Source organism: Coccinella septempunctata, chromosome 7 (genome assembly GCF_907165205.1).
Source record: "Coccinella septempunctata chromosome 7, icCocSept1.1, whole genome shotgun sequence".
Classification (NCBI taxonomy): Eukaryota; Metazoa; Arthropoda; class Insecta; order Coleoptera; family Coccinellidae; genus Coccinella; species Coccinella septempunctata.
In genome coordinates, this window is record NC_058195.1 from 33,264,728 (window position 1) to 33,325,675 (window position 60,948).

The 60,948-nt window shown below is 36.9% G+C and overlaps 3 protein-coding genes across 3 annotated transcripts; 2 read left to right on the forward strand and 1 right to left on the reverse strand.

Moving 5' to 3' along the window:
* Window positions 1-16,076: 16,076 nt before the first annotated feature.
* On the forward strand, window positions 16,077-24,444 carry LOC123317854 (protein ALP1-like). Its single transcript, XM_044904466.1, has 8 exons — window positions 16,077-16,176; window positions 20,327-20,476; window positions 20,537-20,617; window positions 22,100-22,201; window positions 22,637-22,727; window positions 22,934-23,256; window positions 23,343-23,518; window positions 23,674-24,444. Exons 1-8 carry the CDS (start codon window positions 16,077-16,079, stop codon window positions 24,112-24,114), a joined length of 1,464 nt encoding a protein of 487 aa, XP_044760401.1. The 3' UTR covers window positions 24,115-24,444.
* Window positions 20,330-50,920, forward strand: LOC123316538. The gene is made up of 6 exons (XM_044902664.1): window positions 20,330-20,476; window positions 45,482-45,562; window positions 45,700-45,742; window positions 45,924-46,055; window positions 46,835-46,972; window positions 50,613-50,920. The coding sequence occupies exons 2-6, from the start codon at window positions 45,533-45,535 to the stop codon at window positions 50,843-50,845; spliced, it is 576 nt and encodes a 191-aa protein (XP_044758599.1). The 5' UTR covers window positions 20,330-20,476; window positions 45,482-45,532; the 3' UTR covers window positions 50,846-50,920.
* Window positions 25,828-26,718, reverse strand: LOC123317855. The gene is made up of 4 exons (XM_044904467.1): window positions 26,429-26,718; window positions 26,291-26,365; window positions 26,151-26,216; window positions 25,828-25,934 (listed from the first exon to the last, which is right to left on the reverse strand). Exons 1-4 carry the CDS (start codon window positions 26,523-26,525, stop codon window positions 25,828-25,830), a joined length of 345 nt encoding a protein of 114 aa, XP_044760402.1. The 5' UTR covers window positions 26,526-26,718.
* Window positions 50,921-60,948: the final 10,028 nt, after the last annotated feature.

Here is a 60,948-nt window from a genome sequence, read left to right on the forward strand (position 1 = left end):
AAATGAAAGCAGCAGATTGCTCCATTACAACAGAACCTATTCCAATAAGACGCGGAATTTTCCAAGGAGACTCGCTGAGCCCTCTGTGGTTCTGCATGGCCCTGAATCCCTTGTCTCATAGATTGAATTCTACGGACTACGGATTTTCCATCAAGAGCGGCAGTAGAACTATGATGAAACTGAATCATCTCCTTTACATGGACGACTTGAAACTCTTCGCATCTACCAAAAAACAGATGCAACTGATGCTGAAAATGGTGGAAGGATTCTCGGAAGACATCAAAATGAAGATTGGACTAGAAAAATGTCGAATGCTTAACATAACGAGAGGGAAAATAGAAGATGGTACGTTCAAACTCAAGGAAGGTGCAGAAATTGAAGCATTAAAGGAAGGAGACACATACAAGTATCTAGGCATAAAACAGGCAAGAAAAATCAATCAGACCCAGATGAAGAAAGAATTAACGGAGGAGTTCACCCGAAGATTGAGGAGGATAATGAGAACCGGTCTTAACAGCAAGAATCTGATGAAAGCGATTAACACCTACGCTTGCTCGGCGCTGAGCTATTCATTTGGTATTATCTCTTGGACGACCACCGATTTAGCAGCTTTACAGAGAAAAATAAGGACGATGCTGACTAAACACAATAAACATCACCCCAAAAGCTCAATAGAACGGACAGAGCTGCCACGACATCTTGGGGGTAGAGGAATTGTTGATTTGTCCAACCGTATGTCCCAGGAAATTGAAGGACTACGAAAATATTTCCTGAGCAAGGCTGCTTCGTCAGAACTCCATCGAGTAGTTTGTGTTGCTGATAGTTCTACACCATTAAAGCTACAACAGGATCACTTGGAAACCGTCGTACACTCTGCAGAAAGTAAAATGCAGAAACTGATTGGCAAACCTTTGCATGGGAGGCACCAGAACGAGATCAACCATGATTACGTCGACATATCTGCGTCGAACTACTGGTTGACTTCCGGAAGGTTGTTTCCTGAGACAGAGGGCTTCATGCTCGCCATCCAGGATCAGGTGATTCCAACAAGAAATTACATGAAGTACATCGCCAAGGATGCCTCAGTGGCGGACGATAGCTGTCGTTATGGCTGTGAGACACATGAAACTATCCAGCACATCACCGGGGGATGTCAGAAGTTCGCAGGCAGGGAGTACAAAAATAGACATGATGCTGTTGCCAAGATTCTTCACCAAGAATTGGCACTTAAACACCAACTTCTAACTTCGAAAAAGGTTCCTTATTATAATTACCATCCGGATGCTGTGCTGGAAAACGAACATCACAAGCTCTACTGGGATCGCACTGTTCTCACAGACCGAAAAATAACCCACAATAGACCAGACCTCATATTGCTCAATAAGGATGAGGACAGAGCACTATTCATCGACGTGGCAATTCCAAATAATAACAATCTTCTAGATAGGCATACTGAAAAAATTTCAAAATACAGAGATCTCGAGGAACAGACCAGAAGACAGTGGAAGCTGAAAGATATCAAGACCATCCCTATCGTCATTTCATCTACAGGCCTGATACCGAAGCAACTACTAGAGAACTTGAGGAAACTTCAGTTGGACGAAAATATTTATAAAGTCATGCAGAAGGCGGTACTGCTCGGAACGGCGAGAACTGTACGCAAGTACATGGGGAATGCAGAGGAACACCGTCTGCTCCGACAGGAAGTGCGGGTGGAGCAGGAATCCAACCTACAGCAGGGAGGCGAGGAGCGACCCGGACCCGACCACCACCACGAGCCCGACAACCTGGAAAGGGCTCCAACAGAGCTTAATCCTTTTGATATCTGAGATAAGTGAATTTTCCTCTGGAGAGGAGTGTGAAAGCCGCAAGGCTAAAGTCAAGTTTATTGATCCATTCAGACTTCAAAGAGTATAGGACAAGTCAGTATACATAATTGATCATGAAGAAAAAGGAAACTAGTTCATATCGGATGTCACTCCTCCACATGAATTTAATTGTACTATCATTCAAGTATTCTGATACAGAATAATAACTTGTGCTTAGCAGTAGATCTTTTATGTTTTTCTTGAAATTCTTTAAATTCTGTACTTTCATAGTAGTTGGCAAATGATTGAAAAATCTTACACTTTGATAGGATGGTGAACGTTCAAATCTAGATGTTCTATGATTTGGTATCATTAAAGTATGATAATTTCTTGTGGAGTAGTGATGGTTGCTAGACAGTCTTGCAATATCACTCTCATTTTCCTTTACATAAAGTAAACACCTATATATATAGATACAAGCTAGTGTCATGATACCATTCGCAATGAAAAAAGGTTTACAAGAACATTGTGGATGTAAATTGAACATTAGCCTGATTATTCTCTTCTGGCAAACAAAAACTCTATTTAGTTCAGATGAACTACCCCACACTAATATATTATAGGACATATGAGGATAGCATATACTGTAGTAAACATCTATGAGAGATTTCAAAGGAAACAATCTTTTTATTTTAGATATTGCAAAATAAGACCTATTCAATTTTTTACACACATAGTCAATATGTTGATTCCAGCGCAAACCTTCATCTATGTATATTCCTAGAAATTTTGTGAATTCCTTAGGCATTATAGAAACATTATGATGGGATATTATCAAGTGATCATTATTTATTTTGTTCAATGAGAAATATACTAAATCAGTCTTGTCCACATTCATCAACGCATTCAATCGACACCAGTCAGTAAACATCCGAATAATCGACAAAACCAACAACCTGAGTTCCTCAGAGCTCCGTGCTGTGACAAGTAATGAGGTATCGTCTGCAAATAGTATAATCAATGCTCCAACGATATGATCCGGAAAATCGTTTATAAACAGCAGAAAGAGTAAGGGTCCCAGCACCGAGCCCTGTGGAACTCCCATATCAACACCAAACTCATCAGAATATGTGTTTTCTACTTTCACCGAGAAAATGCGACCGCTCAAATAACTCTCCAACCAATCTAAAAATATGCCTCTGAAGCCAATATTATGAAACTTACGCAACAAGAAACGAAAATCTAAAGAGTCAAATGCTCGCGAGAGATCAAAGAATATCCCAGCAGCACGGAGACCGTCATCCAAAACTCTTGTAGACGCCCTCAACAAACTGAAATGCCAATGTGTTGACCGACGAGGCCTGAATCCATGTTGAGATTCCGTTATGATGTTGAATCTATTAAAAAATTCATATATTCTATTGAAAACTATCCGTTCAAAAATCTTAGAAAAATTACTCAAAATCGATATGGGTCTATAATTAGCGATGTTGTAAGGATCATTTTTCTTGAATACCGGTATAATGATAGACTTTTTCAAAATATCTGGAAATTTACCGGAAGAAACAGATATATTCATTAAATGAGCAAAATGACCAGCAATGGAATCGGCAATGGATTTGAGAACTCTCACTGAAATGGAATCAACTCCAGTACATTTCTTGTTCTTAAGTGCTTTGATAACATTAATAATTTCATTTTCTGTGACTGGATGGAAAAAGAAATTTACATTCAGTATTTTTGAAGTTGTGCATGATTGTGATAGCGTTTTCCCATAAAACTCCATGAGTCTGGTGTAGGTTACCGTAGAAAAATGGCTGACAAACGCCGCAGCTACTTGACCTGAATCCGTACAAAGATCTCCATTCAACTTCAAAGATATTTTCTTATGAGCATTGGGTGATTTTCCAATTTCAACATTAACCAGTTCCCACACAGTCTTATTTTTCTGATGTGAGTTCTCAACTAGATTACTATAGTACCGCCGTTTAGTATTGGCAAGTAGTGGATTGTAATAAACTTTGGCAGACTTGTAGATTAGTAATGACTGCTGTGTCTTCAACCTAGAATGCATCCAATGAAGATTTTTCAAATGTATGCTGAAGCGTTTAATCTCTGGTGTTATCCAATTCTTTGAGATATTATTATTACTAGTAGTGCGCCTCAATGGACAACATTCTTCAAAAATTGACTTAAGAGTGCCAATAAAATAGTCAAATATAACATTAATGTCAAAATCTGAGTATACTTCTGAAAAACTGGTATCTTGAATACGAATATTAAAATTATCTAGATTATATGAGGTAATACGCCTATAATGCTGTGGCTTGTCATTAACTACCGTTTTAAAGGAAATAGCAGTACAATATTCAAGCGATAAAACTTTTTGATCACCAAGATTTGCCTCATATACTGTGGTTTTAAAAGAATTTTTTTGTGCATTAGTCAAAATATAGTCCACAGTTGAACTAGTTGTTTTCCCTTTACTGTCAGTGAATACCGTAGTTGGTTCGAGCGATGTGATGTGCAAATCAAAACAATCAAGAAAGTCCTGGAAAAGGCATTTTGACCGAGAATTCATTTTAACAAAATTAATGTTCAGGTCTCCACATATGAACAAAATTTTGCATTTTTCCAGACATTGTTGTACAACATAGAAAATCCTTTCTAAAAATAACTTGAGATCGCCTGATGGCGGCCTGTAGATACTTAGAATTCCTATTTTGAGGTCGCCAGCGTTAACCTTCACTCCACACACCTCACAATCCATTTCCAAGGATAATCGGGAGAAATTAAGATCAGAGGTTTGTAATTCACTTTTCACATAAACAACACAGCCTCCGTCCTTGTGTAACACACGACAAAAACACGAAACTTGTACGTATCCTGGAATAAACATTAGGCTGATGTTATCCTCAGAACACCAATGCTCCACAACACTGACAATATCGGGATTCTCTGTCGCCAGAAGCACCTTAAGACTGCTGAGTTTATTTGAGATACACTGAATGTTTATTTGTAGTATCTTCAATTTAACTGTTGATCTTGTTTCATCGGTCTCCGATGAAAAAAAACACGGACATTTGCACGATTGGGCCAATTAGTTGGAACAAGGGCTTTATCGTATTCACTATCTGGACTAGTAACTTAGAAAGAGGAATAGCTTTCTGGAAATCGTGATTTCAGTGGTTCACATTTTACTTGATTTGAAAAATTTCTATTCAGAAATTTAAGTAGATTATCTGCCGTGGTGTCCGGTTTGAGGTTTGATACGTGTAGAAATTTCATCTTCTCAATACCTTCCACCGTTGAATCACCTGAGCAACTTCCAACAACCAAAGTACTTTTTGATTTTGAAGAGCAATTGACCCAATATGCTTCCCTGTATAACTCCCATTACGATTTGTTCCTCTTCATATAAGTATGTGTGATTCTCAGTTGATATAATTACTTTCTGTGCTCTATTTTTCAGTTAGCTCTCTGTCAATTTCAATTGGTTGTTGCGAATTCCACATTGTTCTAGCTTTTTGAGCAGTCTGGTATGGTCTACACAGTCGAAAGCTTTTGACATGTCTAGAAACAGTGCAGCTGGTATATTTCCACGATCTAGTCCATCAAATATCATTTGCGTCAGTTCGTACATTGCTGTTTCAGTACCTACTTTTACCGTTTACAAAACCGTGTTGATGCCTTGGGAAGATCTTATGCTTCTTAAAAAACGAGATTAATCGATTTGCTAATACTTTCTCGAATAGTTTTGCCGAGGATGACAGCATGCTTATCAGACGATAGTTATTTAGATCTTCTTTGCAACCTTTTTTGTATATAAGTTTCACCACTGCCATCTTGAGTGTCTCTGGGAAGATTCCTTCTGTAAAAGCTTTATTCATGATGTTTGCTATTATGGGTGCAATTGGAGATATAGTTCTTCTCATTATACTCATCGGGAGGTCATCGTAGCCTCTAGAGGATTGGTTTTTTATTTGTTTGATAGTTTTCACTATTTCTTCTGGAGTCACCTCAAAGATGAACAATGATTTCTCGGCTCTCTTCATGTTAATGTTACTATCACTATTGGGGTACTTATCGTTAATGCTTGGAGCTTCACTGAGAAAATGTGGAATGACGAAATCAAGGAACTAAGCCGAATATGTAATGTCGAAAAAAACTCAATAAGAAGCTACACGGAGCCAATTATGAAGAATACGCAGAGGCCAGGAGGAACCCAAAGAATGCCATACGAAGAAGCAAAAGAGGAAAATGGAAAGACTCCATCAACGACCTGGACGTATGGGGCCAAGGATATAGAATACTGGTGAAACGAATGGGCCTACACGCAAGAGAAAACCTCGACAAAGAGACAGAGGATCGTGTAGTAAGTACTCTTTTTCCTACAAGAGATGTTTTAGAGAAAGGAGCCAGAAGACCAGAAACCGAAGCCTAACTAACCCTTCACAATGGAAGAATTACAACTCAGAAAATGAAGAAGAAGAAAGCACCAGGGCCCGATGGTATAACGGCAGAAATACTTAAGATGATAATGGAAGACAACAGCGAGAAAGTACTAGAGATGTACCTACAACGGAACATGGCAAAAGGCAGAATTCCCGGACATATGGAAAGAGGCAGAGTTGATCCTTATACGGAAGCCGGGAAAAACAGATATGCCTACTGAGCGTAGTAGGAAAGCTGTACGAACACCTGATAAGAGAAAGACTGCTAAAGGAACTAGAGGGTAAGAATATAATATCCGATAATCAGCACGGTTTTAGAGAAGCCCGATCCACGATAACGGCCATAGAAGAAGTCCTCAACAACGCAAGATGGGCCAGAGGAGGAACACATAGGACAAGAAGAGTAACTATCCTAACAGCATTCGACGTAAAGAACGCGTTTAACTCAGTTGGATGGAAAGAGACCCTCGAAGAACTGAAGAACAAAGGAATATCAGCCCACCTACAGAATGTGATAAAAAGCTACTTCCAGAATGAGACGCTAAGGACAGAGCATAAAAAGGTATGCCTAACATGTGGGGTTCCCCAGGTTTCTGTTTTAGGTCCCACATTATGGAATATAACGTACAACGGAGTACTAGAGCTAGTCGACGACGACCCCGACACAAAACTGGTTGCATATGCAGATGACTTAGGTATGATAACGACGGGGAAAACAGAAGAAGAAGCCTGGGAGAAAACTGAACAAATGGTTGAGAAGCAGAGGAATGCAATTGGCTCCACACAAAACGGAAATACTCCCGCTAACCGGAAGACGGCCAATAGAAAAGACCAAGGCAACCATAGAAGGCGTAGAGGTTGATGCAAAGAGACAACTGAAATACCTAGGAGTAATTTGCGATAAATACCTCACCTTCCTCCGGTACATAGACTACGCCGTAGAGAGAACAAGAGAGACGACGAACGCCCTACGAAAACTAATACCAAGTATAGAAGGGCTCGCATCAAGAAAGAGACGATTACTGGTAGCCGCATGCAGCCATGATTGCCAGATTGCTGTATGGGTCTGAAATATGGGCAGAGAGCCTAAGTACCTACACCACCGCCAGAGATAAGATTAGAAAGGCGCAGAGAGGAGTCGTGGTAAGTTCTATCAGAGCTTATAAAAATGTTTCAGGTATAGCAGCGCTTATCATCGCTGGGATGATACCAGCCGACTTCCTCGCAGAAGAAAGACGAGAGATCTACCACGACCGAACAGGCAAGAAAGAAGCCCGAGAAAAGGCAAGAAGAAAATGGACTGAAGAAATAAGAAGCCACAGAGACGCCAGATGGACGAAGGAATTGATACAAGACCCGTTGAAATGGATGGACCGGGCACATGGAGACTTAGAGTACGAAGCCGTCCAATTCCTGAGTGGGCATGGCTGCTTTGGGACCTATAAAAAGAAAATAGGAGAGAGTAACAGCGCCCAAGGTTGGAACTGCCATGGACTCGACAAGCCGGACCACATCCTCTTCTGTAGAAAATGGGAAGACACCAGGAAAGACCTGACAAGGGCGACAGAAGGAAACCCGGACTTCCAATACACTAAACACAACATCGTGGATAAGATGCTCGAGAACGGGGATAAGTGGAACCTCATCACAGAATGGATCCGGACCGTCATGAAGGCGAGAGTAAAAGAGGAGAGAGAACGGGAAAATGCAGGAAGGTACGATTAACGAACCCTAAATTAAGTATTTCAGGAAATGACCTCAGAAAGAGCAAATACCGAGATGATGACGCGAAGAAGACGACCCCGCCCGATTACGACAATATGAATAACGAACCATAGACTAAGTGTGTTTCAGGAAACCCGGAAAGAGACAGATACCGAGACGACGGAATGATCCCCAAGAAGACGACCCAGCCCGACCCCAATTCCTCTTGCATTCCAAGGGCTTAAGTCTAGGCGACCAGTTCGCCGGAGACAGAGTTATCGAGAAAAGGCTTCGGATGGTTCACAGGAGGAAGTGGCGTGTTTAACTATGGCTTTCTTGGCCCCTCTAGTCCGCAGACAAGAGGTAGACCCAAGAAGTATCACCTGCAAGAAGCAACTATGGCTTTCTTGGCACCTGGAGTCCACGGCCACGGGGAAGACCCAAGGAGCCATGTTAGTTCTTCTAACCGGAGCTGCGACTTGTCTATCCCGGCGGGGGATACAAGTGCATTCATCGTAAAGCTTATCAGCCAAATAGTCCGGTTAACTAAAAATAAGATTGGGTACTTCTACTTATATTTTTCTAGAATTTGACCTTTGGTGTTTTGATGATTTCTTGTCTTCATTCTCTCCTTTTGCTCATTCAGTTCCCCTCAAATTATGAATAATAACAAGATGAAAAATAATCATTAACACTACAGTTTTCCCTCACACTCAAAATAGCATGTCTCGAATTTTGTCATCAAGGGTTTAGATTTTTAGATTCGTCAATAAAAATTCGTTGGGACACAGTTGAAACAAATATGTTCATTCTCCAATTTCTCAACTGCTTGACAGAATGCTTTTCTGCTATCAAAATATGTGGAATTCATACAAAAATGCATTACCATTTCTTCACATCCTTTTAATTGCCGAAAATTTGCACCCCTCAAGCCTTCTATATTTTTAGCCGATGGGATGTGGTTACACTCCTGAATTGGAAACTGAACATATTTCTCTCAAAATTAATTCAAAAATAAAATTACTAAAATGAAACAAAAAGATTATTCTAAAATGAGTGGGTATTTTTGCCAGAAAACTACCCCTTCATTACAAAACTTCTATTATACCTCTGGAAGTTTCAAACCCGATTCAAGGTAAAATCAAAACGAATGTCATTATTCCAAATCTTAAGGATTTAAAGCATGTGCCGTATTAGAAGGAGAATTCACAATAGATGAGAAATTGTGGGCACAAATTCATGAAGATGAAATACTAGATACTTACTCATACCAATATGTTATGAAAAAATACATCAATGAATATGTTGTACACTTATAATTCGTTATAAAGAGCGTATTCTGAGGACTTCATCAAGCTATGTATATGCTGATTGCGCACATCAACACTGAAAAAAGTATAGTCAACCCAGACAGACGTTATCATCCCTTACAGATCATATCATTCAACCCCTATAAAAAACTCCGCTTTTATGTTTCTTTTCCACAGACTTCTGAGTGTTCCACTGTCCAAAAATGATTTTGACAGAGAATTGACGACAATATTTAAGATCGCTGAATCTAATGACTTTCCCAGATATTATGTTGAGAATATTTTGAGATCTATAAGGAAGAAAATACTCCTCAAAAAAATCTACCCCCACATTTGTATCAGACAAAATTACATCTCCATACCATTCTTTAAAGAGTTCAATGATAGACTGAATTCCATTCTGAGAAAACATGACTATTTAATTGTCAACAAACGACATCCAACCCTAGAAAATATCTTAACTAATAACAAATCCAAACTTAGTAGTGAATATCATAGTGGTATATACAAGATAACTTGTAACGATTGTCCAGCCTTTTATATAGGCCTGACAACTCGTGCTGCCAAAGTAAGGTTCAATGAACATATAAAAAACAGGCCTAAATCAGCTTTTGGAAACCATTTAATCGAATGTAAACATGGGACCACAATAGAAAATCTGTCACTGATACGAAAAGAAAACAACTATAATAAACTAGTTCTCCTTGAACAGTATGAGATCCTCAAAAACAAGGAAAATATTCACCTTCTAAATGACATCTCAGAATTCTCTGGGAGGCATATATTTAAGTACTTATAAGAGACATTTCAAACATAAGAAAAATAACACCATATTTATTCTATACCAATGATATGACCATACTCTGTGGTGTTATGACTCCGACAACGAATTGTCACCTAATATTTCCGGTCCATTCGTTTAACCTCATATAACGATACACATGCTTTTCTGTTGGAGTTTGAAGTGGAAATTTGATGGTTCTAGTATTTCTTGATAGATAAACTGACATTAAACAACGGATTTTGATAAAACCTTTTTTATAATACCCGTATGACACTTATTGCAACGATTCTTCATATTTTGACGGTAGGTCCATGTTCGAGGTCACTCATGTTCTCCCTGTTAACTTGTAAATTGTTATGTCATGTCTAACAACTTGTCCATGTAAATTCTGTTTGAATATATGTTTATATGTATTTCAGCTGGCCTGATGATGGCATAGATGCCGAAATCGATCGCCAAGAGAATTAAATAAAAAATTGGATTAGTGTGTTTTCTTTACCTCTTCTAAATATAGATTAATAATTTCTACTTTGTCCGCGTTGATTAAAGTATATAGTACATCTACTAATTACCATCATGAAGGATATGTTACGGGTGATGTTAAAGGTATGGAACGAGAGAAGGTCAAACTGCAACTACTCAGGCCCAAGCCTTTAAGTTATAAAAAAGAAACATTACTAGGAGTATTCAATAAATGATAACGGGAATTCGTAATTTTCAAAAGGCGTATTATTCTAAAACATCTATAACTTTGCCAACGTTTCGGACATTATTTGTCCTTTCTCAAGGCTGCAATAATATATTAAATCAGGTACTCATTCAGACGAACAGACCTAACTCTCATCTCGTTATAACTCTTAAAACTATAATCTAGGCAATGAATTGTGGTTTTGTGTTTTCGATCAAAGGTTAATTATTGTTCATTGTTTATCTCATCTGTTTTATGTCATCAACAATAATCAGTGACCTGGTGAATCTGTTCTTTTCCAACAAGTGGTCTTGGCAGTTCACAACACATTAAAAACCATACAAAACATAACATTTTAAGAAACAATAAAAGCTGGCGAAGCACAGAATCTGATTGATATCATTTATTTATTTATTTATTTATTTATTCATTATGCTTCGCATAATTTATGAACGGTACAACCCATTTGATACATAATTATATAAAGAAAAATAAAACAAACTGCATACAATAAAATTTAAACTCTACAACAAACTCAAAACCTACACCTTAAACAACGATGATGATAAACCAAAAAACTGAAGAGTAGGTGACATACTGTTACAGCGTGTTAAACATCTATTAATATGAAAATGCTTGCGGTAGTTGGTACGGACAGGATCAGGATAAAAATACAAGACTACACGAGACGTCCTCGAAAGTGCATTAAAACTGATCAGGCTCAGCAGTTCAGGGCAGTTTACATAGCCATTCAAGAGCCTGTAAAGGAACACAAGATCGAGAAGTGTCCTTCTGTCGCTGAGAGATCGCAGACTTAACCCTTAATAACCTGAGTTATGATCACTATTCTAATTGAATAAACATTCTTTATAGAGTGTACAAGACAAAAACAACTCAATTTCTGTTTGAAAATTGTATGGTTTTTGTTTGAGAAAAATGGTGTTACATATATGTAACGCTAATAGCTACAGATACTGAGAAATAAAATAGATTTGCCAGTGAAATTTGCGTTACATATGTGTAACGCTAGGTTATTATGGGTTAAACTAGTTCTGACAAACTCATAGTTAACGGAGACGCTTGGAATTCTCAACCTATAAGCCACCAGACGGAGAGATCTATTTTGAACACCTTCGACCATTCGGATGCGAGTACTATATGAAGGGCTCCATACAACCGAGGCATACTCAAGGATGGTCCTAACGAGAGCAATAAAGATATCTGAATATCTCAATGGAGAACTCTCTACTATTCCTCTGAACAAACCCTAACAACTTCATCGCTCTTTTCTTGGCATAGGTAACATGTTCATCGAAGATTAAGCGCGAATCAAGCACCACACCCAGATCCTTGACCACGTGAACCCTTTGGAGGGTGACACCACAAAGAGAATAGCTAAAAGAAGGCTCTCTCCCTCGAGAAAAAGTGATCACATTACATTTTGACAAGTTCAGTTCCAGTCTATTGAGCTCGCACCAATCAGAAAATCTAAGCAAATCTGCTCGCAAACGCGAAACATTTTCGAAACAAGAAATAGATTTGAATATCTTCAGGTCATCGGCAAACAAGAGGAAAAAACTATAAAGAAAAACAGAGGATACATCGTTAATGAACAAAATAAAAAGGAGTGGACCCAAGTGGGAGTCTTGAGGAACACCCGAGGGGACGCCACTTGATTCTAAAAAGCAACCACGGTAACGCACAGAGAAGGAGCGTCCTCGCAAAAAACTCTCTAGCCAATTCAACAGGGGACCATCGAATCCCATCTTACGTAACTTCATCAGCAGAATGCTATGATTGACCCTGACGAAGGCCTTGCAAAAATCGGTGTATACTGCATCTACACGACACAGATTTTCCATTGATGAACTCACTTTATCAAGAAACACTAACAGATTGGTCGAAGTCGACTTTCCTCTGCAGAAGCCATGTTGTTCCCCGATGATTAAATTATTACAGTGTCAGGTCAAACGAGAGCAGACGAGTTTGTCAAAAACTTTTGGAATAGCAGATGGAAAGCATATTCCCCTGTAATTAGACACATCGTGCTTGTTGCCAGATTTGAAAATAGGGACAATGAAAGTTTTCTTCCATAAATGCGGAAACACGCCAAGCCTAAGGGAAGCATTGAACAAAGAGGTCAGTGGACCAGCTAGAGAAAAAAACACATCTGGTTAGCAAATAGGAAGGCACGCCATCAGGACCACAAGAATAGCTAGGTTTGAGACTGCCAAGAGAATCGAACACCTCAGATGAAGTAAGCTTCAAGAAGTTGAGGTCCAGGACCTCAGGGATATCAAAATCAGGTGGCACAATGTCTTCACTTTTAAACACTTGCCTGAAGAACTCCGCAAATAGCTGAGCTATTTCGTCTGTATTCTCACCCTGTCTCGATTCAAAAAACATGTTCCCCGGTACTGTGTTGGACTCCTTGACAGAATGAACATACTTCCAGAAATAATGTGGATCAGATGAAATCTTAGCCTGTATATTGAGCAAATAATTATTATGAAGTTCCTTGCTCAAATCCTTGCACTGTCTTCTGAGATCGCTGAAAACCTGATAATCCGCTGGCGAACCCGAAGTCCTGAACCTGGCGTGTGCTCGCCTCTTCCGCCCAATCAATCGAATCAACCTACTGTTAAACCATGGAGGGTTGGCTTTCTACGTGGAATAAAATATTCCATACCCCGATACAAAGATGCATAAAAATAACTGTTCATATCGTTTATATCGGTACAAGTCTCAAAAATACTCCAGTCAACAGAATTCAAAAAGATAGCCAGACCACCATAGTCGCCATTCCTAAAATCATAAAAGTATTCTTCACAATCATCCCAAGAAACAACAACTCTTCCAGAAAAAGGAATGACGAATTCATAGCTATGATGAACCGAGTTACTGAGCAAAGACTCACTGGCATAATCAACTACAATATCCGAAATCGATGTGAAAGCAAGATCCAGATACGTGCCACGGCTGTTCGGTGAATGAATTACCTGTGAAAAGTCCAACAAATTGGAAGGTCCATCAATGACTCACTGGCACCACCAGGTGTTGTTAATACGAATTCATTGTTGGTCCACAATGCCTCAGGTACATTATAATCACCGCAGATAAGGAACTTCGCATCCGGGTATCTCATGTAAATGTCCTCAACGACATCAGGGTGGGATTCATACATATCTCTAGGGGATCTAGGAGGAAAGTAACAGGCACCTATAACAACTTTGCTGACGGCACCATTCACAATAATGAATAAATGATCAACATTGTCCGCTGCAACATCGATAGCAGTCGGATTCAGGGAAGACCTCACCAACATCAAGACACCACCACCTATTTTCTTTTTCGATAAACTGAAATCTCGATCTTTGCGGAAAGTAAAATAGCCCGGAACACAAAGCTCACCATCGAACCACAAGTCACTAAGAGAAGACTCCGCTATAACGACAATGTCAAAGTCATGAGCCAACACTTCACTCTTCTCAATCCCCCGACGTTGTGGTAATATATGTTCAAATGGTCTTTGATTCGTCTTTTGATCGACCAACCAGGACAACCCGTGGAATCCCCCGTGAATATCTTATGGCAACGTGTTCACCATTATCCTTGCGCCTACTCAACTCCTCTCTCAATACACCCAACTGCCGGCGCTGCGTCAATGTCAAGTCTGGGGCTATATTTATTGCAGAATATCGGGAGGAATGGCGAATTCTGGACTTTTTCTTCAGAAGGTCAGCAACGAGGGTTGTTGATGTTGTGACCACTTTAATTGGGCGAGGACCGTTCTCTGCTTTACCAACACGTACGATATCAACCAATCCATCAGGTCTCACTCCACTAGGATCCGATGAAATCTCCAATTCGACTAGGATATTACGAACGTGGTCACGGTCTCTGCACTTACGCTCCTCCAACGAACCAGATTTACTCTCCTCCAAATTGTAAATCATAAAATTAGATGACCGGGTTTGCCGTTCATTTATCTCAGCAATCATATTATCACTCGTTTGCTTCATCTCCCTCTCCATCTCGGAAATCCTCTCCATCTCGGAAATCCTCTCCTTAAGAACCTTGACCTCCCCCTTCAGCTCCTCAAAGCATCTTATAATATGAGGTACCCTCTTCAGTGCAGCCTTACAATCGTTGCAGAAAAAAAACAGTGATCTTTGCTTTTTCAACTCCAACACTCGACTTTCGGTACTACCTATATCTAAACATTTGATGTGGAATACCATGCCGCATGAGTCACAACACACGGCGCCGGGATTCTCGATATCACACTTCCTATCACACTTTGAACAGATGGAATCCATTGTTTAATTGTTGTATATTTGTACTCAACAGAATAATAATTGTGAAATAAATTTCAACAGGATACGGAATCGGAACTATTGCGATGTCAACTCAAACTCCTGGCACGTATCGAACAGTGAGATGTATTTTATTCGCTAAACTACAGGCTAACCTCCTCAATAATCGTAAAAAGAACGGAGCAACAAAGTATGTGCGGTATGCAATCTGTATGTTCCGTCGTATGAATGAATTAACAATGTAAGTTAAAAATTGTAGGCTAAAAGTATCACGGGGATGAAATGGTAAAAAGATGGTGAAAAACGACTACAGTCTATTTTTAATGAACTCCCCTCTAAGTAACCCTATCGTTTCCTATTATTAAACTGTTATATATCACACTAAGATGTTGGGTATCTTCTCTGAAATTCACAGTATTGTGTGTTTTGATGTTAATCATTTCACTTATCAACCTTCTGTTGTAGTGTGGCTCAATGTCCAGGAGGATATTGAGGATGTCAACATTTTGGACATTGAGCCAAGACCACTCTTTGGGAAAGAACAGATTTACCTGCTCACTGATTTTATTGTTGACGACATAAGACAGATGAGATAAACAATGAACATTTAACCTCTGATCGAAAACACAAAACCAAAATTCATTGCCGAGATTATATTTTTAAGAGTTATAAGGAGATGAGAGTTAGGTCTGTTCGTCTAGAGTACCTGATTTAATATATTTGTATTATTGCAGCCTTGAGAAAGGACAAATAATGTCCGAAACGTTTGCAAAGTTATAGATGTTTTAGAATTATACGCCTTTTGAAAATTCCAAATTCCCGTTATCATTTATTGAATGTAATGACTATGGATGCGCTCACTCAACAAATTATGTAACGATTCATAAGGAAGACTAAAAATCTGGATAATATCGTGTCAGACCCTAGGATAAGAAAAATAAGATCAGAAAAACTGGCCCAATTCGATAGAGAAGTAGAGAATAATTGTAACTTTTAGCATTTTTTTGGGATGATGAGGGCAGCTGGAGGTTGCAATATCCTTCCCGAGTCTATTCAGGTTGGACAAATATTTCGCCTGATGTCTCTGTACTCCCTCTCAAAACCACCGAGAGGTAGTAACGTTACAGGCGGAGACATGATGAAATCACTTATCAGGATTGGAGACCTGAAAGGAAAGAAACAAAAGTTCATGTTTGATCTATAGAAATCGTGGGAAATTTTTCGGAATTTCAAGAAGAATTTGAAGTGGAAGAAGCATTTGCGTATTATTCCTTCCACAATGGCGTAGGCCATTGTGGAAGACGAACATCCGCGACTTTGGTTGCCGATGCGGGAGCCTCAATGACAACACTCAAGATACATGGTGGTTGGAAAATTTCGTCTGTTGCAGAAGGCTATCTGGCTGACAGTATGCTGCACAAAAATAAGGTGTGGAGGGAGAGCCATCTGCAGTCACAGTCTTTGAAGACCGTTTTGGGAGAATCGTCCGAGACTGCTGCTGCACGGAATGTTCTCAAGAAAACTGTAATCTCGTCGACGAATAATTATGAACAAGATATTTCTTCTTCCTTTGCATCTGGTGGAAAAACTTTCAGTGGAAATTTCAGCAATTGCAGTTTCCATTTTGTTACTAAATAAAGAAATAAAATATGATTTGACGTTTTGAAAGAAATATGATTTGACGTTTCATATTTCCCTAGGGAAATATGAACTGACATTCCAAATTTCCCTAGGGAAATATGAGTGTGTTATGCCACATGGTAACTAAGGCGATATAGCTCAATATTGGTTCGATCAGAAAAAAAGTATCTATTTTCACATGTTAACATCGGATTCTGGAAGAATCCGTATCATCACTTCTCGCAATACATTTTCCGCGAACTCGAAGCTGGTGTCAGCGGTTTCGTACGAGGAGCATTTCATAACACCCTTAAGAGATAACGCCCCTTTTACCTTCTAGGCGGCCTTGGTTGATGTCTTTAATTTCTACGTGTATGATTTTCTTGGGACTGTGAATTAACTCGGAAATCCTTTTTCGGTTTCTTATAACGAAGGTGATTCCAAGAATTGTGAGACAGAACAATATCACATTTGTAGATGGGTGAAGTTTTTCTGCTTGTTGGAGAATTGAAGTTGGTTCTTTCAAATGCCTCAGATGAAATTCAATTTCATGGGTAGAATTCAATGAAATTTTCGAAATGTTTTTGGCAGTTATTTCGAAACTTGGAACCGTGTTGTCGTAGATGGATTCTTCAATGATAATTCTGCAGGTGTAACTTTGAAGGTTGATCCCCTGGTTTGATTTTTTGAATAAAATTCTGTGGCAGTCTTCCAGTACAGTTCTTTTCGAAGAGGGTCAGGAGCTGGTAATTCTTCGGCGGGTGAATGATGTTGAAGTCGTTGTTGATTAGCGTTGTTTGTCATCGACCTGGGTTTGATAGAATGCATGCTTCCTTGGTAGGCAAACCACCATCGAATGTTGATCTGCATATTTCGTTGGTCCAGTATTCCTCGTAGTTAATTTTGATCACGGCAATATCTTGGGTATTGGGTACAGGGTAGATATGAAGCTCGTTTGATGATTGGAATTTTGAGAAGGAAAGTTATAGTTTTTTCCGTTCCAATGACAGATATTTTTGCGAATGCAATTATTTTGAAAAAATGAACATGGTCAATTGGTGATAGTTGCTGTGTCCTTTAAATTTTTTCAAGATATGTCCCGATGAACCGGCGTGAAGTTGTCCTGAAATGTTATCCTGTAGAAGAGCCGAGTACACTAGAAGGTTCATTGGCGTGCGGGCTCACATATCCCGAGGGTAAAAACCGCCCCTGAACAGGTATTTCTCGAATTTCCACATGAAGGACTCGATATCAAAATGAGAATTTTTGCAAAATTTGTGCTCTTCAATAAGCTTTCATTTGACACTACTCCGAACCTCTTACTGTTGGGATGAGAGCGCAGATACACAATCAGAGAGTAGTGCAGAACATTTCGGACTCATTGCAAAAAAACCCTCGAATGATTCAGAGAATGATGAGATCAATCCAGCAATTTCTAATGGTTATTTTACAGCCTGTGAAAAAATTGACCACATTGGCACCCTTCCCTCCTGCTCTGGCTGAAAACAGTTTGGAGGGGGGAGTCACAGCAAAAAAAAAATACGCTAAAGTATTTATGAAGATATAATAACCTTTATTAATCAGGAACCCAAACCGGATGACTATTCTGATATTATTAACAAAACCGAGAATAAACGTTTAGATCATGCCATTGTAATTCGATTTGAACTGGAAAACCCAACTACGGACATACCTAAATTTGAATAATGGGTAACTTTTTTACATCGTCTGGAGACTCTCAGGTTCTCTCCGACCATGAATCAAAATATATATAATTTGAATGATAACCATAAAGTTACAAAATCTCATGCAACTTATAACAATTCTCAGTCTAGAACTACGAAAACATCGGCATTCCTGGCCAGCAGATCAGATCCTAAAATTTGTTTATATTGCAAAAAAAAACATTCGATTTACCGTTACCGCTTTTATTTCCTAATCACCCTCCGAAAAATATAATTTTTGCCGTTCTTCGCATCTTTGTTTTAATTGTTTGAGTACTTTGCACGATGTTCGCTCTTGCAATTCTAGCTTTAAATGTAAAAAATGAAGCTCATTTGAACTCGTATTCGAAATCTTTTGTTACATTCTACAAGCACTTTTTTATGAGGAATTCGAATATGATATTATTAAATTTTTTGATACAGCCATTTTCGAGATACGACAGGGATTTCTGATTTTTCGAATGTAAACTATAGTTGAAAGTTCTTTCATCTTGCTGCAATTTTTTCGCTGATTTCAAAAATGTATCATATGTCGCTACTCACATGAATGTTACACGAGAAAAAAATTCAATATTTTTCCTACTTTCCGATTCTCTGTGTGCCCTCCTGTGACTAAAGAGACCCAACCGTGACCTGCAGATCCTTCCACACTCAGGGCATGGATAGTCTCCAACCAGATCTGGCCGCCGCTGTATCCTTCTCGATTCTCCACTATAACTGTGGACCAAAGACCTCCACTGTGACCTGTCTAACGCTAGTTGTTCCCAAACATATATGGTCGGTAAATGACATCGGGAGAATCATTTCTGCCTTATGACATAAACCCTGTTTCCGACGCATGAGCGGGATACAGGGTGTTCAACGTCGTATGTGAGCAATATTCTAATGAGTGTGGTCAGTTATGTATAAACCTCAAAGTAACGGTTTCTGGTCACATCTGAGTATTTCTCAGTGCTCAATTCAAAAAAGACGAAGAACTTAATATGTATTTTTCAAAATGGCTAAAAACCTTCAAAGTTCGTGATTTTTTTTTTCGGTTTCCGAATTGAATTTTATTTTCTGAATGAAGATAATTTTCGAACATTTTCTGTGAAGAAATTTTTTCATGAATTGAACACAACAGCTTTTTTACATGTCTACAGCGAAAAAAAAAATAACTGACCACACTCATTTGAATACTGCTCAAATACCACGTTGAACACCATCTCGCTTCTGCTTCGAAAACGGGTTATATGTCATAAGGCAAAAGTGATTCTCCCGGTGTCATTTACCCACCATATATGTTTGTCCAGTTTATGATGAAACACCATGTATAGTTTAGTTGCACCGTCTGGTAATCCAGCAAAAAAATTGGTTTAGCCATTTGAAAATAGTTATTTGTGCAACCAGTTGGAAAAAACAATATTTTTCGAAATGTTTCTGCGCAACGAGCGAAGAGAGTTGTGCAAAAGAACGCGAAATACGAAAAATAGTGTTTCCCATCGTGTTTCACTCAATATATGTTTTATTTGCGTTTCATCAGCAGTTGCAAAATATTTTACTTTGCGTAACATGTTGCGAAAAGTAAAACGTTTCAAAACGTCGATGAGTTTTAAAAAGTGTCACTTCATATGTCAAAATGAGAAAAAATATGACGTCACTATTAATGTACAATTTTATGCCATAAGATGGTTAATAAAAAACTGAAATTGACATGTCGGAGCGTTTCGCTTGAAATAACGCAGATATTAATTTTATTCTTGCTTTATCCACACACTATACACAACTACTGCAATGAGCTATAAAGATAAAAGACAAGAGACCTAGCTCTCTGTTTTCGTGTAAGCAGTAAAATTAAAGAAGCTGAAAAATGAAGAATACTGTTTTATACCCACGAATTTCATGGCTTATTGAGAGGAAATTAAACTGAATGTTTCAGACACAGAAATACAAGCTTCTCCTTCAGAAAGAAGAGACAGTTCAGAAGGAACCACATTACCAGATGATCATGTTACTATTGTTACTGATCAGAACTCTGAAGTATCGAGAAAAGAGGATGCTGATGAGCAAAAGAATTCAGCAATTACTGGTAAGATACAAATATATTTTCATAGCTCTGAATTCTCACTCTACTTCTATCTTTTTCTAGAAATATCTGGTTCAGATGAGAATAGGAATGGTCAAGTAGCCAAATCTTCAGATGATTCATTTGACAATTCATCATTCACTGGTATGATATTATTTATTGTTCTTATCGTAAATCTTTGAATAAGGAATACTTAGCCGAGTTTCTGATTAGTGGAGCAAACTTTATGTTTCAGAGACAGAAGTGTATGGAAAAAAAAGTCCCGAAATTACTGGTTTTTCAGACGATTCAGTCGAAGATCCAAACTTTGCATTCGCAAATTTCTGGTAACATATGATTATTTTTCAATGAGAATCTTTGAGCAATGGTGTTATTGAATAAGTGCGAAAGTTTTTAGAGAGCGATTCCTTGGCTGAAATTTAAGGGGGTTCTTCATGTAAATTTGAGCTCTTAGACCCAGTCTTAAGAAGTTACATGCTATCAAAAATGGAAAAAATATTCATAGGCTGCCTTTTTTAGGAGAATATGCCTTAAAATGCCATTCCTTCAATTGCCCAGTACTTTCAATAAAAACATATATTTTTTCATTTTTTTGAGAGCATGCAACTTTACGTTATTCGATAACTACTTGTTCATTGTTCTATTCTGAATTTGTACAGAGTTAACATGAGTTCATGTTTCAGAGGTTGAACTGTTGGTTTCACGTTCAACAATTACAGAAGATAATACGAAGCCCCAGCAAACGGGATACACTAGTTCAACACAAGAAGTAGAGGAATCCTAAGCATTACCTGGTAAAATACGGTTTGATGTTATAATGTCCATTCAAAAATGATTGACATCCCAGTAAGCCAGCTTAATATCTGGTCACAAAAGATCTTCAATAATTTCTGTAGTTTTAATTACAACAGAAATACATAAATATAACCTAGAAAAGTATTTGAAAAAAAAAATATCTCAATTCAGAGCTTATTAGTCAGCATTCGAAATTGATACAATTATATATTTTCAGTTTGTTTAATCAAATTAAGAACATAAAAAGCAGTACAAAATTCAAATTATCTTCGGTCAGTGCATAGATTCACATACAATCCGTCTATAGATCACTGCTGATTGTCAAAACCATTTTGAATTCCGCAAGGAAAAATCCTTACTTATGGGCTATTACCAACTTGAATTAGATTTTTCATAGCCACCCGAAATGTCAATCATTCTTGAATGGACTATACTAAGACTTAAATTATCCATATACTGAATTTCGGCTCTTACTGTTGCGTAAGGGAGAGCGCCCACCATAGTAGCGTAACACTGATATGGCACATATGTACCTGACAAAAGTGATGCATAATAATAACAACTGACACTTCACTCAGATATGCGATATCTAAAAATAATGAATAATGAATCATCTCTATGTACCATGTCAGTGCTATGCTACTTTGGTGGGCGCTCCCACTAAGACACAAAGCTTTAGTTCACATAAAAGACCACATGGAATCACTTTCTCAATCTTTTGCACGAATTTGGCAACACCCTGTACATTGCTCTTTTCTGAATTCGTAAATAATTAACAAAACTTTAGACTTTTAGAGATTGAAATGCTGTTTTCACGTTCAACAATTACAGAAGATAATCCAAAGTCCCAGCAAACTGGATGTACTGATGATTCAATGATCAGCATGAATACTGGTCCAAACAAAGTGATAGAAGATGCCCAAACATTACCTGGTAAAATGAATTTTATATTAAGGCTTATAAAATTTTAGCTCTTTTTGTTGTGTGAAGCCCACTCCTAACAGCCGAAAACTCTCAAGAATAATCTACAGAATTTAGGCAAGAAAACGGTAGAAATCATTTTGTATGCAACTTAACCCTTTCAGTCCTAGTGGTTTCACTATGAAACCACCTCTAATAATAACCGATTTCAAGCGAATGACCAGTAATAACCGCGGTTATTAGAGGTTATGCCCTTGGTTATATCCCGAATAACCAACAATCTTCGCTTGAATACAGTTTGGTTTTTTCTGTGGTTATAAGGTCCAACAATAGATGAATAACTTGAATTTATGGCAAAACAACATAACCAACGTCTCTGCACTGCACTCTCTCTTATTTGTGTTCTGTGCTGCCCACGATTTATTTATTGTTATTATTTTGTTGTAGTGCTGGTAGACTGGGAGTGCATATTTATTTCAGATTTCCCATCTATAGATCAATCTTTAATTTACAGTGAAATCAGTGAATCATGTCAAGTGTAAAAGATCTAGTTGCATCTATTGTCCTTGCTAGTGAATTTATATTCGAATCTGATTTTCATTTCTATATTTATAATTCGCAGATGAATTTCGAAACAATATCCAATTTGATAATGTTTATGATGACAAAATTTCATTCCATGAAACCCAAAATGTTTCTAGTCGAAACATGGGTTGAAAGGTATGAAGAGCATATGTTTTTCAGAATGTTCCGGTTGTCGAAGAAAAGTTTCCACCTTCTCACTGAAGTGATTGGGAAGGCAGATACTAAAAAAATTCTCTCCAAAAAATATAGAGGAGGACACTATTCATTGGACCTCAAATCACAATTGCTGATTACATTGTGGTATTTGGCTACTGGAGATACTTTATTATCAATAGGAGACAGATTTAATGTATCACCTACCACAGTGATGAACGTGAATAACAGAATCATATATTTCTTTTTGCAACTAAAAAAAAAATATATTATTTTTCCTACCCATGAAGAGCTTCACACTGTAGCACAAAGCTTCCCTCATTACCCAGGTGAGTAAATCGAAATTTTTCATTGTTTAACAATAATGCTTGCATAATTATAATTGAAACTTGATTTTGTTTTTTTCACACTTAAGGAGCAGTTGGAGCAATAGATGGGACCCATATATTTGCTAAGGTGGAGAAAGCTCAGCAAGATATCTATATCGATAGATATAGAAGGCATTCAATAAATCTGATGGCTATATGCGATGGAAATTGTTTCTTCACTTACATATTCGTTGGATTTCCAGGATCTGCACATGATTCCCGGGTATGAATTATTTCAGTTATTGCTCTGTTAACTGCTATAGAAATCAGTAAGCCTTTTAATGTCAAGTATGTCTTGAATAAGTTGATGTGAATAGGCATAAATCACACATTAATATTATTCAAACTATGGATAACAATAAAATTAATAATTTCTAGGTGTTTCAAAATTCTTCACTATATCATCAAATTGAGTCACATGGTCCGCAGAAGTTTTTTGATGAAAATTTTCATCTAATAGGGGACAGTGCCTTCGGACTGAGAAGTTGGCTCATGACGCCTTATAAAGGAAATAATCTTACGAGGAAACAAAAAAAACATAATTATATGTTGAGTGCAGACAGAGTGAAGATCGAACATGCCTTTGGATTATTGAAGGGAAGATGGAGACGACTGCAATATATTAATGTGTATAATATTTGTAAAACGGTTGAAATCATCACAGCAAGCTGTGTTCTCCATAATTTTTGTTTGATTAATAAGGACTTATGGGATGAAGAGGCTCCCATAGAATGTGCTGATAGAATATTGAATTATCAAGAGGAGGAAGATCAGCAAGAGGGTAGGGTGAAAAGAGATGTAATCGCAAACAGTTTTTGATGTAATGAATTTTTCTGCTGTAGTCTGGAGAATGGAACTTCTGCTATAATTTATTGAATGGAAAGTAACACTTTACAAAAACAGTATCGAAAGAAGTTTTTTGGGACGATTTGTTTGACAATAACATGAACTTTGTATTTAATTATGACAGTGTTTGTCATGTTACATTGGTGTATATTTCTTTTGTTTTCAAATGACAATGACTAGCGATTATGGCTGCAGAAAAAATATTGTATGCAACACATTGAATTTTTTACATAGATTACTATTATATATATTATATGATTCTTATTACATATATATTTCTCAGTAAATTAGTGTTTCTCTAGATTTCATGTATTTTTTGAACCCCTCATACCAAATTCAGGGAAGATACATCATCAGTCCAATTCATATTTCAACATATATAAAAGAAATGTGCAGCGGTAAATGGAATTGTTTTTTACGAGTTCCTTCCACAGAGAGAAATGTCTTTGGATATGTTGAAATGGCTAATAAATTTTTGAGCGTTTATGAAAAATCCAAGATCTTAGAAGATCGCAGAAGGCATCATAACATTGCTTTCAAATAAATATGAAATCGCCAAATCAACTGTATTCTTGATTAAAACATAAGTTCTGTAGAAACCTACGAACAATTCTGTAAAAAGGAGTGAATGCTCAGCTATCAGCCAATAATGTGCAAACAAAAATGCCTCCTCATTTTAAATGACAAGTTTTTCTTTCAGTTCAACATCAAAGTCTATGGTTTCACATAGTTCAATTTCACAATTCACAAATTCTATAAACCTCTATTTCATGTCTTTTACTTCAGACCTTTCATAAATGTGAACACTTTAAAAATACGCACAAGCTAAGTTTTATTTGTGTTCACACTAGCTTACAAAACCAAAAAAAAACGAATGAAGGAAAATATCACTGAAATTCAAGAATAACATAATAAATACATAGAAAAAGAACTTTATTAAATACATTATAAAAATAAAAACAAAAATATACACAAATTTTTTACAAGAAACAGGAAAAGGCCCCTTTATTCTCCATCAGAATCTTCCTGCCTCTTCCTCTCTCTTGTGAAAAATTCCTCCATTATATTGAGGAGCTTCTCCCTCTGCTCCTCTGTTTTTTTCAGATGAGCAGCAAGCACGTCGAACTGCCTTTTTTGTTCTACCTGGTGGCTCCTCAATTCCTGAAGAACCAGATCCCCTTTGTTGGTTCTGGAGGTTGGTGTGTCTCTCAGGTTTTTGAACCGGTCAGTGGCTGGTTCCGTTCGAGGGGTGTAGCTGCAAGAAGCGCCCTCATCCATTACTTGCGCTTCTTGCACGGGCATAGGGGCCTCAGGCATGGGCTCATCCTCCAAGCTGTCCACTAAATGCTTGGGTCGAGTCTTATGCTTCTCACCCAAACACCATTCAATGCAAAATTAAAAATCAGAAAATTTCAAAATCTCTTAGTGATGAATACTAACCTAAAATTGAGTGGACCTCCTCAAAAAATGGAGGATGCTCCATGAAGGCTGCCCCTGTTGTCTTCTGGTTTCTTATATATTTCAAGTATGCCTTAGTCAAATTGGCGAATTTTTGGCGGCACCTTTCACCGCCATTCGCCCCCAACATAAATTTGTTCCTTGTCAGCTCTTCAGCTATCCCAGCCCATAGCTGTCTCTTGTTATTTTTTTTATTATCAAACTGCTCCTTTTTCTGATCTCTTAATCTCAACATGAGATGTGTTGCGGCCATATCGGTATCAGTAGGTTTTTTTTTTTTAACCAAATCACACCTTCCTCATTTGTAAAAACATTCTCCTCATCTTCTTGAAAAGCTATAAATAAAGAAAAATTTCATTTTGATACAGTAAATTCCATAATTGAGGGGTTCAAAACTGAAGTGAACCAACTCCATTCAGCCTAGTTTTGAGATGAATGGCTCAGAAGTTGTTTATCACCAATTAATTCAAAAGTGACTTCTTTAGATTTCAAAAGATTAGAATGTAAGCATATGCTTACATAAGAATAATAATAAATAAATTTCAACATACCTTCACTCTCCAAATTATCTTCAAGCTCTTCGAAATTCGATGCCTGATATTGCTGAGTTTGAAAAGCTATAAATAAAGGAAAATTTCATTTTGATACGGTAAATTCGATAATTATTCATAATTTAATTATTTAACCATACCTTCACTCTCCAAATTCTCTGCAAGCTGAGATTGAGAAATCTGGGAATAATAAAATTCCCTTGCTGCATCAGAATCTTAAAAAACAAAATACCAAGAGTGTTAGAATATTACATATTTACGTCCAATAAAATATTTACCATTCAATAAAAGTTGGGCAGTCCCCATATCAGGCACAATAATTGTTTTGTCCTCCCCTTCTATATTGACTACTATCTGATATCTATAATTCTCCATTTTTTAAATTTTCTAACTTTCTAACTTTGCTAACGACACTTTTGTGGTACTCACCCTTGCCTCTGCTACAACCAAATGAGAAATAAACGTGGTACAGGGTAGTGGTACCCTCCATAATTTCAACCAAAGATGGTTCTTGTTTATTTACTTTTTCTTCTTATAACCTCACTTCTCCAATAACCAGAACTTTAACCCAGCTCTCGAGTATGGTTATCTCTGGTTTTCTGCGGTCCAAAATGATGACGTTGAAGGGCTAATTCATGACGTCACGATATTATAACCAACAATGACCAAAAGCGCTTGAATGCAGTTGGTTATTGTTGGTAATTACCAATGATGACCAGGTTATTCGCTTGAAATCGGTTAATATATATTACATGCGTCCCTATGGTTACATCTCAAAACAGCTGCAACAGTGGTAAGTCAAAGGATTCCTCTCGGATTGGGTTGCAATAGTTCTGCAAAATAGCGCTGTACAGCGTGTAAAGTTGGTCTTTGCTTAGGTGACAAAAAAACTGTTTTCTTGCCTTCCACAAGAAATAATATAACTTGTATTATTAGTTGAGTCCTGGTCGTTACATGTAGAAACCACTATTTAAAAAAATTGCAAATAGATATTCAATGAAATATATTGAATTTCATGTATTCTCGACCTCAAAATATGAGTTTATTTTGAATGAAATTTTTTAATTTGGGTCTGAAAAGGGTTAACAGTGAATTGTATGTACTGAAAGTACATATGTAACTGCAAAGAATTCATGGTGTATGAGAACATCTTCGGCTGTTGCAAACGGGCTTAAGATTCTGATTCATAGAAAGTATAAAAGTGACCTAAGAAAGAGGGTAGAGACCTTTCTATTATCCCTTATCAACTCTAACTTTGCTAGTAAGTATTTTGAAAAAAAAAAATAATCATGCAGGAAAATTTGGTTGCATATTATATCATTATTTCTAAGAAACTGATTTGTAAAAACTTTTCATCATGTAATATCTAACTATATACAGGGTGTTACTAAAAGTTTTTCTCTTATAGTATTAACACTTCCACAAGACATTCAACTGAAACTTGGTATAAATAATATAACTGATAGTTCACACCGAGTGACACGCCAATTTCGATAGCAAATCTACAGGGTGATATTTTTTCTGGAACACTGTCCCCTGTTTTCTGTTTTCCTCCAGCACGTTAATCCATTGATTTCACGAATGAATACATTCAAGTATTCCATTTTCTGTACCTTCATTTCTTGTACGGATTCTTCCGCTTGTTCTCTGTCACAAATATCTAGTTTGTCTGAATCATCTTGCTTTCCACTCTTTTTAAGATATGTTCAAATTATGTGATTCCTTTAATAACAAATTTGTATTACCCATAAGAACTTGAATTTGATCTTCTAAATAATGCTCATAAAAGAATTACCTTCTTGGAATGGGAGGTAGTTCATATAATTCTATCCAATTTCACAAGCCAATCTCCTTGTTGAGGCTCCAGAAATTTGAAAATTAACGAATTCTTTCTGTAACTCGGATTTAATAAATTACGACGTTCAGTATTCCTTGTCTCTTTCTAGCTTAAATTACTCTTACGAAAAATTCAGCTCTTTTTGCTCAATGTCCAGCTTGTATATAGATGCATTTCATCATTCATTAAAGTGGTCATCTAATCTAATACTTCGATTTATGCCCCACCCTGATTTTTTTTATAGATAGAATTTTTTATGCGGATTCGAATGGTAGTACTCTCAATAGCTATAATTTTTTGTAATGTTCGTTAAATGCTCTCAATTATGACATTTGTATTATTGTTCACTGTAATTCTGAAATAATTCGGGGACATTGCAAGGATTGTTAAATGATGAAAGCAACCGAAAGGCACAAATATAATTTTAAAAAATACGTTTCCATTGAAAGAGTTTTTTCTATTTTTTTAGGTTTAGCAAACATTATGTTACGCATTATGAAGATTTGAAAACATTCATTTTTGAAAATTAATTAGATGTCACTAGTAGGATTTCAGACACTTTTCCTAGAAAATTTCATTTCATTTTTTTTTTTTAGATAAGAATGCCCTGCTGGAAAAAATACAATCCTACCGACTCCAGCGAATTCTTCAATCTTAAAAATAAAAGAAATAACTACAGCAAACTCCAGATCGAAAAAATATTTTTGTATTTATTGCAAGAAAATGTTTTCCAAATTGGTTGTCCACCTTGAGAGGAAGCATGGAGAAGAAGAAGTTCAAAAATTTTCTCTGCTACCTAAAAGTTGCGAGGAAAGGAGAAAAATAATTGATGTACTGGGGAAGGAAGGATCTTACCAGTACAACACTGACGAGAATCTAAATTCGGGGGAGCTTATCGTCACACGGAGGCCAATGAAAAATTTGAAAAAAACTATGAATGATTATAAAATATGACCCTCTTTTAAGGGCATGTTCTCCAAATATACGATACGGAAACACTACCCTAAATGTTTACCGTCTTATAAAAAAGGGGACAGATTCACGACAATATTAAGTAACAGGGTAAAATCTGATATACATAAAATCGCAAGCCCTGTATTGGGGGATATAGTTTTCCCGGTCCTCCGGGATGATGAGGTCACCCGAATAATAAAATATGATAAGTTGGCGATTGCATTTGGCAATTCTTTGTGCACAAAATATCGACTGCCACATCTCCATAAGATGATTAGATCAAAACTACGATTAATCGGGCGATTTTTAATCGAATTGAAAAGAATTGACCCCCATATTCGTGACTATTCAATAATTTACTGCCCCGATTATTTTGATAAAGTGTTGGAGGCAGTAAATAAAACTGCAAAATTGGACACTCTGCTGCAGGAATATAAAGCTCCTGCAACAGCCTTGGAATTGGGTACCACACTAAAAAAATGTGGAAAACTACTAGTGATCATGTCACTAGTGAGGATGCTGATCATCAATTCAATATAATATAAGTAATAATGATGACTCCAATGAAGATAGTGTTTCTGGTCAGGCTAGCAATGCAACAATTGTTTTTTTTTATACCACTTGCATGTCACAATACATTCAAGTGAAAATTAGCAATAATTCATGAATTTCGGATGGTAATACTCAGATAACAGCTCAAGTCATTATGCCCAAAATCTCTTGTTTCATTGTCTGCGTTTCCTAATTTTATTTTTCAGTACATAATTTTTTAGGAACCACGCTCAATTTGAATTAAAAATCAGTGTATTGTAGAATTATCATGTGAATCTTGTGTTCAACAAGAGATTCCAGAGTGGAACGTTATTTCAAATTTTCTATATTTTTAATTACAGTTTTATTTTCAGAATATTCTGATGCTGGATTGGATCATAATGAAATGAAATGAAAAATGAATGAATGAAAAAACAGTACATATGAAAACGAAGAAATTGCACAAAGCAAAAATAATAATGATGACTCCAATGAAGATAATGTATCTGGTGAGGCTAGCAATGCAACATTTGTTTTTTTTTATACCATTTGCATTTCACAATACATTCAAGTGAAAATAAGCAATAGTTCATGAATTTCAGATGGTAATACTTAGATAACAGCTCAAGTCATTATGCCCAAAATCTTATTGTTTTATTGTCTGCTTTTCCCAATTTTATTTTTTCAGTACATAATATTTTAGAGGCCACGCTCAATTTGACCTAATAAAAATCAGTGTATTGTAGAATTATCATGTGATTTTTCTGTTCAACGAAGGATTCCAGAGTAGAATGTTATTTAAAATTTTCTATATTTTTGATTACAGTTTTATTTTCAGAATATTATGATGAAAATGTGAATAAGGCGAGAAGGAATGACACTTCTCTGGAAAGTGCCAACACATCTTTCGTCGATATAAAAGAAATCCAAAATCCGAAAAATAAGAGTAAGAGATATTTCTGCATAAGTATATTGCAAGAAGTTGGTCACAAAGTTTGCCAGACATATCGAGACTGTTCATAAAGATTGCATCGAAGTGAAGAAGTTGCTGCTTTTACCAAAAGGTAATTTTTTTTTACATAGTTGTACTGGCATTAGTGTCAAGAAATGCTTAGACTACCACATTGCACAATGTACATAAGCACCTGTTGGGAGGGTGATGTAGTCAGGCTGAACTGACGGAACTGGGTTCGTTGCCTAGCATTGTAGTTTGTAGTACAATAGCATGTCAAGTTGCAATTATCGTAAAAATAACTATAATTACAGTACGGTTAGCAAAGTTGCTAAGCATATTGTAGTTCTCTCTTTGTCTACTATGTACCTCCACTACAAAGCCAAACATTTAGTCTCGTTTCGTTCAATTACGTTGTTCCTCTACTGGGTTATACACTTGATCCAAGAACATATTGAAAATGTTCCTATTTTATTCATTACTCCTAATTTTAGGTTACAAAGAACGTCAGGAAGATATTTCTTCACTTAGGAAGAAAGGCAACTTTGAGTTCAAAACAAAAAAGGCCTACAATAATGGCCAACTTCTTGTCACCAGAAGACCTCAAATTAAATTAAAAAAAAATTTCAACGATTATCAGGTTTGTCCGCATTGCAGGGGGTTTTATTCTGAAACTGGCATCAGAAGACTCAAATGAAAAGAAGATGCAGTTGTGCACAAAAAAGCAGATACTGTTTTGAAAAACATCATCATTCTTAAACTGAGGGATGATGATGTATCGTGAATAATAAGGTATGATGAATTGGCCATAATTTAATGTAATTCTTCATGCAGAAAATACCGAAAACTTCATCTAAATTACTTCATACGATCAAAATTGAGACTGATCGGTCGCCTTATGATTGAGGTAAAAAAAATTATTAGAGCCATCACGGATTTTGCATCCATTTATGAACCATGCTATTATGATGATGTAGTGTTAAAGGTGTGAATATTGCAAAGAAGAAGAATGAGGCTGGAAAAAACAGGGATACTGTTATATGTGGCATGAAGCAATCGCATCACGAGGTACATGTGAAATTGGTTGCTGCGTTTTGGAATATATCAAACAAAAAGCACTAGAGGGTTGCAAAGACAATTCGGACAATTGTGCGGGCCAAAACAAAAATAAATTTGTTCATGTTATGCTCCTATATGCTGTTGTTAAGTATAAAATGAAGATTACTTTACATTTCATGGAGGTAGGACATACCCAAAACGAAGGCGACTCGATGCACAGTGCAATTGAAACATGTGCTAGAAGAATACCTATCTATAACCCTGGGCAATGGTACACGATGGCACGGATGGCATGCATAAAAAAGCCATATATCGTAAAAGAAATGAATCAAGTCGACTTTTTCGATTTGAAAGACCCATTGCTTAAAACTACAATGAAAATATATAAAGATGATTGTGGAAATGTCGTAAAATGGTCTGGGGTCAGTTGCGTTCAAGTTGATTACCCAAATCCAAATATTTTTAAACTCGAATACAGGCTTCAAGAGAAATTTTTTGAAACCAACGTAACAGATCGCTCAAGGAAGAAGCCAATAAGCTTTTTATACATGAAGAACAATAATCATAAAAAAAAAGAGAAGTATAAACCTTTGGCGGCGATTTTCTAGACTTCCCGCGAAATTGAAAGTGGTACGAGTCAACACTGAATTCCGAAACAAACATTGAATTAACCTTTACTTACGAATGTCCTTCGTTTCCAGGATCCTTGGGATTAATTTTGCAAATATAACAATATCTCACCATTTTAAAAACTTTTCTTTAATAAATATCAGAATATTTAGTCTGCGAAATACTGCCAATAGAAGTTAATTCGAAAATAATTTCAGCTGTCGACAAATTAAACAGGTAAACATTTCGAGCGCACTTCAGATGTTTTTTTCTTCTGAAATTTCAAGACAAAATATTGACCTTGTCAATTACAGCAAATTTTTAATTTATTAAACTTGGAATATTAAGGCTTTCCTTACACGTTTCAATCTCTGTATTAGTGATTTTCCAGCTCAATTTCTCGATAATCAGTTTTTTCATACGCGATATGCCTGAACGTCGCATAGATTTGGCAACAAAGAAAATAAACAAACTTGATGTTTTTCCCCAGTAAATTGTGGTCTATCTTCCTTTATAAGTATATGGGTATGAATCAGTTCTTTGAAAAAAAATTATATTTATTATCTTCTACCATGAATTGAAAAAAAATGGTATCATCCCAATTAATCAAGGCTCTAAAAAAATTATTTTGCAGCTTCTCAAAAACTCCACATTGAGGGTGATCAACTAGCTCTTGAATCTGATGTTGGTGGTACCCGTTTGGATGAAGATGAAATTGTCATCCATCTTAGAAGGGAACATTTATATTGTTGCAAAAAGGCGAAAAATGGGTCTCGCAATATAATCTGCCCCAATCTGATAGTTCATGTGTTAGTACGAGCTTTAAGGCTAGTTCTGCGGATTTTTTCATCCCTCTAAGTGATGATACCCACATGGCCAATATAGAAAACGAAGATCTTCTCGGCAACTCAATAGCGACAGACACCAACATGGAAGAAGTATGGTCTAATTTCAGAATTCCTCTGCATAAGCTTCCACTGGAAGTCGTAAAACATTATCGAGACGAAAAACGTGAAAAACAATATATTACACACATTTTTCACACCATTGTTCATGAAATGACACAAATAAAAACTAGAATATCCGGCAAAATAATTGATTGTGAAATATCCTCAATTATTTAAGGATATTGATAGTGTTGTCATAGGAGATGGTGCCCACTCCGACATTTCAAAAATGTCAGATCGAAATCATTATCTCAACAGACCTCATAAGAGAAGCAGGCAGTCTCTTAGTGTGATCGCCTCCAGTTTAAGAAAAAATAAATGAATTCAGTAGCAGGTTGATCCAATATAATAATAATAATTGGGCCCTCCCTATCGAAGGAATCGAAGAGAGTAAAAAAGGATTAATTGAATATAGAAAACTGGTAATTTCACAACCTTCTAGAAGAAAACTACGCAGCAATTAGACAATTTTTAAATAATTCGAATTCCTCCCAACGGTAAATGATGTGAAAAGTAATTGACCCGTTCTTTTCGGGAAAAGTGCCGTATGATATTTTAAAAGACTCACACCCCTTTAACCATGTGCAGGACAAAATGGAATCCTTCGCAGAAAAAATTGTGAACTATGCTGTGGCGAAAAAATTTTTAGTGCTGCTAATCAAGACATTTCTACAGAAGAAGTGTTGGCGTTTTATGCCATTTTCATTATTCGAAATATATATCGTTCCCAAAAGTATCGAATCGGCACAAGGTTCCTTGTGTCGATATAGATATTGGAATTGTTTTCATTACTACTTGCAAATTTTTTCATGCTAAATGTACTGATGTGTGGAAAAGCTTTCCCATAAGAAAAAGCCAGGTAAAAATTGAAGCAATAATAATAATAATAAGCTATCAATACCTACGCTTGCTCGGCGCTGAGCTACCCATTCGGTATCATCTCTTGGACCACCACCGATTCAGCAGCCTTACGGAGAAAAATAAGGACGATGCTGACTAAATACAATAAACATCAGCCCAAAAGCTAAATAGAACGGACAGAGCTGACACGACATCTGGGGGGTAGAGGAATTGTTGATTTGTCCAACCGTATGACCCAGGAAATTGAAGGACTGAGCAGGGCTATTTCATCAGAACTCCATCGAGTAGTTTGTGTTGCTGATACTTCTACACCGTTAAAGCTACAGCAGGACCACTTGGAAACCGTCGAACACTCTGCAGAAAGTAAAATGCAAAAACTGATTGGCAAACCTTTGCATGGGAAGCACCAGAACGAGGTAAACCATGATTACGTCGACATATCTGCGTCGAACTACTGGCTGACTTCCGGAAGGTTGTTTCCTGAGACAGAGGGCTTCATGCTCACCATCCAGGATCAAGTGATTCCAACAAGGAACTACATGAAATATATAGCCAAGGATGCCTCAGTGGCGGATGATAGCTGTCGTTATGGCTGTGCGAAACATGGAACTATCCAGCACATCACCGGGGGATGTCAGAAGTTCGCGGGCACGGAGTACAAAAATAGACATGATGCCGTTGCCAAGATTCTTCACCAAGAATTGGCACTAAAACACCAACTTCTAAGTTCGAAAAAGGTTCCTTATTACAATTACCATCCGGATGCTGTATTGGAAAATGAACATCACAAGCTATACTGGGATCGCACGGTACTCAAAGACCGGAAAATATCCCACAATAAACCAGACCTCATATTGCTCATTAAGGATGAGAACAGAGCACTATTCATCGATGTGGCGATTCCAAATAATAACAATCTTCTAGATAGGCACACTGAAAAAATTTCAAAGTACAGAGATCTCGAGGAGCAAACCAGGAGACAGTGGAAGCTGAAAGCTGTCAAGACCATCCCTATTGTCATATCATCTACAGGCCTGATACCGAAGTAACTACTAGAGAACTTGAGGAACCTTCAGCTGGACGAAAATATCTATAGAGTCATGTAGAAGGCGGTACTGCTGGGACGGCGAGAACTGTACGCAAGTACATGGGAAATTCAGAGGAACACCGTCTACTCCGACAGGAAGTGCGGGTGGTGCGGGAATCCAACCTACAGCAGGGAGGCGAGGAGCGACCCGGACCCGACCACCACCACGAGCCCGAAAACCTGGAAAGGGCTCCAACAGAGCTTAACGCTTTTGATATCTGAGATATCTGGGATAAGTGAATTTTCTTCTGAAGAGGAGTGTGAAAGCCGCAAGGCTAAAGTCATAATACATTTATTCTCAACAGGTTACACCCAATAACAGAGAAAAATGATCAAACAAACAAATGCGATTGAAAAACTTAATCCAGACCACATATGTGATCCTTACAATAGCATATAAAAATATATCCAATGGTGCCTTAAAATTACTACATGAAATCTTACAAAAAAAAATATGTTATTCCCCCAATACTCGAAAAAAAAAATAATTCAACAGCATACCAATCACATCCTTATCCCAAGCGTACAAAATAAACCGAAAAAGGTCACGAACCCCCACCACGACTCTCCAAATGGCACATCAAAATTACTGATAGTTCATCGTAGTAGATATCACATCGGCCACAACAACTGTCATATAAGTTACACATGAAGTTGATAGGAGACCGTGACATAACATTTGTCCTACCAAAATCAACATAGAAGGTGTTATATTGCCTCAGACCAGGTCTAGGTACATGAATGTTAACCTTACTCAAGAGAAATGAACAATCAATCTCACCACGCAGAATCCCGTAGAGGAACTTCAGTGCGCTACGCTCACGTCTAAGATAAGATTAGAAAGGCGCAGAGAGGTGTCGTAGTAAGTTCTATCAGAGCTTATAAAAATGTTTCAGGTATAGCAGCGCTCATCATCGCTGGGATGATACCAGCCGACCTCCTCGCAGAAGAAAGACGAGAGATCTACCACGACCGAACAAGCAAGAAAGAAGCCCGAGAAAAGACAAGAAGAAAATGGACTGAAGAAATAAGAACCCACAGAGGCGCCAGATAGACGAAGGAATTGATACAAGACCCGTTGAAATGGATGGACCGGGCACATGGAGACTTTGAGTACGAAACCGTCCAATGACATTCGTTACAATCGACATACTGCTGCTTAACCGCTTATCGCTACGTTTTTTGGTATTTCTTCGCTATTTTCCAAAACTACTTATTTCACTGTGACTATAGTGAAAGTGCTGTGTTGATGTGCACAATAAGAATTAAACAGTGACTTGAAGAAGAGCTCAATCGACCGTTGGCACTGGCGAGGTTTCTGATACGCTTTTTTTCAATACAGTCCTTTTATCTCAACAACTTAAGAGCTATCATTTTCGCCAACAAATATGTATGGATTAGTTTTATTCGATGATGGAGTATATCATTGAAATCATCAAATATAAAACTACGCGAAAATGGACGGTGTAGTGCCAAATGGCATTCGAAATGGTTTGATGCGAAACTCTTGTGTAGTGGAAGTAAACAACTGTGTCTTTCTATTAAAAATTCGTTGGTTTTCAATGTACCTCGTGTTGATAAGTATTTTTGGTAGATTGATTTTATTGTTACTCCGTTAGTAATTTGTTCTCGTTGGTATTCATTCAAATACTAGTACCTGGTTGGATTGATTGAATAATTTCGATTTGTTGCCAATCAATAATTCAGTTCCGCAAGTTATTAAGGTAATACGTAACTCCTTGGTCAATTGTAGAAATAATTGATTGCCTTGAAAAACTTTGATCGAGTCATGTGAACAGTACAACTGCAACTATGGGTGGTAAATTTTTCACGGGGGACGTGGAAGGCAGTGACCAACAGCCCAGGGACAACGAAGTTTATTTTTCAAATTTGATTATCGACTCGCCTCCCCAGGCCCCCCATCTATCTCCGCCCATGCAACCTTTTTCAATTTTGAAGCGGGAAATCCACTGTTGATTGACAATTAAGGTGGCCCGGAGGAGGCGTGCATCACACAAGCACACAAAGGCACTACCACAGCCGTTTATAGAGACAGCACTACTAAGGGGGCGTCAAATATAGGGTTTTTTCCTGCGAACAGGTTAACTATCCATGAGGCGCCGTCCAGGTCTGGTCAAGTTTTTTTCCTAGTACAGGCTGTTCCTAAATTGGAGGTTCAAATGAAAAACGGCCATTCCACTATTTCAAAACTATTACACAGCTCACCGAAAAATATTGCTGAAAAAGTGTTTGTGTAAAACTTCGATTTATACCCCACCTCAGATTTGAATAATTATTTTTTTATAGATAGAATTTTTATAAGGAATCGAATTGTATTAGTCTCAATCTGTGGGAACTCATAGTTCGACAGTTATGATATTTTGAAACTTTTGTGAAGTGCGTTATCTCGAATTCGACATTGTGCCTACGTCAGAGTTTTTTCCAGATTTTTCCTGGTTGCAGGAGAATATACAAAATATATTCGAAGAACTATCAATCTCAGCAAACTTTTAATTTGAGAGAAACGATTTTTCGAAAATTTCATCGAAATATATGATATATCATTATATAATCATGAAATATTACATTTTCACTTTTCTGTCCTTTAAACGTACATTCAAATCGAAAAAAATGATATTTTTATGCATGGAATTATTTTTTCATGAAATTCATTCAAATGTCATAATTGAGTGCATTTAATGAACATTCAAAACATCATAGCTACTGAATTATAAATTTCTGCAGATTGAGATTACTATTATTCGATTCCTCATAAAAAATAATCATCAAAACCTGAGGTGGGGCATAAATAGAAGTGGATCACATATGTGTGTTTTAAATAATCCGCTAACCGCTCGGTCGAGCGGTTTTTGCCTTATGACATATACCATAATCATCGCATAAGCGAGATACAGGGTGTTCAAAGTCATTTTCGAGCAATATTCTAATGAATATGATTTTTTTCGTTTGCCAAATTGAATTTCATATTCTGAATGAACCCAATTTCCGAAGAATTTCCTTGAAGAAATTTTTTTATAAATCGAACACAACTTTTTTTTACATGTCTACAGCAAAAAAAAATTCCGGGTTGTATTTCCTTCTATACCTAACATGAATATGAGAACGGAATCCAAAAATATCAAACCGTTTCTTAAAATTTTCAAATTGAGCTGTTGAAACATTTTATGCGGTAATATGAATTTTTTTTATAAATTCATATTACCATCTGGAATTTTTCGACAGCTCATTTTAAAAATTTTGGGCAAAAATGATTCTCCTGGTATCAACTACCGACCATATATGTTTGTCCAGTTTATGATGAAACACCCTGTATATAAATAGGTTCCTTATTCTTTTTTATTACCTGGTTTTTATTTTTCAGAACTGGTGAAAATTGAATTGTCATCAAATAATATAGATAAAGACCATTGCGAAAAGTATGGAGAAATTATCCTTGAAAATAGTGAAGGAAAAAAGCAATCACTGTAATGAGGAGAACATCAATGAAGTTAATTCCTCTGGTAAGGCTATTGATGAAACATGTTTTTTTTTTCATATTTCAACATCTTTCAATTTAAAAAAATGGGTATATTCACTCAAAGCTTTGATAATTGTTACATATTGTATATATGGCAACGGTGGTTGCGCATATGTGATGTGTGCAGATGTGCATTTTTAGTTGTAACAAGACAGTTGAATAATAAACTAATTAAGAATAACATTTACCGAAATTTATTCCAAATTGAGTGAACCCGATTTATATCAAATTATATAAATCTATTACAAAATATCGACAGATATTTAACAGTGGCGACGAGGATGGCGACCAAAATCACTTAAAGTTTAACTTAAAGGATTATTGGCGGATAAGCTAAGACAGCGCCCTCTATATCATAATGACTGATCCATTTGAGAACAGCGATATCTCTTCAGATATTTTAGATGATAAAGAGTTTAACGATGCAGTAACGTTGAATCTAAGGTTTGAGCCCTTACAGGACGCTTCCATTTTAGCGCCCATCAGAGATAAGGGGGTGTTAACAGTGGATGAAGCCAGTGTTCTTATACCATCCACTAGTACGACTACAACATCAGGAGAGACTCCCAAGAAAGGAGCACCAACTTTCCAACAATTTACAACAAGATTTTGGAATAGATATCTCGACTCCAGGAGTAGAACTAAGAGTATCCGAGTTGTTATTAAAAGACAAGAGATCGAGCTAACTCTTCCCTCCGCGAAGATGCTGATAAAATCAATAGATGCAGTGAATCTCCGAGTCAGACAGGCACAGGCCGAGCTCAGACTGCTTTTATATATAATGAATGATGTACCTAACTCATTACTGTACATGAAGAAGAAATATGCAGCTTATGTTAAATTATCGGAGCGTGTCGTTTCTAAGTCTGGTAAAATGCGAGACCATATGGAGCAAAGAGCATATTTGTGTTGGCTATTTTCAGAGATTAATGAACTCCAAGAACTGCTCACTCGTACGCAGAAGGAAACAGAATTTATCAACGTGGCTGACGAGAAACAATATATAATACCGTTGGTACATGATATCAGCAAAGGGGCAATATTTAGTCAAGCCGCCTTATGACCATCCCCTGAAGACTACAAGCCATGTTACGTATCATTTAGTCTGATCTCTAAGATTAAAGATCTGATATTCAACACTAAAACTAGTACCATTCTTTCCCTTTATACTGGTCAAAAATTTAAGCCAATGGGCTGTATCAATCTTCCTGTAAACTTTAGAGGAGTAGATTCTAGATTGACTGGAAAAATGTAAAATTTTGTTTATATGTGGAGACCTGAACATTAATATTGTTAAAATGAATTCTCGGTCAAAATGCCTTTTTCAGGACTTTCTTGGTTGTTTTGATTTGCACATCACATCGCTCGAACCAACTAGGGTATTCACTGACAGTAAAGGGAAAACAACTAGTTCAACTGTGTACTATATTTTGACTAATGCACAAAAAATTCTTGTAAAACCACAGTATATGAGGCAAATCTTGCTGATCATAAAGTTTTATCGCTTGAATATTGTACTGCTATTCCTTTTAAAACGGTAGTTAATGACAAGCCACAGCATTATAGGCGTATTACCTCATATAATCTTGATAATTTTAATATTCGTATTCAAGATACCAGTTTTTCAGAAGTATACTCAGATTTTGACATTAATGTTATATTTGACTATTTTATTGGCACTCTCAAGTCAATTTTTAAAGAATGTTGTCCATTGAGGCGCACTACTAGTAATAATAATATCTCAAAGAATTGGATAACACCGGAGATTAAACGCTTCAGCATACATTTGAAAAATCTTCATTGGATGCATTTTAGGTTGAAGACACAGCAGTCATTACTAATCAACAAGTCTGCCAAAGTTTATTACAATCAACTACTTGACAATACTATACGGCGGTACTTTAGTAATCTAGTTGAGAATTAACATCAGAAAAATAAGACTGTCTGGGAACTGGTTAATGTTGAAATTGGAAAATCACCCAATGCTCATAAGAGAATATCTTTGAAGTTGAATGGAGATCTTTGTACGGATTCAGGTCAAGTAGCTGCGGCGTTTGGCAGCCATTCTTCTACGGTAACCTACACCAGAATCATGGAGTTTTATGGGAAAACGCTATCACAATCATGCACAACTTCAAAAATACTGAATGTAGATTTTTTTTTCCATCCAGTCACAGAAAATGAAATTATTAATGTTATCAAAGCACTTAAGAACAAGAAATGACTGGAGTTGATTCCATTTCAGTGAGTTTTCAAATCCATTGCCGATTCCATTGCTGGTCATTTTGCTCATTTAATGAATATATCTGTTTCTTCCGGTAAATTTCCAGATATTTTGAAAAAGTCTATCATTATACCGGTATTCAAGAAAAATGATCCTTACAACATCGCTAATAGCCCCATGAAATTGTAAGTCTTTTTGTAGATTAATTCCCGATAACGGGATACAGCAATGAATGAATGAATGAATAGGGTTCAGTATAGTATCATCCTTCAGTGAAGAAATAAACATGGAAATAGAAGTAGAGTAGTGTGTGTGTGTGTGAAAAATCAATGATGATGTAGAGGTAATGATGACGGACGGGAAGATGGGACCCCGAGAAGGCTACAAATATCTGGGCATACAGCAAGCATTGGATATAAAGACCAAGGAGGTGAAGGAGGCTATGAAAGAAAAAGTATTTGAAAGATTAACAGCGGGTTCCATAAAGATTCGTTGATTCCTGGATCATCTGATTGCTCATTCAAATTTCATCGGCAGATCAACTAAATTCGCGTTCATAAAATTTGATTGTGAAATCAGAAACCTAGGTCAGTTAATTGAGGAATACAATCTGACAACCTCGCTTTTCTGAAGTCCCGATCAACAGAAACATAGAAACACCAAGTTATTTTCATAGACAAACTGTACGTTGTCTAAGATTATGTCATTAATACTTCGTTCTGTGCACAAGCGTCATTTCATTTCAAATTTTGGATTAACATTGTTGTTGGCGTTGCTTACTCATTCAATCCACTTAAAATGTTGGGACAAAAAAAGTTTGCAAGAAGCACAAATTACACGAACGAAGATAAAAACTTACTGCTTTCGCTGGTAGAAACGTAAGTATAATTTGTCATCTTTCTGAATAATTCCGTGGAAGTCGGTAAAATTCATTACTTATTTTTTTTTTCAGCAAAAAGACATAGTTGAATGTAAGCTGACCAATAAAGTCAGCTCTGAATGTAAAAGGGAGGCTTGGGAGGAAATTTCTCGCAATTTCAATGCTTGCTCGTCAGTGCCCAGGACCTCCCAACAATTAAAAACCCTATACGAAAACCTCAAAAGGAGAGGAAGAAAGGACTTGGCTCTGGAAAATGTATGTGCCAATTTGAATTTTATTAAATAAGTTTATTGCATTTTGATCAACTTTCATTGAAGGAGGATAGATATAGAGAATTATTGAATAATATGGAGCAAGGGGAGGAAAACATCAATATCGACCAATTACGAGAGAAGGCTAGGCAGGAAAAAGTATCATCAGACATTTTGAGATTGAACGAATGGCATGCACATTGTGGTCATCTATTTGAATAATAATACAGTTGTATTGATTACAGAAAGAAATGATGGCTACAGGAGGAGGGTCATTCAAAAATATGTTGGATGATACAGAACGTAGGATAATATCCATTTTCCTGAATTTTGTTATTTAATGTTTTGATTGTATTATTCATGTGAGGTAGAGGATTTGAGTTAATATCAGTTCTCATATTATATTTGATACAAAAAATGTGAGTTTGAACTTATGATACCATTGCAGTTGATGTGAACCTTTCACTTTGTTACCTATATCATTTTTAATTCTGGAATATCCATAAGAATACAATATAATGTTACATAGCTAACATTATTCAGCCAGATATCTTCTATCTCTTCATTCATTATCTGTATTATGCCAATTGCTAATATAAATTACTTTTCAGAATATCCTATCCCAGCTGTAGAGACAGATCCCATTCCTAACCTAGGAGATCCAGATCCTATTCCTGACCAAGGAGTTAATCCCAATCCCAACCAATGTCTTGATCCAGAACCTTGCGGAGAACTTACCTCTACCTCCTTGCCTCCTGTTACCAAAAAACTTAATAAAACTAGAGCCCCCTTGAACAGGCCAATTAGAAAAAAAACCCTTAATCCCAAAGATAGATATTACTTGAAAAAATTGGAAAATGCTAAAATAGAGCAGAAAATTCTGAAACTGCAACTTCGTAAGTTGCAGCAAAGTTAATTATCATACTTCATTTATGTACATATGTATTTCAATAAAAATTTCAGGAAAAACTCTATTTATTAATGAAGAGTGATAACGCCTTAACGGCAATGAATAAAATAATGAGGATAAATTCAGATGCATACCACCCGACGATATGAATATCGATCTGAATAGAGCTAGCCAATTTGCCATCGTCAAGGCCCCAAATGGAGTACGCTCCACCGAAGAAAAGCAGATGCTGACCATGGTTTCGGCCTCATTTGGCTAGCTCATTTCAGATCGTAACACTTGTCGATATTCATATCGTCGGGTGGTATGCATCTGAATTTATCCTCATTACTCTATTCATTATTACTGTTTGATATTCCCTGATATGATTCAAAATATGTGATAAGCCTAATTATATCAATAATAAATATTCTGGAATTGAAGTATTGGTCTCGTTCATCTGAAAACATATCTACAATTACAATCGAGTTATATTTCAAATTTATGAAACATACCTCTCAAAAAGGTCTGCTATTAATGCATTTCGTATGGCTGTGTTTTGTTGTCCTTGATCATGATGAACAATATCACTTTCTTCAAAATTTTCAGGCAATTCTTCCAGTGTATCTACAGTGTCATTAACAGGGCCAAATTATGAAGGACACAGCATGCAATAATTATTGTTAAGGATGTACTTAACTTGTTCCTTAATCCGTAATATAAGCAAGGGAAGCGTCTTTTCAACACACCAAAGCATCTTTCAATGCAGTTGCGTGTTTTGATGTGTGCTTGATTATACCTTCTTTCTGCTCCAGTTCCTGGATTTAATACTGGCGTAAGTAGAAAAGGCTTGCATGCATCACTATAACCCAACAGATAGCAATTGCCATACAAGCCTTGTTCCATCTCCACTATGAGTGGTGAATCATTGAATATTGTGGAATCATGGATCCTGCGTTGGATCCTCCAGGGGAAATTATTCTTTGTGTGTGCAGTCGATAGCGCCCACATCACGTGGTAACCCAGCAATATCGTGGAAGCCTGAAGCAACTTCCAACCTTTTTTGCCTGGTTTTTGGCATCGAAATGTAATTTGGTTTCAGTTTCGCTATTTCTGTTGAAACTCTCTTCACTGATGAAGAGTGATATCGCCTTTACGGCACTGAATAAATCAATGAGGATAAATTCAGATGCATACCACCCGACGATATGAATATCGACAAGTGTTAAGATCTGAATTGAGCTAGCGAGCTGACGATGGCAAATTGGCTAGCTCAATTCAGATCGTAACACTTGTCGATATTCATATCGTCGGGTGGTATGCATCTGAATTTATCCTCATTGATTTATTCAGTGCCGTAAAGGCGATATCACTCTTCATTATTGTACCGCTGGCATCGTACTCTGCAGCGACCTGAGCGCGTCTCCGACTTCCCAATTCATCATGCGTCCGACGTTAGCAAAGGCGAATCGGCGTACTGAATTAGGGAAAATATGGGACATATTCTATTGTCTTCGTATTGGTTTCTATCTGGAGGGGATTGAATCGGATACCGTTTCATGTTGGATGGCGCTCTGGGTAAATAATACCCGGTAGAACATGACAACATTGAATAAAGTTCCATCAATTCTAAACGTTCTCCACCGTGGAAAAATGCTATGTTGCTCTGATGAGGCCAAATGAGGCCGAAACCATGGTCAGCATCTGCTTTTCTTCGGTGGAACGTACTCCATTTGGGGCCTTGACGATGGCAAATTGGCTAGCTCAATTCAGATCGTAACACTTGTCGATATTCATATCGTCGGGTGGTATGCATCTGAATTTATCCTCATTGATTTACTCTCTTCACTATTCTGCATACTGTCGGTTTCGTGATATTTACATGGTCCCCAATTGTCATCTGGAAACCTCCAGTTGCATAAAACCTTAATGCGATTATTATTTGCATTTTTGCATTTAACGCCCTGTTTCTCTTAGTGGGGGGCTCAATTTTTTCTCCAATTTTATGAAGAAGTTCCATTACTGAATTTTTATGGAACCTGACATTATACATTTCGAAGGGATCATTTAGGTTTTTAAATGAACGGTGTCTTCTAAAATAATATTCTTCGTTGTTTTCTTCTGATGAAGATGAAGTATCAGACAACATTTTCTTTATAAAGGTAATAATATTTCTAGAATAACTGATATGTTAATCGCTCAAATTCAATCGTTTAACTTGATTGTCGATAAATGACGCGCTTTCCGGTTGATCAAGCATCAAAATGTTTTATGAAACCCATTTTTTGCCTGATCGACAATCACGAGGTGTTGACCGACGATTCCGTAGCGTTGATGGACGATTTCTTGATTAGACGGTTAAATCGGTGATTGAGAATCAAATCGGAAAAAGTTGCATAGAATTTCGTATTTGATTGACGATTAAGCGCTTGATTTGGCAATCAGAGCTTTATGAAACCCGCTGTGAATGTTTCAGACACAGAAATACAAGCTTCTCCTTCAGAAAGAAGAGACAGTTCAGAAGGAACCACATTACCAGATGATCATGTTACTATTGTTACTGATCAGAACTATGAAGTATCGAGAAAAGAGGATGCTGATGAGCAAAAGATTTCAGCAAATACTGGTAAGATACAAATATATTTTCATAGTGGAATTTTGAATAAGGCTTACATTGCTCTGAATTCTTACTCTACTTCTATCTTTTTCTAGAAATATCTGGTTCAGATGAGAATAGGAATGGTCAAGTAGCCGAATCTTCAGATGATTCATTTGACAATTCATCATTCACTGGTATGATATTATTTATTGTTCTTATCGTAAATCTTTGAATAAGGAATACTTAGCCGAGTTTCTAATTAGTGGAGCAAACTTTATGTTTCAGAAACAGAAGTGTATGGAAAAAAGTCCTGAAATTACTGGTTTTTCAGACGATTCAGTCGAAGATCCAAACTTTGAATTCGCCAATTTCTGGTAAGATATGATTATATCTTTGAGCAATGGTGTTATTGAATAAGTGCGAGAGTTTTTAGAGGGCCATTCCTTGGCTGAAATTTAAGGGAGTCCTTCATGTAAATTTAAGCTCTTAGACCCAGTCTTAAGTAGTTACATGCTGTCAAAAATGGATAAAATATTCATATGAAGCCTTTTTTAGGAGAACATGCCTTAAAATGCCATTCCTTCAACTGCCCAGCACTTTCAATAAAAACATATACTTTTCCGAAGCCCCAGCAAACGGGATACACTAGTTCAACACAAGAAGTAGAGAAATCCCAAGCATTACCTGGTAAAATACGGTTTGATGTTATAATGTCCATTCAAGAATGATTGACATCCCAGTAAACCAGCTTAATATCTGGTCACAAGATATAATAATTTCTGTAGTTTCAATTACAACAGAAATACATAAATATAACCTAAAAAAGTATTTAAAAAAAAGAAATATCTCAATTCAGAGCTTATTATTCAACATTTGAAATTGATACAATTATATATTTTCAGTTAGTTCAATCAAATTAAGAAAATGAAAAGCAGTACAAAATTCAAATTATCTTGGGTCAGTGCATAGATTCACATACAATCCGTCTATGGATCACTGCTGATTGTCAAAAACCATTTTGAATTCCGCAACAAAAAATCCTTAGTTATGGGCTATTACCAACTTGAATTAGATTTTTCATAGCAACCCGAGATGTCAATCATCCTTGAATGGATTATACTAAGACTTAAATTATCCATATACTGAATTTCGACTCTTACTGTTGCGTATGGGAGAGCGCCCACCAAAGTAGCGTAACACTGATATGGCACATACCTGACAAAAGTGATGCATAATAATAACTGACATTCCACTCAGATCTGCGATATCTAAAAATTATGAATCATCTGTATGTACCATGTCAGTGCTATGCTACTTTGTTGGGCGCTCCCACTAAGACACAAAACTTCAGTTCACATAAAAGACAACATGAAATCACTTTCTCAATCTTTTGCACGTATTTGGCAACACCCTGTACATTGCTCTTTTCTGAATTCGTAAATAATTAACAAAAATTTATGTTTTAGAGACTGAAATGCTGTTTTCACCTTCAACAATTACAGAAGATAATCCAAAGTCCCAGCAAACTGGATGTACTGATGATTCAATGATCAGCATGAATACTGGTCCAACAAAAGTGATAGAAGATGCCCAAACATTACCTGGTAAAATGAATTTCATATTAAGGCTTATAAAATTTTAGCTCTTTTTGTTGTGTGAAGCCCACTCCTAACAGCCGAAAATTCTCTCCAGAATTTTCAGTTGTAATTTAACTAGTGGAATGAAAATTATCGATTCATTTTCATTGCAAGAGTTAAATTTAATAAGAAAATTTTGTGAATCCATCAAATCGTACTGTGACGCTGTCAGTTGGTGTCACATTGCCGTCACCAGTGGCGACGATAATTGTATAATTTATACTCATTGCAGGCACGTAGGAGCTATTGGAAAAAATCGTTGCTACGGACAATGAAAAATTTTTTAGTGAACGACGCATTATAAAAAACCCATTGTCAAATTTAATTTTCTAAGTGCAATGTCGCGATTTGGAAACGCTTCTGCTGTAGATATTGATAAGAATATAGACAATCTTACTACAACGAATACAAAAAAGTCAAAAACGTCAGTATGGAGACAATTTCAAGAGTTTTGTGCCGAAAGAAATTACTTATAAGAACAAGGAACTCCGGTGGAAAAAATTGCCTTCATTTTAAAGGAGTGGGCAAGCAACATGCGCAAGAGGGATGGATCCTTTTATAAAGAAAGTGTGGTGAAAACAATGTGGAACGTGACAGCAAAACTTGTTCGGGAAAAATATTGTGAAGATTTCGGCATTGCGATGGATCCATTTAATGATGTAAGATTTAAATCGGCTAGGGGTGCACGAGATGCTGTGCGCAAAATATTACAAATGAACCCGGAAAAGAGAAAAGAAAGCTCATCGGCTTTTACTTACAAAGAATTGCTGCAAATTTTGAAGCTTTACGATGAAAACAAGCCGGAGAGTCTGCAGAAAAATTTTTTCATCTCATATCTTATGAGCTAGCATTTCGAGGAGGTGAGGCAGCCACAGTTTGACGGATTTCTTTCAAGAAGATAAGTTTAATGATGCACAAATAGAATAGAATATAATCCAGTGTTTTCAAAAACCTGCCAAGGAGGAGGCCGCAGATTAACAGACAGTAAATGGTTAATCAGAAACACTACTGATGAAGACATCTGCCCCGTTAGGTAGGTCAAATTAACAGTTTCTTATTTAATTTTTCTTATCAAAGCTTTTTTTCTAAGATTATACAAAAAACTTTTGTCAAAACGAGGATCTAACGTGGAGACGAACCGTCTGTTTCTTACACCGAATCGAGAATGGCAAAATAATAATATATGGTTCAAGAATATCCCAGTTGGCAAAAACGAGATCGCAAAATGAACAAAGCTGTCTGTCCAAAAAGCAGGTCCCGATAGCGAAAAGTTCAAATTCACAAACCATTCTCACCGAGCAACTGCCGTAAGCCATCTAGCCAAGGTTGGGGTAAACGAAAACCAGCTAACGAAAATAACGGGACTTGGAAATGTCAGTTCAATAAAACCTTATTTACAACTCGATAAAGAGTTTCTCGAGGAAATAATAAGGAAAATGAGAAACAGTGAAAACAACGAGTTTAGTGTTTCTTCAGTTTCAACGTCTGCCTCAAGTAACGTTGTTTCTGACCAACAACAAGCTTCGACTGGTTCAATCATAAATTTCAATAATTGCTTTTTAATTGTAAAAATTTCAATAACTAGGTTCTACAGTTTTCATGTTACTTTAATAAGTAATGAACGTTTATAATTACGTTTGCCTTATTTTAAAGGACCTGATAATTTTGTAAAAGGACCTGATTGTTGCAAATTATCGATGATTTGCACTAATGCAAAATTATCGCCTAATTGTATGCTCATTGGCTAAAACAACAATCAAAAATAAGTCGGAACATCGTTGTCTGTCAAATTTGACAGATGAATGAAATTTTCTACAGAATTTAGGCAAGAAAACGGCAGAAATCATTTTCTATGCAACTTAACCCTTTCAGTCCTAGTGTTATCACTATGAAACCACCTCTTATAATATATATTCCATGCGGTTACATCTCAAAACAGCTGCAACAGTGGTAAGTCAAAGGCTTCCTCTCGGATTGGGTTGCAATAGTTCTGCAAAATGGCGCTCTACAGCGTGTAAATTTGGTCTTTGCTTAGGTGACAAAAAAAACTGTTTTCTTGCCTTCCACAAGAAATAATAATATTACTTGTATTATTAGTTGAGTCCTGGTCGTTACATGTAGAAACCACTATTTGAAAAAATTGCAAATAGATATTCAATGAAGTATATTGAATTTCATGTATTCTGGACCTCAAAATATGAGTTTATTTTGAATGAAATTTTTTAATTTGGGCCTGAAAAGGGTTAACAGTGAATTGTATGTACTGAAAGTACATATGTAACTGCAGAGAATTCATGGTGTATGAGAACATTTCGGCTGTTGCGAACGGGCTTAAGATTCTGATTCATAAAAATTGTGAATAAAAAGTATAAAAGTGACATGAGACAGAGGGTAGAGACCTTTCTATTATCCCTTATCAACTCTAACTTTGCTAGTAAGTATCTTGAATAAAAAATAATCATGCAGGAAAATTTGGTTGCATATTATATCATTTTTTCTAAGAAACTGATTTGTAAAAACTTGTTATCATGTAATATCTAACTATATAGAGTGTGTTACTAAAAATTTTTCTCTTATAGTATTAACACTTCCACAAGACATTCAACTGAAACTTGGTATAAATATTATAACTGATAGTTCACACCGAGTGACACGCCAATTTCGATAGCAAATCTACAGGGTGATATTTTTTCTGGAACACTGTCCCCTGTTTTCTGTTTTCCTCCAGCATGTTAATCCATTGATTTCACGAATGAATACATTCAAGTATTCCATTTTCTGTACCTTCATTTCTTGTACGGATTCTTCCGCTTGTTCTCTGTCACAAATATCTGGTTTGTCTGAATCATCTTGCTTTCCACTCTTTTTAAGATATGTTCAAATTATGTGATTCCTTTAATAACAAATTTGTATTACCCATAAGAACTTGAATTTGATCTTCTAAATAATGCTCATGAAAGAATTATCTTCTTGGAATGGGAGGTAGTTCATATAATTCTATCCAATTTCACAAGCCAATCTCCTTGTTGAGGCTCCAGAAATTTGCAAATTAACGAATTCTGCCTGTAACTCGGATTTAATAAATTACGACGTTCAGTATTCCTTGTCTCTTTCTAGCTTAAATTCTCTTACGAAGAATTCAGCTCTTTTTGCTCAATGTCCAGCTTGTATATAGATGCATTTCATCATTCATTAAAGAGGTCATCTAATCCAATACTTCGATTTATGCCCCACCCTGATTTTTTTTATAGATAGAATTTTTTATGCGGATTCGAATGGTAGTACTCTCAATAGCTATGATTTTTTGAAATGTTCGTTAAATGCTCTCAATTATGACATTTGTATTATTGTTCACTGTAATTCTGAATTAATTCGGGGACATTCCAAGGATTGTAAAATGATGAAAGCAACCGAAAGGCACAAATATAATTTTAAAAAATACGTTTACGTTGAAAGAGTTTTTTCTATTTTTTTTAGGTTTAGCAAACATTATGTTACGCATTATGAAGATTTGAAAACATTCATTTTTGAAAATTAATTAGATGTCACTAGTAGGATTTCAGACACTTTTCCTAGAAAATTTCATTTCATTTCATTTTTTTTTCAGATAAGAATGCCCTGCTGGAAAAAATACAATCCTACCGTACTCCAGCGAATTCGTCAAGCTTAAAAATGAAAGAAATAACTACAGCAAACTCCAGATCGAAAAAATATTTTTGTATCTATTGCAAGAAAATGTTTTCCAAATTGGTTGTCCACCTTGAGAGGAAGCATGGAGAAGAACCTGAAGTTCAAAAATTTCTCTGCTACCTAAAAGTTGCGAGGAAAGGAGAAAAATAATTGATGTACTGAGGAAGGAAGGATCTTACCAGTACAACACTGACGAGAATCTAAATTCGGGGGATCTTATCGTCACACGGAAATGAAAATGAAAAATTTGAAAAAAACTATGAATGATTATAAAATATGCCCCCCTTGAAAGGGCATGTTCTCCAAATATACGATACGGAAACACTACCCTAAATGCTTACCCTCTTATAAAAAAGGGGACAGATTCACGACAATATTAAGTAACAGGGTAAAATCTGATATACATGAAATCGCAAGCCCTGTATTGGGGGATATAGTTTTCCCGGTCCTCCGGGTTGATGAGGTCACCCGTATAACAAAATATGATAAGTTGGCGATTGCATTTGGCAATTCTTTGTGCACAAAATATCGACTGCCACATCTCCATGAGATGATTAGATCAAAACTACGATTAATCGGGCGATTTTTAATCGAATTGAAAAGAATTGACCCCCATATTCGTGACTATTCAATAATTGAATACCCCGATTATTTTGATGAAGTGTTGGAGGCAGTAAATAAAACTGCAGAATTGGACACCCTGCTGCAGGAATATAAGGCTCCTGCAACAGCCTTGGAATTGGGTACCACACTAAAAAAATGTGGAAACTACTAGTGAGGATGCTGATCATCAATTCAATATAATATAAGTAATAATGATGACTCCAATGAAGATACTGTATCTGGTCAGGCTAGCAATGCAACAATTGTTTTTTTTTATACCACTTGCATGTCACAATACATTCAAGTGAAAATTAGCAATAATTCATGAATTTCGGATGGTAATACTCAGATAACAGCTCAAGTCATTATGCCCAAATTCTCTTGTTTCATTGTCTGCTTTTCCTAATTTCATTTTTCAGTACATAATTTTTTAGGAACCACGCTCAATTCGAATTAAAAATCAGTGTATTGTAGAATTATCATGTGAATCTTGTGTTCAACAAGAGATTCCAGAGTGGAACGTTATTTCAAATTTTCTATATTTTTAATTACAGTTTTATTTTCAGAATATTATGATGAAAATGTGAATAAGGCGAGAAGGAATGACACTTCTCTGGAAAGTGCCAACACATCTTTCGTCGATATAAAAGAAATCCAAAATCCGAAAAATAAGAGTAAGAGATATTTCTGCATAAGTATATTGCAAGAAGTTGGTCACAAAGTTTGCCAGACATATCGAGACTGTTCATAAAGATTGCATCGAAGTGAAGAAGTTGCTGCTTTTACCAAAAGGTAATTTTTTTTTACATAGTTGTACTGGCATTAGTGTCAAGAAATGCTTAGACTACCACATTGCACAATGTACATAAGCACCTGTTGGGAGGGTGATGTAGTCAGGCTGAACTGACGGAACTGGGTTCGTTGCCTAGCATTGTAGTTTGTAGTACAATAGCATGTCAAGTTGCAATTATCGTAAAAATAACTATAATTACAGTACGGTTAGCAAAGTTGCTAAGCATATTGTAGTTCTCTCTTTGTCTACTATGTACCTCCACTACAAAGCCAAACATTTAGTCTCGTTTCGTTCAATTACGTTGTTCCTCTACTGGGTTATACACTTGATCCAAGAACATATTGAAAATGTTCCTATTTTATTCATTACTCCTAATTTTAGGTTACAAAGAACGTCAGGAAGATATTTCTTCACTTAGGAAGAAAGGCAACTTTGAGTTCAATACAAAAAAGGCCTACAATAATGGCCAACTTCTTGTCACCAGAAGACCTCAAATTAAATTAAAAAAAAATTTTAACGATTATCAGGTTTGTCCGCATTGCAGGGGGTTTTATTCTGAAACTGGCATCAGAAGACTCAAATGAAAAGAAGATGCAGTTGTGCACAAAAAAGCAGATACTGTTTTGAAAAACATCATCATTCTTAAACTGAGGGATGATGATGTATCGTGAATAATAAGGTATGATGAATTGGCCATAATTTAATGTAATTCTTCATGCAGAAAATACCGAAAACTTCATCTAAATTACTTCATACGATCAAAATTGAGACTGATCGGTCGCCTTATGATTGAGGTAAAAAAAATTATTAGAGCCATCACGGATTTTGCATCCATTTATGAACCATGCTATTATGATGATGTAGTGTTAAAGGTGTGAATATTGCAAAGAAGAAGAATGAGGCTGGAAAAAACAGGGATACTGTTATATGTGGCATGAAGCAATCGCATCACGAGGTACATGTGAAATTGGTTGCTGCGTTTTGGAATATATCAAACAAAAAGCACTAGAGGGTTGCAAAGACAATTCGGACAATTGTTCGGGCCAAAACAAAAATAAATTTGTTCATGTTATGCTCCTATATGCTGTTGTTAAGTATAAAATGAAGATTACTTTACATTTCATGGAGGTAGGACATACCCAAAACGAAGGCGACTCGATGCACAGTGCAATTGAAACATGTGCTAGAAGAATACCTATCTATAACCCTGGGCAATGGTACACGATGGCACGGATGGCATGCATAAAAAAGCCATATATCGTAAAAGAAATGAATCAAGTCGACTTTTTCGATTTGAAAGACCCATTGCTTAAAACTACAATGAAAATTTATAAAGATGATTGTGGGAAAATATATAAAGATGATTGTGGAAATGTCGTAAAATGGTCTGGGGTCAGTTGCGTTCAAGTTGATTACCCAAATCCAAATATTTTTAAACTCGAATACAGGCTTCAAGAGAAATTTTTTGAAACTAACGTAACAGATCGCTCAAGGAAGAAGCTAATAAGCTTTTTACACATGAAGAACAATAATCATAAAAAAAAAGAGAAGTATAAACCTTTGGCGGCGATTTTCTAGACTTCCCGCGATATTGAAAGTGGTACGAGTCAACACTGAATTCCGAAACAAACATTGAATTAACCTTTACTTACGAATGTACATTGCAAATATAACAATATCTCACCATTTTTAAAACTTTTCCTCAATAAATATCAGAATATTTAGTCTGCGAAATACTGCCAATAGAAGTTAATTCGAAAAGAATTTCAGCTGTCGACAAATTAAACAGGTAAACATTTCGAGCGCATTTCAGATGTTTTTTTCTTCTGAAATTTCAAGACAAAATATTGACCTTGTCAATTACAGCAAATTTTTAATTTATTAAACTTGGAATATTAAGGCTTTCCTTACACGTTTCAATCTCTGTATTAGTGATTTTCCAGCTCAATTTCTCTATAATCAATTTTTTCTGTTTCCGAAACATACGCGATATGCCTGAACGTCGCATAGATTTGGCAACAAAGAAAATAAACAAACTTGATGTTTTTCCCCAGTAAATTGTGGTCTATCTTCCTTTATAAGTATATGGGTATGAATCAGTTCTTTGAAAAAAAATTATATTTATTATCTTCTACCATGAATTGAAAAAAAATGGTATCATCCCAATTAATCAAGGCTCTAAAAAAATTATTTTGCAGCTTCTCAAAAACTCCACATTGAGGGTGATCAACTGGCTCTTGAATCTGATGTTGGTGGTACCCGTTTGGATGAAGATGAAATTGTCATCCATCTTAGAAGGGAACATTTATATTGTTGCAAAAAGGCGAAAAATGGGTCTCGCAATATAATCTGCCCCAATCTGATAGTTCATGTGTTAGTACGAGCTTTAAGGCTAGTTCTGCGGATTTTTTCATCCCTCTAAGTGATGATACCCACATGGCCAATATAGAAAACGAAGATCTTCTAGGCAACTCAATAGCGACAGACACCAACATGGAAGAAGTATGGTCTAATTTCAGAATTCCTCTGCATAAGCTTCCACTGGAAGTCATAAAACATTATCAACACAAAAAACGTGAAAAACAATATATTACACACATTTTTAACACCATTGTTCATGAAATGACACAAATAAAAACTAGAATATCCGGCAAAATAATTGATTGAGAAATATCCTCAATTATTTAAGGATATTGATAGTGTTGTCATAGGAGATGGTGCCCACTCCGACATTTCAAAAATGTCAGATCGAAATCGTTATCTCAACAGACCTCATAAGAGAAGCAGGTAGTCTCTTAGTGTGATCGCCTCCAGTTTGAGAAAAAATAAATGAATTCAGTAGCAGGTTGATCCAATATAATAATAATAATTGGGCCCTCCCTATCGAAGGAATCGAAGAGAGTAAAAAAGGATTAATTGAATATAGAAAACTGGTAATTTCACAACCTTCTAGAAGAAAACTACGCAGCAATTAGACAATTTTTAAATAATTCGAATTCCTCCCAACGGTAAATGATGTGAAAAGTAATTGACCCGTTCTTTTCGGGAAAAGTGCCGTATGAAATTTTAAAAGACTCACACCCCTTTAACCATGTGCAGGACAAAATGGAATCCTTCGTAGAAAAAATTGTGAACTATGCTGTGGCGAAAAAATTCTGAGTGCCGCTAATAAAGACATTTCTACAGAAGAAGTGTTGGCGTTTTATGCCATTTTCATTATTCGAAATATATATATCGTTCCCAAAAGTATCGAATCGGCACAAGGTTCCTTGTGTCGATATAGATATTGGAATTGTTTTCATTACTACTTGCAAATTTTTTCATGCTGAAGGTACTGATGTGTGGGAAAGCTTTTCCATAAGAAAAAGCCAGGTAAATTGAAGCAATAATAATAATAATAAGCTATCAATACCTACGCTTGCTCGGCGCTGAGCTACCCATTCGGTATCATCTCTTGGACCACCACCGATTCAGCAGCCTTACGGAGAAAAATAAGAACGATGCTGACTAAATACAATAAACATCGCCCCAAAAGCTCAATAGAACGGACAGAGCTGACACGACATCTTGGGGGTAGAGGAATTGTTGATTTGTCCAACCGTATGACCCAGGAAATTGAAGGACTGAGCAGGGCTATTTCATCAGAACTCCATCGAGTAGTTTGTGTTGCTGATACTTCTACACCGTTAAAGCTACAGCAGGACCACTTGGAAACCGTCGAACACTCTGCAGAAAGTAAAATGCAAAAACTAATTGGCAAACCTTTGCATGGGAAGCACCAGAACGAGGTCAACCATGATTGCGTCGAACTACTGGTTGACTTCCGGAAGGTTGTTTCCTGAGACAGAGGGCTTCATGCTCGCCATCCAGGATCAGGTGATTCCAACAAGGAACTACATGAAATATATCGCCAAGGATGCCTCAGTGGCGGATGATAGCTGTCGTTATGGCTGTGCGAAACATGGAACTATCCAGCACATCACCGGGGGATGTCAGAAGTTCGCGGGCACGGAGTACAAAAATAGACATGATGCTGTTGCCAAGATTCTTCACCAAGAATTGGCACTAAAACACCAACTTCTAAGTTCGAAAAAGGTTCCTTATTACAATTACCATCCGGATGCTGTGTTGGAAAATGAACATCACAAGCTATACTGGGATCGCACGGTACTCACAGACCGGACAATAAACCAGACCTCATATTGCTCAATAAGGATGAGAACAGAGCACTATTCATCGATGTGGCGATTCCAAGTAATAACAATTTTCTAGATAGGCACACTGAAAAAATTTCAAAGTACAGAGATCTCGAGGAGCAAACCAGGAGACAGTGGAAGCTGAAAGATGTCCAGACCATCCCTATTGTCATATCATCTACAGTCCTGATATCGAAGTAACTACTAGAGAACTTGAGGAACCTTCAGCTGGACGAAAATATCTATAGAGTCATGCAGAAGGCAGTACTGCTGGGACGGCGAGAACTGTACGCAAGTACATGGGAAATTCAGAGGAACACCGTCTACTCCGACAGGAAGTGCGGGTGGTGCGGGAATCCAACCTACAGCAGGGAGCCGAGGAGCGACCCGAACCCGACCACCACCACGAGCCCGAAAACCTGGAAAGGGCTCCAACAGAGCTTAACGCTTTTGATATCTGAGATATCTGGGATAAGTGAATTTTCCTCTGGAGAGGAGTGTGAAAGCCGCAAGGCTAAAGTCATAATAAATGTCTGGCCTGCCTGGCAGCTATCTGGTAGATGGCCTGCCGGGTAGCCATCGTAACAACGTAGATGGTGCAGCCAGCAACGCCTGCAGTCCGCAGTCCCATTCCTTTTTCCTCTCTCTTTCACATCCTTCTTAGGGGTGCTCTTTCTGCTCTCATTTCTCTACCCCTCACCCAAACCGAGAAAGGGGAGCACAAACCCATAGAAATGGTGATAACGAGAAGCCTCGGAAACAAGTCGCTGCCTGGGGATCGTCAGGGCATGTCTGGAGCCGGCGCTGGACATGACAGCATGTGGGACGTCGGTGGCAGGATGTTGAGGAAGCGGGCTCCTCCTGCGAAAGAAGCTACAGCTCCAAAGCAACAACAGAAACCAACTGCGCAGAATATTCAGCTAGTGCTCAGCCAAGCGGGGTTAGTTAGAAAGCGCATGAAGTGGACAACGTCCACGAATGAAACTATTGTGCGCATATAGAACTCCATCGCGGGACTAGAAATCTCAATGTCCCCGTCACTGAACAACGAGTGGCAGACCAGTACCGCGTAATTCTGGGATCGGCCCAAATCGAAGCAATTAAACGAGAACTTCAGCGTCCGCTAGCAATAGAGAATAACACCAACACCTCGGATGAAATTCACATGACTGGAAGTCCATCTTGCAACGCAAGTGAGCCTGAACACCAGGACGATAGGGAAGAGGTCCACCGACAAGTTGATTCTGACATAAGGAGATACTTCACCGAAGTGGAAGGGACAGATCCTCTTCAACGAATAGCACCTCCCCGACTCAATACATCCAAGAAACTGTCACTCATAATCGACATCTTGAATGAGGACGTTTTACCTGAGTACCTACAAAACGGAAGTTCATTGGAATATCTGTGACGTATCAGATTTTGCTCCGCCACAAAAATAGATTTTTCCACCGATATTTGCATAATAATGCCGGATAACCGAAATATTTTTGAAGAAAACCGTGATACTGTCATAGGGGGTGCACCGATAACAGTAGTTGTATGTTAGATTGAAAGGAGCCTTGTTAGTTCATAGCTTTCCACCGGTCAGTCCATGTTAGTGGGAAAGACCGTATCTCTTATGTTTTCAGAAATAATTTATTCTAATAATTCTTTCCGTTCCACCAATTTTTTGTTTGCTCTGAAAAAGTTCTCATAACTTTTTCCACTTTCCTTCTCATCCGTTGCTTCTGTCTTTTTCTGGGCCAATTGAATAACCGTATCATTTGACTTTATCCAATGGATTAATGAGTTTCCCATAGAGGAGAGTTTTTCCGAGTAGAGAGGGGATATTTCTTCGAGGCCCTGGAAGGTGAAGAGAAAAAAAGGCAATCTTTGATGAGAGGTGAGCGAGTGAAGTGTGAAGGATTAGTAAAAAGACCGGCAGGGCAAAAATCTAAGGCAAGTGATTTTTGACAATTATCACTGCTTCATTGCACTTTATGAAATAATATTCTCTCTAGACTTTTGCTTGGCTGAAAATCCGAATTAACCGTGAGCTAACCATTCCCTGCTGTATATAGTGCTTTCCGTTACCGTAGGGTGGCATTTGGGTTCCGGGAGGACGTTGGGCCCCCCTGACTTTTCCGATACTTGAATATTTTACCGTTTCGTCCCGATTTCCAACCGTTTGAATTATAAGTTATAGGTTAGATTCGCCGAGCATAGAGTTGGGATTCCATAACCGTCAAATACCCTCACCGCTGGACTCTGTGGCCGCTGTTTGACAGTCAGCCATCTTGAAGTCACCGAGAGAGAGAGAGAGAGAGAGAGAGAGAGAGAGAGACCGAAGGACACCGACAGAGATCATAGACAAACTACAGAGACAGAGATAGAGGGCGTACCCCGGTGAACTGGTGCTTTTAAATTTTGACTTGACTGAATTCCGTTTTTTTTTTTAAAACCGTTCGTATTTTTCATTCAATTGTGACTTGCCTTGGTTGAATTATTTTTCCGAAACCGTACATATTTCTTCACACTTCGTTCAATTGACACTTGACTTAGTTCAGATATTTTTCCGAAACCGTACATATTTCTTCACACTTCGTTCAATTGAGACTTGACTCAGTTCAGATATTTTTCCGAAACCGTACATATTTCTTCACACTTCGTTCAATTGACACTTGACTTAGTTCAGATATTTTTCCGAAACCGTACATATTTCTTCACACTTCGTTCAATTGAGACTTGACTTAGTTCAGATATTTTTCCGAAACCGTACATATTTCTCCACACTTCGTTCAATTGAGACTTGACTTAGTTCAGATATTTTTCCGAAACCGCACATATTTCTCCACACTTCGTTCAATTGAGACTTGACTTAGTTCAGATATTTTTCCGAAACCGTACATATTTCTTCACACTTCGTTCTATTGAGACTTGACTTAGTTCAGATATTCTTCCGAAACCGTACATATTTCTTCACACTTCGTTCTATTGAGACTTGACTTAGTTCAGATATTTTTCCGAAACCGTACATATTTCTCCACACTTCGTTCAATTGAGACTTGACTTAGTTCAGATATTTTTCCGAAACCGCACATATTTCTCCACACTTCGTTCAATTGAGACTTGACTTAGTTCAGATATTTTTCCGAAACCGTACATATTTCTTCACACTTCGTTCTATTGAGACTTGACTTAGTTCAGATATTCTTCCGAAACCGTACATATTTCTTCACACTTCGTTCTATTGAGACTTGACTTAGTTCAGATATTTTTCCGAAACCGTACATATTTCTCCACACTTCGTTCAATTGACACTTGACTTAGTTCAGATATTTTTCCGAAACCGTACATATTTCTTCACACTTCGTTCAATTGAGACTTGACTTAGTTCAGATATTTTTCCGAAACCGTACATATTTCTTCACACTTCGTTCTATTGAGACTTGACTTAGTTCAGATATTCTTCCGAAACCGTACATATTTCTTCACACTTCGTTCTATTGAGACTTGACTTAGTTCAGATATTTTTTCCGAAACCGTACATATTTCTCAAGCACACAGTCTTTTCCTAAAAACAGATTGTGAAGAATTGAAAATGTCAATGAAAGAGATATGCCAGTTATAAAACGTGTAATTCTCAGAAAGGTTGGAGTTGTAATACAAGGATGTGCGGGCTCTCGGGATATAAAAAAGATCTCTATGGCGACCACTAAAAACACGAGTATTGGAATAAATTTCACGAACAAGGGGAAAATCGAAATGATTATTCATTATTCGAAATAAAAACATTTGATCGAGAATAACTCTTCTTTGCTCCAGGGTTATAATTTTGTACATTTTCAATCTTGTCCCATATGGACATGCTACGTGCCTGTTCCCGAATCTATAATATAGGGTTCTTGTGAACTTCTTCTGAATTCTTTCAATTCTGCTGATATATTTGTGGTAAAAAGGGTTCCATATTGGGGTTGCATACTCGACTATACTGCGGACTAGAGAAAAGTACAGAACCTTCATGGTTTCTTCATTCTTGAATATCCGTGTAATTCTCAAAATGAAACCAAGCATTCTGCAGCCTCTAGAAACAACATTATCAATATGATGTTCCAATGACTTCGAATCCAGAAATATTCCCAGGTCTTTAACAACTGTCATTTCCTCCACAATCAAGCCAAACAGGGACAGAGGTGCACTCAGAATGTTGAAGTTCTCAGTGAAAGTTATATGTTTACACTTATTAACATTCAGGGACAGGTAAAGTAAAGAACAGAACTCGCAAAATCTGTTGAGATCATCCTGAAACCTCTTAACGTCCTCCAAGCTTTTCACAGCTAGGTATATTTTAATGTCATCGGCGTAAAGCTCAAAATTCACATAAACAAAATACCATCAGACATCATTGATATACAAGCTGAAGAGAAGTGGTCCCAAATGAGACCCCTGAGGTACTCCCGATTCAACATTGTAAAGAGACGAGCAAGCATCACCCATAACAACTAGGTCTATTTCACACAGTTATGATGACTCCTTCATCAGACGAAAAATCTATCTTTGAAAATCTTCTGAATTGTGGTTTTTGTTTGACATTAATTGTCATGCAGTCTCTGTTTCTGTGTGATGACAATTAATGTCAAACAAAAGCCACAATTCAGAAGATTTTCAAAGATAGATTT

What these genes read in the sequence shown, in the direction of transcription:
- LOC123317854 (XM_044904466.1), top strand. Translation starts at nt 16,077, where the DNA reads ATGAGGGCAGCTGGAGGTTGCAATATCCTTCCCGAGTCTATTCAGGTT. An exon ending in TGACAATTCATCATTCACTG is followed by an intron (nt 20,618 to 22,099) that starts GTATGATATTAT and finishes CAACAATTACAG; the next exon opens with AAGATAATCCAAAGTCCCAG. An exon ending in GATCTGCACATGATTCCCGG is followed by an intron (nt 23,519 to 23,673) that starts GTATGAATTATT and finishes AATAATTTCTAG; the next exon opens with GTGTTTCAAAATTCTTCACT.
- LOC123317855 (XM_044904467.1), bottom strand. Translation starts at nt 26,525, where the DNA reads ATGGAGAATTATAGATATCAGATAGTAGTCAATATAGAAGGGGAGGAC. An exon ending in TGCCCAACTTTTATTGAATG is followed by an intron (nt 26,366 to 26,428) that starts GTAAATATTTTA and finishes TTGTTTTTTAAG; the next exon opens with ATTCTGATGCAGCAAGGGAA. An exon ending in AGAGAATTTGGAGAGTGAAG is followed by an intron (nt 26,217 to 26,290) that starts GTATGGTTAAAT and finishes CTTTATTTATAG; the next exon opens with CTTTTCAAACTCAGCAATAT.
- LOC123316538 (XM_044902664.1), top strand. Translation starts at nt 45,533, where the DNA reads ATGATTCATTTGACAATTCATCATTCACTG. An exon ending in TTTGAATTCGCCAATTTCTG is followed by an intron (nt 45,743 to 45,923) that starts GTAAGATATGAT and finishes AGCCTTTTTTAG; the next exon opens with GAGAACATGCCTTAAAATGC. An exon ending in AGATGCCCAAACATTACCTG is followed by an intron (nt 46,973 to 50,612) that starts GTAAAATGAATT and finishes TTTTTTTTTCAG; the next exon opens with ATAAGAATGCCCTGCTGGAA.